Below are 70,369 nucleotides of genomic sequence, written 5' to 3' on the forward strand. Positions count from 1 at the left end.
AAGAAAAGACTCCAGGATCTACATCTGCAACATATAGAAAGTAATTTCAGTAAGGGGGTCAGGAGCGCTAAAAGTAGAGGCATCAGGAAGGATCTTGTGTAGGAGGCACCACCAGAGCTGAGCCTTGAAGGGAAGAACTAGGGACTGCAAGAAACCAGAGGAGGAGAACATTCCAGGCATGGTGGAGGTGGGGTGGATAACTAAACAAGAACTGAGACAGAAGATTGAGAACAAACAGACTAGTTTGGATAAGGTCAAGGACATGTGGCTATCAGATAGACTGATAGTTTGGACCTTGAGTAAAAGAGCTGAGCTTTACTAAAGGGCAGAATCAGCCATAATAACTAGTTTAGACAAATTATGAGAATGAGAGAGCAATAGGTTAGGGTCAAGGGCAGAACTTTCAAAAGTCCTCAGGATCAAGTTGGCAGCCTTAGTGTCTACAAGAGTGGACAAAAGCCCAGGGGAAGCTCCTTTGGGAGATAGATTGAGGAGAGTCTTCTTCATCAAGGAAGTTAATGACTGGGAAAGCTGAAAGGCAGTTGCCAAGTAGAAGGAATAACTCACTGTCAGTCTGCAATCCAATTCTACCTGGATAGCAACAGACATATTAGAAGGCAAGGCTGAGGTCCAAGAGAGACCAGGCTAGTAGTCTGAGAAGTTCTGTCTAGCATCTATTCCTTCATAGATGGTGAGCTTTTAATAGTAGGGGTTGAACTTGTGAGGCAAGTTACTAATCTGTTACCCCACAGAGAGGACAGAGGAGGAACAGGTTGAGGCCCCCATAGGGGGTACTGGTCATGCCAGTCTTTAGATTGGTGTTAAATTTAGGATATTGTATAAATTCATCTGTGGTTTGCTAATAAAAATTCTAGCAGAAAAATTCAAGCCTTGTCTCTCAGTTAAACTGTCCCCCACTATTCAAATAGCCTTTTTCTTTGATGTTTCAGTGGGGAGCTGTCCACCTAAAGCTGGGAGAAGCCAACTTCATGTGCCTAGGCACAAAATCTCTCATGTACCCCAGAAAACAACCTTGAGTTGAATTCACAAGCACTCCATTCTCCTGGTATCAGAGCCTCCAGCCTTATCTCAAGGGCTGGGGGTGGGGTGGGGGGTGGAAATGTGGCACGGGGGAAGGAGGAGGAAGGGAGTATGTGTGGAATGGATGGTTTCTCAGGTCTCCTTCAGCTCTGAAATTCTATCACTCCATGATCCTTTGTTCCATAACCCTGCATCTCCAGTGTCTGACCCTCTGCTCTACATGATGAAGCAAAAGCATGTTCCCCCTCCTCCAGCAGGACCCTTAACGTCACAGCTTCTCCCTCTTTTCTGTCTGAAAAGGTCTCAGATGGCACCACAAAGAAACCTCAGCTGTAGCCGTGGTTTGGTCCTTGGGGGGACCAAGGTGGTGTGATGCAAGGTAAATGACAGCCCACGTAGGCTAGAAGAGGGGTCTTGACACCTATAAAGGTTGAATGGGGGTCTAGCAGCAGACCCAGGAAGACGGAGATGAAGGGCAGAGGAAAAGAAACCAGAAGGGGGAGATACTGGGGACCCCTTCTTAGAGGAATCTCTCCCCTTACAACATTTCTTAAAAGTCACATTTGCCCATATTAACAAGTTGGTTTTTTCTTCATTCTTCTCCAGCACTTGGCACCTTAGAAAATAGTACAAGTGTAAAATATAATTCCTCTAGATGAAAGATTTGATGGATTTCTCCAGCAAGGGGAAAAGTCATTAGAGGACATTATCATTAGTGCCAAAGAATAGTTGTGTTATCTACCAACATAGATTAATTATAAAAGAAAAAAAGCAAGTGAGTGGCTTGTTCCGGGGCCATTTCTATCTAAACTCCATTAAAAAGAGAAAGAAAAGGAAGGGGAAGGAAGAGGAGGAAAGAAAGAGGAGGAAGTCAAAAGAGATAGAATGAAGAAGAGTTAGAGGAAGAGGAGGAGAAAGAAGAAAGAAGACTAAGAGAAGGAGGAAGAGGGGGAGGAAGACGAAGCAAAAACAAGGAGAAAGAGAAGGAGAAGAAAGAGAAGAGGAAGAATCATTTTTTTCCTCCTGTACAACAGATCACAGAACATTATGAATAAAGAATAACAAGCCATAGTAACCCACTCTAGGGTTATTTCTACATGAAAGCTATTGAATTTTGAATTCCAATTGAATATGGACTATAGCTATTATATTGTGTATATATATGTATATATAACATATATATAGCTATTGTATCAGGGAATGATATAATAACAGTACTTACAGAAAGCAGTCCTTTATCCATAAAAGAGCAGTAAGAGGGGAGTGACTTTTCCAATTCTGTCTGAAGTCCAATAAAGGAAAAGAATGACAAGAGGCTGGGGGAGGAGAGACACTGATGCTTTGTGGGTAGAGCTGTGAATCTATCCAACCGTTATGGAAAGCAGCATGCAACCATGCCTCCAACTTACTTTGTGCATACCGTTTGGGCCATTGGCTGTTGTGTTGCTTTTCAGTTGCTTCAGATTCTTCAGGAACCCATTTGGGGTTTTCTTGGTAGTGACACTGGTCTGGTTTGCCATTTCCTTCTCCAGTTCATTTTACAGATGAAAAAATGGATAAAGAGGGTTAACTGACTTGCCCAGGGTCACACATTTAGTAAGTGTTTGAGACTGGATTTGAACTCACAAAGATGTCTTCCCAACTCCAAGGTCAATGGTCTTTCCACTGAGCCACCTAGCTGACCAACTGTACCACTGCTAGGTTTATACTCCAAAGAGATCAACGAAAGAGAAGAATGTATGTGTTCAGAACTATTTCTATCAGTTCCTTTCCGTGGTGACAAAAAAAAAGGAAACTGAAGGTCTGCCCATTGATTGCCAAATTATGGCATATGAATGTTACCGAATACTATTATTCTATAAGAAATGATGAAATAGGAGATCTTAGAGAAACTAGGAAGACATGTATGAACTGATATAGAAAGAAATGAGCAGAACCAGGAGGAGGTTTTATATAGTTTTGCCCAACCACCACAGTCTTGACAGACTTAAGACCTCTGAACAATACAATGGTAATGGAAATTCAAGAAGACTAGTGATGAAGACACGGACCACCTAGTGACAGAAGCACTCTTTCTGCACCTGGAAGTCACTAATAGGAGCCATTCACCAAGTTTGAGGCTTGCTTCCTGGTCCGGCCACGAGCTGCTGCCTACAATGGGTGAAGTTCATGGCAGCATGGCAAATACTAAACTCTCAACTCCTTCCCTTGCTCAGCTACACCCCCTCCCCCCCAAAGATGGGAGTACTGGGGAGAAGCCTCCATCTTCTCCTAGGCTAAGAAAGAGGGGGAAGGGACTACATTTCCCAAGATGCCTAGCTTTTATTAAAAACAATTTTTTTTACCTTTAAGATCTTTAGCATTGGCCGCATTCATGGAGATATTACAAAAGACGAAAATAAAATAATCTCTACTCTCTACAAGTTTATGTTTTATAAGCACTTTAAGGTTCACAAAGCTATAGACAGATATAAATGTAGATATAGATCTATATATACATACATGTATATTACATATACAAATATGCTTATATACATAGATGTGTGTATATTATATATATAACAGATATGTAATATATATAACGTGTGTATGTATATATATATATATATATATCTTCTAGGGTTGTGATCCTCAGATGAATTCTATATAAAATATATAATGCATATGTTCGTGCATGTATGTGTGTGTATGTTGTAAGATAGCTGCTGTTATTGTCTCCGTTTCATATGGCTTTTACATAGGATTTGAAAAAGACATGGACAAACGATACTTCCTGATTCCTGCCGTGTGTCTACGTTATGAGTGTTTGGGCACTGGGCACCTTGAGGACCATGAACTCCCAGCTGCTTCCTGTGGACCGTGTGTGACTCACCACTCTTATGCCTTTGAGAGAACCAAGTAGCCTCATTGGCCACTGAGCAGGAGGAGCAGGTGACTCAGTGGAGCTGGAAAAGGGAGATGAGTCCACTCCTGGACCCCTCTTCTACTCTTCCATAGAGCAAGCTGCTTTTTCGATGGACTTTCTATGAGGAAGGGGAGATGCTCTTTCCCCCTTCTCTGGCCAAATGGTGACAGCTCCCACAGGGCAGGTAGAACAAGGAGACTCAATTAGGCGAACTTTCACCAGGGCCCCTGTTTGTCTTTTCCATTTCGTGTTCTCTTTTCCAAGTAGGTGACTTAACACTGTCTCCAAGATGGATGTGCCTGTTTGGAGATGAGCTTGGGAGTTCAAAAGGGCCTAGGTGCATTGACTGAAGATTAAAATGACTCCTAGCAGAGGAATGGGATGAATTTCTCGCCTATATTGAAAAAGGCACTGACCAGAATTAGCTTAAAACTGCAGAGCCAAGGTGAAATGTAGAATATCTACTCCATGGTCCCACAAACTGCTTCATGTCCTAATAATTATGCCTCAATTTTTTAGCAGACTACAGCTATAAATTACGTTACTCATGCCTTAAGTCTTACCAGTACATGCTGTGAATCTTTTGTGTCTTTTAGCATTTCTTTTGTACGCAGAAAATAAATAGCTGTCCCATACCTAATTCATACTGTACATCAATATCTTATACTTCCCTTTCTGGGGGGCCCATAGGATTGAACAGAAATTTAAGCTACAAGTAAATCTTATATAATGACACAGCAGGGATGGGGTATAATGATCTAAGGAATATAAGAAAAAAGCTCCTATTGTCCTCTCATTAGAAGCCAGGTTTCTTCAGTACTGAATCAGTTCTAAACTAGCTACATGGATCCAGAACCTAAAGAGAAGTTGGAAGAGAGTGGGTACAATGCTCCAGCCACTTGGGCCAAACAATGGTTGTACTATGAGGTCTGAAGTCAAAATAAAAGCATCTTTAGAACCATACACAGCCCTCACAATCCATCAGAACAAATAAGTGGGCCTCTTGGCTTTCCTTTCCCAGTTTCCAAAGGGGGGCAGGAACATGTCTACTCTTCCATGGCTTTGAGTCTTTGAACTTCATCTGCACCACCAACCTATGGAGCCTCGGCTGGCTTTAATCATGGCTCCCCCTTTGGTCTGCTAACAACTGAAGGCTGGTGAGTTTATCACATTAACTGAGCTTGATCACTCAGGGCCAAATTACAGGCTGAGCCTCTGAGCTTGTCTGACAGGCAATCAAAGCCCCTCATGCTGCAAATTCCCCCAGCACAGACTTCCCCTTAATCAGAGTCCACCAAATGTGCCAATGGTTCTTCCATAGTGGAGTGAGCTGATTTTTCTAATTTTGAAAAGTACCTTAAACAATCTCGCTCTCATTTTGATTTGAGGACAGAGTTTTTGGTTGTTTGGTTTGGTTTGGCTTTAATTTTAAGTCAAGGTTCTGCAGAGAAAAGGAATATAATGTTAATCTACTAAAATAAAAAATTCTGGAACTTTTCCAGGGGTAAGTTAGAGAGAGCCATAATGCCTTAAACACTGTTATATTGTTTAAAATACAAAGAATACTTATTAAATACCCACTGTGTACAAGGCATAGGGCAAGTTACTGTGCAAAGACAGAAAGGAAACAGGTTCTGTCCTCAAGAATCTGACATTCTACTGAGAAAACAAGGCATACACAAAGAACACTGTCTATAAACAAAGTAGTTTTGGGTTTGGGGAATGAAGTTTTAACAGTCAAGGAGGAAGTCAGAAAAGTCTTAATGTAGGAAATGGAGATGAAACTGAGCCTTAAATAGAGCTGGGGTGAAAAGGGAAACAGCAAGGCCCACAATCAAAGAAGCTGGGAGACAGAATGCCAATGCCATAGAATAATTACATTCTAGAGCATTCTATCATGATCACTAAGACTATCACTCATAAACTCATAAAATCCAAGGAGGCTTATGGCTCCTCCCTGACCCTCTGTCTATGCAATTCCCCCTCAAAGCCCAAAGAGCATCCTACTGAAAACTTTCCCTTATTATTTGAGCCCACACTGAACATTTATATTCTGTCCTATCAAATATCACACTTAATCATCCTCTGTGCATAAATGTTTTCCTAATCAGACCTGGAAAAGATCACAGATCCTGAAATCCACCAATTACAGGAAGGGAATTAAAGTCAGGCAAGAAATCACAGAAAGAGATGCAAACCCAAGGGGATCTGGAACATAAGGCAGCAACTGTCCCATGTAGAATAAATAGCTGTCCCATACTTGATTTATATGGGATAGAATACTTGATTCACGGAACATCTTCTATACTTTTGCTCCTGTGGCAGAAACGAATGATTTGCTTTCCAAGATGGAGCTAGCCCAATCTTGAAGTTACAAAGATGAGGCTAGTTCAGAGTCTAAAGACTTTCCAAGATGATGGTTTAGACTTTTGGGATGCTGCAATGTCATTATTAATGGCTCATTTTTGGCTGCCTCCATTTACCCTTCTACCTGGACAATTGGAAGAAAAATCAGTTTGATACTTGTCATCTATACCATGTCAAAGCATCCACATGAAAAGAAAAGGATAGAATTTGTGGGTGCTTGACAGAGATACTAGATTGAGAGAAGACTGGAAAGAAAAGGAAAAAGAAATTTTAAAATGATGAATTTGGCAGCTACATTTACATGAAAGTTATTTCCAAACACAGCTGTGAGTCACACTCCAGCTTCCTCTCCCTTTCTGATATCCCCAGTTCTTTCAATAGTATCCTCTTTCTTGAAGACATTCAGGAATGCAGCCTTAGAATACATTGTGAATCCTCCCTCTGCCTCATCCCCCAGACAATCAGTTGCCAAAGTCACATCCCTTTTATCCAAGAATACCACCCCCTCAGGGGTCTATGCCCATCCTCCCTGGCACCCTTTTGACAGCCTCTTAAACAGCAACAATTGCATACAGCATCCAGAAACACTAGGCTGACATGTGGCTAGAATGTAGACTAGAAGATAATGTGTAAAAGGGATAAATGGAGGGTTTATACTCAAATTTATATACTCAAATATACCAATTTCATACACACAAGATGACTGGATAGCAGTTCATCTGAAAGTCAAAAAGGCTAAAGACAAACTGGGAGTTATAGTGAACCAAAAGCTCAAAATGAGGCTGTATTTTAATAGTTGAGAAAATTAGTGCACTGTTAGGTTCCATTAATGGAAGTAAAATCTGCAAGATGAAGGAGGTAACAAGACTTCTGTACTTTTTAGAGCTCCAGAAGCCAGCTAGGGCATGGGCTTCAGTTCTAGGATCCACATGTTATGAAGGACATTCATTATCCTGAGGATTTACTAAAGGAGAATAAACAGAATGGTGAAGGGCTTAGGGCTCATTCCCATATCAATCAATCAGCCAATCAATCAATATTATTAAGTACCTACTATGTGCTAGGAACATTGTGTGCTAAGTGTGTGCGTTCATCCTTCGTTGCCAAAGAAGACCACTTTATCAGAGAAATGATGACATGACTTGCACTTGACTTTGTTTGGAGTGAGGGAGGGCTGTGCAGGTCATCAGCCTCACTTCTCCTCCAGAGCCATCTGAATCCAGTGACCAGATATTCATCAGGATGACTGGAGATGACCCAGGATGAGGCAATTGGGGTTAAGTGACTTGCCCAAGGTCACACAGCTAGTGAGTGTCAAGTGTCTGAGGTGAGATTTGAAGTCAGGTCCTTCTGACTCCTGCACTGGTGCTCTATCCACTGTACCACCAAGAGAGGCAAAAGATAGCTCACAATCTAATGGGAGAAACAACAGGCAAGCAATTACGTAAAGAAAGCTTTGTACAGGACAAATAGTAAAGAGAGGGAAAACACTGGAATTGAGAGGGGGTGTGAAGATTTCTAGTAGATGGTGGGATGTTAGCTAGAGCTTAAAGGAAACCAGGGAAGCTAGTATGCCCCAGTGAAGAGGGAGAGTGTTCCAGGAATGGGGGCAGCCAAAGAGAATGCCCAGAGATGAAAGATGGAGAGTCTTGTCTGTGGAACAGCTGGGAGGCTGGGGTCACTGGACTGAAGAATACATGAAGGGATTAAAGTATAAGAAGAATGAAAAGGTAGGTGGGGACCAGGTTATAAAGCACTTTGAATTTCAAACTGAGCATTTTTATTTGATCTTAGAGGTGATAGGGAACCACTGGGGTTTACTGAGTGACATGGTCAGATCTGGGCTTTAGGAAAATCACTTTAGTGGCTGAGAAAGTTTGGAAGGGCCACTTTGGAGAGAGTGAGTTGATGAAGGGGATATATAATAGGATTGCCTAGCAGCAGTGAGGGCTCGGCTGGGGTCTGTGTAACATATTTTTGGAGTGGACTCAGTAAGCACAGTAATTTGAGGTACTCCACCTTCATTCAGCAGTATGAATGGTGGGACTGATCCATGGCTGAGGCTTGCCCATGTGCCTCCAACAAGAGGCCTGGGAGTGGCAGCATCCTCCAGACCTGTCCTGCTTCCAGTAGAGTCCATATTGCTGCCATCCAGGGAAGCAACTGCTAATCCATTTACAACCAAGAATAATGTGCCCAGCAAAACTGAGGACAATCATACATGGGAAAAAATGAATTTTTGATGAAACAGAGGTTTTCCAAGTATTCCTGATGAAAAGGCCAGAGCTGGTAGAAACTTTAAAGTTGTCTCAGAAGTTAAAAATGTGAAAAGTGTTAACATGAATGGGTAAAGGACTAAACAAGGATAAACTGGTCCCATTCTAATATAGGGAGATGATATATATCTGGACCCCATCATCATCAGGAATCACAGAGAACATCTAATTAGACAGAGAGCCTCTACATATTTCTCCTATGCCTTTTTGATCTTAAGAAGGGAAAGAAAAAGGAAGTATGAGTTGGGTTCTGACAGACGGAGGAGATGAGTGCTACAGCACTGAAGGAGACAAAGGTGTGGAGGTGGGAACATGTTCTCTCCCTCCTGTTTCTCAAGGATTTCTCCTTTGCTCTCATCTCTAGTTTCCTTACCTGGGCCTGGGAGTCCCCACTACGACCAGAGGCAGAGGTTGGAGGTGGGGCCAGGGCACGGATGAACAGTGACAGGGATCCCCAGGGGACAGAGGAAGACCAGTGAAGAGCCAGTACTGCTCAGGAAATCTACAGGCTCCCATTGCCTTCCATTCTCCAAAGCAATTAGGAAAGTGCTCTAACGAGTTTTCCCCTCTAGAAACAAAAGGAAAAGGTCTTCTTCTAAAGTCTTGACCTTCTCTTCTTTGTCCATCTAAGACCCAGTAAGGACAATAAAGATGATAGAGGGAGACTCTGGGGCTCAGGAAATGGAGAAGATCGGAGAACCTCAGATGATGTCAACTATCACACTGGTACTCTCCTCACATGAGGATATACTGACTACATCCAACTTTCCTTGATGTTGCTCTATGTCAAACAAGGCTGTATACTTCCGGAGGGCAGGGACCAAGTCCTACCCAACTCTATATCCCAGGGCTGGCACTCAGAAAATGATGAATGAATAATTATGTTGGGGGCAGCTCTGCCAGGACATTCCCAGTGGGATGGTACAAATACAGCCTGAAAGCCGCAAGACCCTAAATCACAGTAGGAAGGGAAGTTACAAAGACGCTACAGAATGCCAAAGACATGTGATGAGCAGGGCATCTGTGCCTAGAATGAGTCACAGAAGGAAGACAAAAGAGGAAAGGAAGTGGGCACAATATCTGCCCATGCCTCTGGCCAAGGATGAGGCAGTTAAGCCACAAGAAGAAAAAAAAACCACCCAGCCAGACACCACCTCCTCCCTAAGCCTCAGCCCCCCAGCCCAAGCAGGGCCTGAAATAGAACAGCTAAGGTGAAGTCCACATCGCAAGAGTGGGCAGGTCCCCTGAGCAGCATCAGGGAAGGGATAGCTGTTCATCCTCCCAAACAGATAGCTCTATGGGGCTGCATGTTCTGGCCTCTTGGAACCTCCACTTTCTTATCATATGAAAAGGTAACGTGATATATCCCAAAAGCTAATGGTACCTGGGTTAGGGGGAGGCCCAAGGAAATATTGGATTACCCTGGCTAAAGGCAGGACAATTATGACCACTTCTGAGAGTCATGGACAACCTGAGGAGTGTGTGTGTTTGTGTGTGTGTGTGTGTGTGTGTGTGTGTGTGTGTGTGTGTGTGTGGCCACCAGGACATGGAACAGTTTCAAGATCACCTTACGTGAGTATCCTTGGAAGGAACTAAGGATGTTGAGTCTGGACACAAGATTTGAGGAAGATTCATTAATCATCTTCAAACAGGTGTTGGATCGATTCTGCAGGATTCCAGACTTGAATTAGGAGTGACAAGGAGGAACTTCCAAAGAAGCAACTTTAAGCCTAAGATCAGAAAAAGCTTTCTAACCAGAAGAGTCATCCTATGGTGGAAACGGGTTGCCTTGGGAGGTAGTGAACTCCCTGTCCCTGCAGGTCTTTGGGCAGAGGCTGGTCATTTTTTCTGGGATGTGATAGAATGGAATCTTGGATGGGCTTGGGTGCCTCTGGGGGCCTTCCCAAATCTGAAATTCTGGGATTCGGGGAATCTCATCTCTGACGGTTACATACCACGTGATCATGGACAGGTCTAATGGCTAGACCCCTGTCCCTAGTTCTATAAAGTCACCCTTTCTGGGCCTTGGTTCTCTCATTTGTAAAATGGGGGTGATGATCATGCAATAAGAACCACCACCCAATGGGGGGCTTTATTAGATCCTCCATCTCTTGGTTCTGGGCACTGTCTCTGGAGGGTCCTCATGCCTGGACCTCATCCCTCCTCATCTCTGCTTACTGACACCCCGCCCCCAGCTTCTTTTAAGACCCAACTAAAACCCTGTCTTCTACAGTAAGCCTTCCCCAACACCTCAGAGGTCTGGTGCCTTGTTCTGGCAATGATTGCCTATTAATCAGGCAGACAGCTTGAATTGCATGGTGCACAGCTTCTGTAAATAGCTCCCTTTGCACATTCACTCTGCCATTAGACTAAACTCCCATGACTTGTACTTGACTTTGTTTTGAGCAAAGGAGGGCTGTGCAGGTCACCAGCCTCACTTCTCCTCCAGAGCCATCTGAATCCAGTGACTAGACATTCATCAGGATGGAGGGGGGAGGTAGCCAGGTGGTGCAGTGGATAGAGCACCAGGGCAGGAGTCAGGAGGATCTGAGTTCAAATCTCACCTCAAACACTTGACACTCACTAGCTGTGTGACCTTGGGCAAGTCACTTAACCCCAATTGTGCCTCATCCTGGGTCATCTCCAGTCATCCTGATGAATATCTGGCCACTCTGGAGGAGAAGTGAGGCTGATGACCTGCACAGCGCTCCTTCACTCAAAACAAAGTCAAGTGCAAGTCATGTCACCATTTCTCTGATGGCATGGTCTTCAGCAACGAAGGTCGAACACATAGACTAAACTCCCTGAGGGCAGGACCTGTTCTCTCTTTCTGTATCCCCAGAGTTCAGCCTGTGTCTAGCAGGTGCTTACTAAGTGTTGACTGGCTGACTGATGGAGCCTTCTACCGTTTTTGAAATACTTTACAGACCTTCTCTCTGCCGTTCCAAACAAGTTTGGGCGAGGATCGCTCATATTCACACACTCCTTTAAAACTCGGGAAGCACTTTACAGGTGTTATTGATCAATTAACAAGCATCTGTTGAGCTCCTACTATGTGCATGCAAGGAGATGGGGATAAAGATGAAAGTGAAACAGTGCCTGCTCTCAAAGAAAATAGGCTGTTATATACAAAATAGATGGGGGGCAGGAGCAGAGGGAAGGCAGAAAGGCACTAGTGACTTGGCCTCATTTTCTCATTTAGTCCTCACAATAACCCTGGGAGGAGGTACCCATTATAGTTTTTATCTTACAGATGAGGAAACTGAGGCAGACAAAGGTTAAATGACTTGCTCAAGGTCTCAGAACTGGGGGTAGGATTCTAATCCAGTAACCTGACTCTAAGCTTAGGGCTCTTCATGCTACCTCATGCTACCTTGTTATCAACCACTCTCATGGACACTCCCAGCTTTGGGGTCTTCATGGGGTTGCCCTTAGCAGGCAGAAATCATACCACGAGGCTAGCCCCAGGGGGCTTTTGTTTTCTGCAGTGAAGATGGAGGGGCAGGGGAAGGAATCAGCCTGACCCCCACTGTTGTCTTTGTTACCGTTCACACAGTAAACTGACTGGCCAAGGTTAAAGGGGGATGCAAGATTCTAGCCCATGACCATGACCTCATCAACTCAACTTGACAGTCAACAACTCTCGAAACCTGTCAGTCAGTGGACCCTGAGGGTCGCTGGGAGGTCAAGGTGACTTCCCTGATGCAGCACCTTGTTCACAACAGAGTGAGGGAGGTCAGGGGGTGACCTCTCACACTTGACACAGTGTGGCTAATTCTGCTTCCTAGAGGAATGCCTCTCCCCAAAAATTGTTAGAGCCAGTTTCTCAAAAGTAGAATGATCCTACCTGAGAGGGTACCTGGGAATGAACCCCCCCCAACACACATACACATACACACACACACACATTAGCATGATCAGAGTTCAAATGTTCCCCTATTTCTTCCCAGCTCCATGACTGGGTCAGTATAGGCTCTTTGAGCCTCAGTTTCCTTCTCAGTAAAAAAAAAGAAATCCTTGAATCCCGAGAGGCTCCAGTGAGATCACTCTAACTGCCTAGCCAACTTTACAAATATCAGTTGGATTTGTTATAGGAACTTTACCAAGCATTTCCCTTAGAACAAGCCCATGTGCAGGGGATTCTTATAACCATTTTAAAGAAGGAGCCTCTACTTCCCAAATAGGAAGGCAGAAGAATGCCAGGAGGCATCAGGTTTGCCTGACTCCACTCATCTTGTGGGCACAGACATTTCCAGGACCACACGTGTCTACAAACCCAGTTAGCAGGTATAGTAAAGAAGCACCAAGATCTCCAGTGGACATCAGACCTGGTCTCCCAGTGAAACCTCCCCCACCCTTCACCCCACAGCTATAGCTCTGTCATTCTCATTCCCAGGCCTCAACCACGCCTGGCTCTCTCCTGTCTCAGAGGATGACTTTCTGTTTCTCCAAGGGAAACCTTTCTGGGAGAATAGCCCCCTTCATCGTAGCTTTCCACAATTCGCTTTAGAATTGGATTCCCTCTGATGATGCCCACCAGTATCCCACACTGGAGGACTTCTCTGTTCACTGTTACATTTTTAAGGACTGAATGGAATACACAGACCCTTCTGAGAAGCTTTGATCTCAAAAACAAAGGTAGCTTTTGAGAGGAGAAAATCTCACCCTCCCCCAGAGGTCAGCATCCTCTTTTAGCCCTGGGCCCCTAATAGACAAGGAATGCCTGGGGGGCCTCACGGGGGCCCTCAATGACTTAAGGCATGGGGAGAAGGGAAAAAGGTGGGAAGACAGTGTTAGTCATCATTTCAGCCAGAGAATAAGAGCTATATTTCTACAGAAGTACTTTAAATGGACTCTCATTGGGGTCTCACAAAAACTTAGGGAGGTGGATGCCATTATCCCATTTCACAGAGAAAGCAATCTGAGTTCAGTGGGAAGAGGGCTGGGTGCAGTCACAGCCCTGCTCAGCACACTGCCTGATACATGGCACTTAATAGACAGTTGATTGACTGACTGATTGATAGGCTCAAATACCAGCTCAGACATTTTCTTCTTGTGTGACTGTGAGCAGGCTGCCCAATGACCGTGGGCCTCAGTTTCCCTCTCTGTGAAATGGGAGAGCTGTACTCAGCGGCTCTAACTTCCATTTTCAGTGCTGAATCTATGATCTCATGACTTGGGCTGGGTCACACATGGAAGAAGTGACTGAGTCGAGATAACAATAGAGTGAATATTTATACAGCACTTCCTATATGCCAGGTACCATGCTAAATGGTGGGAGCTGTTATGATCCCCATTTTACAGATGAGGAAACAGGCAAACTGAGGTGAAGTGACTTACTAGGGTCACACAGTAAGTACCTGAGGCTAGACCATGTCTAGTGCTCTAAACACGATACCTGTCAGGAAGTAAAAGGTACGCCACAGACATTTGACAAGTGAGGAAACCGAGGTTTATAGACCGGAACCGAGGACCACAGGCACCTGGGTTAGAAGGACCAGAGCCCAGGTCTTTGGATTCCGAGCCCACTTTGGGTTTCCAAAAGGGGCAAGAGAGAATACAGGAATATCAGATGGACCATGCTTTGGCTGCTTCAGAGGCAGAGTCTTTGAAAGGTGGGGACCTGGAGGTGGCTCAACTTAGAAAAGCCTTTCCTGGCTTAGTGGGCAGTGAGAAAAGGAGCCAGGGAGCCAAGGTCTCTGATCTCCTCCCCCTTCCTCAGACTCAGAGCTTCTCCTTCCTCCTCACAGAAGCAGGGGGTGCTGCTTTGACTTGTTTTTTCCCTATCTTTTATCTCTTCTTTCGAAAACAACTTCTCCCCTCCCTTGAGGGGTGGTAGGTGGGTAAGTGGGTGGGTAGCTGGATCTGGGCTAACTCAGAAATCTGTGGAGGGGAAAGAGGCCTGGAGCTGGAGGAAGTGTGGATCCCCATCCTCCTCTGACTTCAAGGTCTGGCTGCAGCCTTTCCTAGCCCTTGACAGCCCTTTGTTCACCTCTGAGCCTCAGTTTCCCCACTTATCAAAGAAGGGCAATATTACTCACACTCTTGTCTTCCACAATGTCATCACAAGGAAAGACTCAGACATTCAAGTCGTTAAACATTATGACAAGAGAGACAGAAGTCCTTCGGGGCAACCTTTATGTCCTCATTACAGAAGGGAAGAGCCAACGGGTTTGAATTGTACTCCTGACATTCACTACTTACATAAGCCTCAGTTTGCCAATCTGTAAAATGCACAGGTTGGACTGGGTGATTCTGGAAGTCCATTGTAGTTCTAAGTCAATGACTCCAGGACCATCTTCATCCCACAGCAACCCAGGAAACCCAGGCTTAGAGATGTTTAATAATGGGCTCATGGTCACAAGGGTAAAAAGGTAGAATCTGAACTCAGGTCTCTCCTTCCTTCAAGCTGCACACTCTTTCCCTCAGAGGTGGGAAGATGATTAATTAATTAATAACCACTTACTGGATGTCAGACCCTGCTCTCAAAATGGCAGACACAAAGAAAAAATGAAAAGGGTCCCTGTTCCAAAGGGATTTACATTATAAAGGGTGAAATAGCATCTTCTGGGTGATATTATTAGCCCTCTTTTACCACAGGGAAAACTGAGGCAGGGCTTGGACTTGCCCAGGGTCACACAGCAAGTAAAGCAATATGCAAAAAGCACATCCCTCCTAGAGTCATTGGAAGGTCCACTGAGACAAGACAGGTGAGGTAAATCTGGAAGGGCAGTAGAAAGGTGAGTCATTACCAAATATGATTAGTGTTGAGCCAACCTCCACACAGCTGCCAAAAGGACACTTCTAAAACATAAGCAGCCAGTAGTCCCCCACCTCCATCCCTAAAAGCCCCACGGTCCAAAATCATTGATGGCTCCATATCTGTTCTAGTAGAAGGCTGACCCAATCTTTTTCCCACCTACCTTTCCAGGCTTATCCTTTCCAGTGGAGCCTCATTCCAACCTCATTCTATTTCTTGCCCTCTCCCAAGAGTGGAATGGTCCCCATCCCCAACTCTGCTGCAAAGTATGAATCAGGGGCTGCCTCCCATAACACCTCTCCAGTCCACCCTGTCCCTCCAGCTAAGGGCAGCCTTTTCTCCTTCTTCTTCCTCCCAAGGATGTAACCCTTAGGGATGGGCACACTTCCATTTTGCATTTGCATTTTCAGCTTCTATTACCCACAGGCAGGCAATAAGAGCTTGTGGATTGGTTTACATTTTTTATATTTACTGACATCTCACCATAGATCCTGGTGGGAAAGGATGGATTTTTATTTTTGTCCTTGAATCTCCATGTTTTATTCATAACTGACCTTTTTTTTTTAGTTGAAATGAATTAAGGGCTCTCTTCTTGTTGGGTTACAAACTGCATCCTCTTTCCTTTTCTTTGGATATTGTCTCCCTCCACACAATTTCTCAAAAAGCTGACCTAAGCCAATGGAATCCAATCCGACTGATACTGTGCACCTACTATGTGCCAGGCCAATAAGTGGGCTGAAGTGGGAAACAGGTAGAGCACAGGGGTTTTCCATCAGGTTTAGAGAATGTTTCCTAGGACTTACAGCCATTAGGAACTTTTGAGATCATGTCGTCCAAACCCCTGACTTAACGAAAGAGGAAACTGAAGCACCTAAGAAGGAACAGCTCCATCAACCATGCTTCAGGTGCTGTCTGCCCTGGGGGCAAGTCAATAAACACTTATTAAGCGCCCACTGTGTGCCAGGCACTGTGTGATGGGCTGGATGTGGTGAGAATGGGACTTTTGGCTAACTAGGAATATTTAACAAGTCGTTATTATGCTTAGAGACCAGGCAATCCCCACCATCATGGTGCTTCCAGTCTAACAGGGGCAAAAGACAAAATTATAGATAATTGTGATATGGAACATTAAGTACTGATTGCTTTAAAGGTCTAGAGGGTAAGGTTGTTGATGATCAAGGAGGACTCCCCCAGAGGAACTGGGTAGTATTTCAGTTGGGCAGGCAAACAGGAGGATGTAGGACAATCCAAGCACAAAAATGGGTAGAGACGTGCCTGACCCAATAATGACCCATAAATGGGATCGTCAGGGGCATAGGGCGACATTGGGGACTCTAGTCTGGCAGAGGAGTAGGAGGTCAAAGAAGTATTTCTTGTAGATCCTAGGAGTAGAAGTCCTTCTGGGGAGGAGGAGGGACCTTTCAACAGCCCATCCACTTTTACAGAAGAGTCCAAGAACCCTCCCTTTCTTAGAATGGGAGCAGAAGCTCAGGACAGAATTGCTGAATTCTGAGCCAGCTCACAGAGTCCATCGGGGTAAACAGCATTTATTAACTTTCTTCCGAGGGTCAGGCACTGTACTGAGCACTGGTGATTATGACTTTGTCCTTCATTCTTCATAGCAGGGAGGTGAGGCCATGACTTACAAGTGAATTAGATTTAAGTGAGGCAGGACTGGGCAAAGTCACCAGTCTCACTCCTCCAAAGCCATCTGGCTCCAGTGGCCAGATATGATCAGGACGACTGGAGATGGGCCCAGATCCAGTGGGGAACCTTGACCTTTCTGAGCTAAGGTCAGTGAGTAGAAGTAAGCCATACCATGAAAAGTAAAAGCCAGCCCCTGTCCTCAAGGAGAATCTAGTGGGGAAGACACAACATGCAAACAGTTATGGAACAATGAGTTCTATGAAACATAAATAGGAAATAATGAACAGATCAAAGGTACCTAGTGAAGAAGATTGGGAAAGGCTTCCTACAGAAGGTGAATATGAAGGAAGTGGTAGAAGCCGAGATGAGATGAGGAGGGAGAGTGGAGCCGGGGGATGGGCAATGGCACTGCTCTTAAGTCAGAGATGGAGCAACTGTTCGAGGAGAGTGTTTTAGAGATGGAGGGGCCCTATGCATCATCTAGTGAGTAGTCTAACCCCCATCTTGCCAGGAGTCAATTGGGACTGCAAGGCCAAGGTCTCGTGGGACCTAAGAGCCCAAGTCTGGCCAAGCTCTCAGCCCCCAAGCCCAGGCTGGATCCAGCACAAAGGCTCCCATCATATTGGTCCAGTGGGGAAACAGCTGTTCCCTTTGGAAGGAAGGCTCAGGGCGCAACCTCAGGTTCTCTGAATCCTGGTCATTTGCAGATCCCAGCCCAAATCCTATAGGAGGTGTTCCTAGCTAACTTAAATATCTTCTAATGGTCTGTTTCGCAAGAGCGGGAACTGGCTTCTTCCTTTCACTCTCCCCAGGACCTGGTTCACAGAAGGTGTCTACTGGTGATAGTCCAGACAAACCAGCAGATTAGGCTTAGGGGTTGGCATGCATTCCTATTCTCTTCCAGGGGAATGAAAATATCAGAGCAAGACTTAATTATAAAAGGATGCCATGAAATGGTTTGGAGCAAGATTCCAAACTCTCTTCCCCGACTTCTTGGGTACATTAGTGCCTACAAGGGGGATGGGCGTTATGGGCTGTAAATTAAATGGGAAAATTACCTGAATATCTTCCACTTTTAATTAGACCACAGGCCCTGAGTGTGTTTTCCACAAGCAAACACAGAGAGAAATTATCTTATCTTGTTGCTGGAAACACGACAGAAGTTCAACATCCCTGTTCTCCCCTCCCCATCCATCCCCATCCCCTCCTTTAAATTCGGAAACTTCCAGAGAAGGGTCAAGAATGGGGCTGCTTTGACCTTGGTACAATGAAGTATGTGAGGACGGGGTCTTTCTTCTTTTTGTATCTAGAAATGTTTGTATTTATTCAATTCATTGTAACAAAGATCATCCGTGCACTTTTCCATGGTCCAGGACCGTGGAGAAATCCAGACGCTGTGCTTTCCGCCCTGGCGCACACAGTAGGACTGTAAACGATCGGCTGAATTAAGTCGAAGTCCTAGAGAGACTCCGGATTTCAAAGTCCACCGAGCCTCGCCTTTATTTAGGTTTGCTTTGGGTAAGCACTTCCTGCAAAGAGTTAAAAACCTGCTTGGGAAAATGGGCCGGAGGAGGAGCTCCGGCCGAGGCTGCGGTCCAGCCTCCCCGGCTGCTCAGGGGCGAGGCGTCGAGGATGCTTAGGGGGGCCTCCCTGCTGGGGTCTCTCTACGAACCGAAGGAGGCGTTTGGCACTCTCTGGTGCGATGGCGATGGGAACCGTGTTCGGGGTGCGGGCTCGAGGTCCAGGAGCCCCGGCCTGGGACACTTCAGCAGCTGCTCGACCCCAGGGACGTCGCTTCACATCCACCTGCCTGAGCCTGGAGGCTCCGCGGTCCAGGGATGGGAAAGGCACTTTGCAAGCCTAGAACCGCTCCAGAACACTCCCGTCGGGGGTTAACAGAGGTGTCATTACTACGGCCTTGGTGCAACCTCCGGGGGCTCGGGGCTGCGCGGAGCCGAGAGGAGCCCCGACGGCCACTCCCAGAGAGGGAGGCGTTCGGGCCGGTCCCGTCGCGTCCCCGCTGGGCCAGGGCGCGCCTCTTGCAGGCATTACGGTAGGCGGCGGTGATAAGGGCACCACGTGGCCTGGGGAGCGGAGGCACCGGCTGGAATGCCCGGAATGCGCCGCGCTGCCTCTTAATGAGCGGAGCCCGAGCCTCAATTAAAGCGATAGCCGCGCGCGCTCGCCGCTCCCGGGGCCGGGCCGGGCCGAGCCTGGACTGGCCGGGCCTAGCCGCGGCCCGCTCCCACGCGGGCAGCCGCCAGCCCCCGAGTCCCAGCCCTGCCCACGCGCGATGGGGGGTGGGTTGTCGCTCCCTCCCCTGGAACTTCCTTAAGCTGAGATTTGCATGACTCGCAGCGACGCCCCCTCCCCGAGTCCCCGCCCCCGCCCCCTCTCAAATTCCTAGGTAAAGGATGCGAAGGCTCTGGCTGCAGAACAATGCCCCGGAGATCAAGGGCAGGACCCGGCAGGCCCCGCCGAGGCGGGGACGGGGGCAGCGGCAGGGGCGCTGCCTTCGCCCAGGCCGCCGTCGGGGACGGGGAGGGACGGAGTGACACAAACGGCTGTGCGAGGTTATGGGGGGGCGCACTCTGGGCTGCCCCCCCAGCACCACCTCCTCCATCCCTCCCGGTGACCCTGGGCACCCACGGGCCCTCGCCCGGAGGAGGGAGGCTATGAGTTCTTACTCCGGGTCGGTTTTATGAGGCCCCTCCCGTCCCAGCGGGGAGGGCAGGGAGGGGCTGCAGGAGGCCCCCCTCTAATAGCAGCTTATCGTGCCCGACTGGGGAGGGGAAGACGAATGGGGGTCCCCAGGCCCCCTCTTTTGACCCCAGCTATGTTGGCAGAAGAGACGGACGCCACCATGTGCTCCCAGCGAGCCCGATCCCGCACACAACCTTGGGGACCGGGGACTTGCGGGATAGGTCCCCGAAACTGCGAGTCGACGGGAGGGTGGTGGGCGGTGAGGGCCACACCCGCTCCCTGAGGCATTCTTCAGGAAAACTCAGCTATGGACCTGGGATGGGTAGGGGTGGGAAAGCAAAGCCTTTAAAGTCGCCGTCAGGTACACGCCCGCAGGTGAGCCCACACCCCCCACCCACGTGGGGAGCGGCGGGTCTTTGGAAGGCTTCCTGTCTAACCCAAATGGACCTGGAGTTGGGGGAAAAGCGTCTGGCCCGGGGGACACCCGCACCCCCAGCCTCCCGCGGGGTGGTCCCCGGAATGTCCCCATTTCGCTACCTGCTGGCCCATCCCATCGTTTCCTTGATCCTGTACAACCCAGCGAAGTCAGACACACAAGAATCCGCCTGAATTAACTCTCGAGTCAGAGTTGGGGTCGGATGGGAAGATCGTTTTAATTATGCTCTTTCTGGTCAGTAAACGAGGTTTCCCCTCCCGTCTGGGTCGTCAGTTCATTGTCTCCCGGGAGCCTCTCCTTATCCCCCCCACTACTTGTAGTGCAGGACATCCCCGTCGGGTCGAATTGGAAAGGGCCAGCGCAGTATGAAACGGAGAAAATAAAAAATATAGACTAATTCTCGGTATTCGGGGGTCTCTGCAATCCTCTTCTTCTCATCCCCCCACTCCACTTCCCAGCCCCGGGTGCTTTGGGAGGTCGGCCCACGCGGGGTGTCAAGGAACTGGCTGGGTGTACTCAGCGCTTCCCAGCCCCGGCTTCTCCTTGTCGCCCCCCAAGAAGGGCCGCACCGGACCACAGAGCCTAGACGGCCCAGGGGAGCTCGGCCTTGCGGCCCGGGTCTTCACGTTTTTCCGCGCACCGTGCACTTTAGCGCCGGTCCCTGGGTCCGGGCCATGCAGCCTGTTAGTTCCTCGTTGAGATCTGCCTGATCCGCCTGGTAACACATCTTGTCTCCTATTGGCTAATGCTAATTCCAGCTTCCTCTGGGGTTTCCACCCAGCGAGGGGGGAAAGCTCCCTCCAGGAATCGGCCTCGGAGCCGGTTGGGTGGCCGGGGGCTAACTCCGGGGGCGCCCACGTCGCGGTGGGGCTCGGGGGTCTGTCGCAGCCCGCCTGGGGCCCTACAGTTTAGCGGGGCAGTCCCACGGCCGCGATTTTATGAATGAAAGAGTGGCGGCGCTGACGTCGGGCCCCGGCGTGGGCGGCGCGGGGTGGCCGGCTCCACGCCGCCGAACCGTGGCCTCCTCCCCAGGCCTCTGAGCCCGGTGGGGAGCCCACCCGTGCTCGAGGCTACGCGTGGCGTTCCAACACCCTAGGGCCCTCGAGGCGCTCCAAGCCCTCCGAACCCTTCCCAGGCTCTGCCTGCGGGCCCCGGCCCGGCTCAGTGAAATGAACGGGATCTCGAAGGAAGGTGGGAGAGGGGCCCAGACTGGAGGGGGGCGTGTGTACGCCCCTGGGCTGGAGAAAGCCCGAGCGCCGGTCCACTGCAGACCAAGGGAGGAAACACGCACTTATTGAGCTCCTTCTGAGGCGCTGTCAGGCACATGGAGCGAGCCACGGATGAGCTGAACACGTTTTGTTAATTTCTTGTCCACTCCCTTTGAAACCCACCAAAGTCCTCCCAAGACTGTGCCCCTGGCCAAACTGGGTGCGCTCCCCCTGGCCACCCCGCGCTGACGGAGGGGGCCCACCTTGAGCCTCTTTCCCCTCTTCCCTTTCATTCCCTTTTCTTTTTCTTCTTTTCTCTTCTCGCTCTCTCCTTTCTTTCTCTTTTATTGATCTCTCCTCCCCCTCTCCCCTCTCAATCTCTTTTCTGTTTCTTTCCCCCAGAAGGAGGCAGGACGGAATTTTGCCGCCTGCCTGTGGATTCAGAGGTTCGCTGCTGAATTCCCCTGAGTGGGGAGGGGAAGAGAGGTGGAAGGAGGCCGGGGGAAAGGTGGTTTGCCTGGAGTTCCCTCCCTCCCTCCCCTGGCTAAAGTCTTCCTCTTAGTACTAGGACAGGCCAGAGGAAATGCTGACCACCATTTTGTTGTCCCGGACTGTTGTGGCCCTCTTCGGGGGCCAGAAGAGCTGGGGGTCCCACGCCGGGAAGTGTGGGCTGAAACGCTGTCTTTTCCAGGGGAGGATCGCTTGCAAGGGAGTTGCTGGCCTTTTGTGCCCAGGCACGCATACATGCGGGCGTTCTAAGAAGCTTCCCAAGTGTCTACAGCAGTGAATCAAAATGATTTTTGAAATCGAAGGGGGAAAAAGGCCTCGCCCCCTGCCCCCGCCTCCCGATCCCCTTTAGCCCCTTTGGTCATCGGCTAGCTGGGGCGGGGGGCTGCTCGCTAAGAGTTCACGTGTCTGCCTGGCCGTCTGGCTGCGGGTGGCCTGGCCTCCACCAGGGTCTGTCCCACGACTCAGGACCAAGAGCTGCCCTTTACAAAGCGCGGGGGACCCCCTCCTTCCCGGCTCCCCCGCACCCCTCTCCGTACTTCCCCCAAAGAAAGCTAGTCCCGGAGTGATTAGCATTTCTATTCGAGCCCGGCTTCTGTGGGAGCTGGGCTGGCCCAGGCGAGGGGCTGGATGGCTTTAAGGCTCGGCCCCTCGGCCCCCCTCGCCTCGCCTCCCCCCGCCCCCGGCCCTCCCCCCGCTTCCCTCTCTCCCTTTCTCATTCTCTGCCGGGCTTTGATCTCTGCTCGACAACAGTCACGTCACTGGGACTTACGGGAGGGGAGTCGGGCGAGCTGCAAAGTCCTGGAGCCTCCAGAGGCTGGAGCAGCAGTAGCAGCGGCGGCGGCGGCGGTGGCGGCGGCGGCGGCGGCGGCGGCGGCGGCCGAGCAGCCCGGCGGCACCCGCAACGTCCGAGCCTTGCGCTCCGCACCGCGAGGCGGGCCCCGAGAGGCTAGTCCCCAGCCCCGCCGGCCCGGCCCGGAGCCCCCCGCGCTCCGCACCGCGAGGCAAGCCGCAGCCGCAGCCCGAGCAGCAGCGGGCTCCCGCCGTCCAGCCCGCCGCCCGTCCGTCCAGCGGTCCGTCCGTCCGTCCGAGCACCGGGAGCAGCCCGCCCGCCCGCCGCCGCCGGCCATGGAGCACCAGCTGCTGTGCTGCGAGGTGGAGACCATTCGCCGGGCGTACCTCGATGCCAACCTTCTCAACGATCGGGCGCTGCAGACCATGCTCAAAGCCGAGGAGACGTGCTCGCCCTCCGTCTCGTACTTCAAGTGCGTGCAGAAGGACATCCTTCCTTACATGCGCAAGATCGTGGCCACCTGGATGCTCGAGGTTGGTGGGGCTCCGCCGCGCGCCCCCCGCCCCGCCGGGGCCGTGGGAAGGAAGGGACCCGGCCGCCCGGCACGGCACCGCACGGGAGGGCAGCCCGAGGGCCGCCGGGCTGGGATGGCCAGGCGGCTGGCCGGGGAGCCCGGGGCCGGGGGGGAGGGAGGGGGCAGGGGGGGGATTTTATTTTAAATTAATATCCAAGGACACGTATGCAGGGGCTGCCCGTGCCAGTATTCCGCGCCATCTTGCGCATTTATAGCGAAGCAGAAGTGTTTATTAATAATGAGGAGGGGGCACGCGTGGAGGGGGCGCGGGGGCAGCCCGGGCCAGCCGCTCCGGGAACTGTGCCCTCGGGTGGGTAGGTGGGAGGGGGGGTCCTGGCCTCCCGGCCGCAGCCAGCCGCACTGGGCCAGATCGCGGGGCCCCGGGGCCGGAGCGCGCTGGGGCCCCCGGGGGGGCTCGAGATGGGCGCGGGTGGACCCCGGGCACCCTGTCCCCCATTGTCGGACACACGGCCGGCCCCCCTCGGGCCTCTGAGTATTTTTAATTAATTTCCGAAGGCGCGGCCGCTGCCCCGGCTGGCAGAGAGGCGGGCGGCCGCGCGCGCTGCGGGCACGGGGGGGGCGTCCCATTTCGGGGCTCCCCACGTGCCCCCAGCAGATCCTACGCGGTCCCTGAGACCGGGGTTCGCTCACGCTTCGCCCGGGGCTCATTGTCAGCGGTTTTGTACGTGCCGGGCGATTTTTTAAATATTTTTAAATATTTTTTGAAAAGATGACGTCTGGGGAAATGCGGCCGCCGCGCCGCCTGCGTGGGGACGCCGCCACCTTTGTGTCTCGGGCCACGGCCGCTGGTCCCGGGGCCGCCAGGCCGGCCGCCCCCTCCCCTCGGGTGGCCTGGGCCCAGGGTACCCCCCAGGGGACAGGGGAAGGAACCCCGGAGGAGCCCCCCCACATCCCGCCCCACCCGTGCCCCCCCACTCCCCCCTCCCGCTCCCTTGCCCTCTGGTCGGCCACTTTTCCTTTCAGTTTCTCGGGCCTCGCTTTTGTTTTGGGTTTTTATTTGGGGGGGCAACTTTGACTTGATTGGTCTTTCTGCACTTTCCACGGCCCCCTCCTCACGGGCCCCTCCAGTCCCGCTGGGTGGGGATGGTGTCTCAGGGATCGCAGGCCTTCTGTTTCTGGGGGGCGGGGAGGGTTGGGGGTCCCTGGCGTCCTGCTTCCATCCCCCTTCCCACCCCCAGGTGTGTGAGGAGCAGAAATGCGAAGAGGAAGTCTTCCCCCTGGCTATGAACTATCTGGACCGGTTCCTGTCCCTGGAGCCGCTGAAGAAGAGCCGGCTGCAGCTGCTGGGGGCCACCTGCATGTTCGTGGCGTCCAAGATGAAGGAGACCATCCCCCTGACGGCAGAGAAGCTGTGCATCTACACGGACCACTCGGTGCGGCCTGAGGAACTGCTGGTAATGATGCCTGCTGTGCCCTAGCTTCCTGGGGGCAAAGGGGGGTGGTCGGGTGCCCCTGGGCCTCGGCAGCAGACCTGGATGCCCCTAACCCTGGCCCAGCCTGCTGCCCACCTAGGTCACAGCTTGCAAATTGCATTGACCAGCCAGCCCCCAGAATTGCAAGCTGCCCTTGGGAGGGGGTGTCCTCTCTGCTGGGTTGGGGGGGTTAGGAATGGGGCCCGTGATCATTCCCCAAGGAGAGAACCCTGGCTGGGCAGAGACAGAGCGCGAGCCCTTTTGCCTACTTCCAGCCCTATCCCTGCCCTCCCCCAAGATGCGCCCCTGCCTCACCCCCCCTTCCCTTCCCTTCCCTTCCCTTCCCTTCCCCTCCCCTCCTCCAGCCACCACGTTTATACCGAGCTAACGTGGCCACAAAGTGGGCAGCGGCTGCCCTCTAGCGGTGTCTCCGCGTGCTCGCGGCTCCTGAGCCTGGCTCCTCTCCTTCCAGATGGTGGGAGGTCCTTTTGTCTGAACTCCTGGAAACAGCACCCCCCCTTCCCCCGCCCGCCTCCCGTGGTGACCGCTGGTCATCCGTCCCTAGGAAGCCTCCTTCCTTGGGTGGGGGAGGCGCAGCCCCCTCTCCACTTCCATCCTGGCATCCATCCCCAGGGGCATACTGGGGCATCCCCTCCCCCTTCCCTGCACTACCCGTGCTCTCTCCTTCTAGCACATGGAGCTGCTTCTGGTCAACAAGCTGAAGTGGCACCTGGCGGCTATGACCCCCCACGATTTCATCGAACACTTTCTGTCCAAGATGCCTGCGCTGGAGGAGAACAAGCAGATCATCCGCAAGCACGCGCAGACCTTCGTGGCGCTCTGTGCTACAGGTATGTGGGGGCGTGAGGCGCCGCTGACCCACTTGGCACTGGGAGGCTTACTCAGGCGAATGTGCCCGGGGGTCCTGTGCTTGGGCACTCTCCTTCGCCCTGGGAGTGCCCACCGTTCACAGGGATGTGCCAGCCCACTTGGCATCAGGCACCGGGAGGCTCACTCAGGTGGATCTTCCCAGGGCCGGCCTGCTTGGCATAGGGCAGCAGGAGGCTCACTTGGACAGATGTGCCGCAGGGGTCCTGCGCTTTAGGCACTCTACTCTGTCCTGGGAGTGCCCACAGCCCACAGGGAGGGGCTTGATCTCTCTTGGGGCAAGGACTCTGTCCCCATTTCCTGAAGACAGAGAGCAGGAAGGTTTTTTTCTCTGTGATTGGTAGGGCTTCTATTTGTCTTGGGGGTAGACTTGCAGCCCCCCCTTTCATTGTGTCCGCTTGCAAAGGAGGAGGAGGGTGGCTCTCTTGGGGCCAAGCTCCGCCCCCCTCCTGCCTCCACCCTCTTCCCTGCATCCCTAATGAGGCTGCCAAGCCAGGCCCCCACCCCTCCCCTGGCCTCTTCCTGAGCTGGGCCTGCAGCCAGGAGGGGCTGGAAGGGAGGGGAGCCCCAGCCTCAGCTCTCCCGCTCACACCACGTGCCCCCGGCCGATGGGCCATGTGCGGGGGCGGCCAGCGGAGTGCTAGCAGACGCTGAGGCCCGGGCCAAGGGCATGGCGTGGGCCTCAGTGGGAGGGAGGGGCTGTTGGATCGAGCCTGGGCTGGGCAGCCCTGGCTTGCCAGCAGAGGCGACCCCGGCCTCCGCTTCTCTTGCCCCTTTTCGATGCTGCCTGTTAGCGGTGGCTGGCTCCTGGGCATTGGGCTTCTGAGAATCAGCAGCTGCCCCCAGAGACTGCTCCAAAGGAGCTGGCTCAAGGGTACTTGTCCAGCTCCTGCCAGGCTGGGTCACTGGACCAGGGGTGCCGTCTCTAGGCCCCCACATGAGATAATCTGGCAGCTGAGATGCCAGGAGACAAAACACCAGCGGCTGGTTGTTGTCGGGTCTCTGCAAAGGGCTGACTATTATAGTATTAAGAAAAACAGTCTTCATAATAATAAATAGTAAACAGCAAACATTTGTCATTGCCGACTTTGTTAGATTACTTTAAAATTTGCAAAGCCCAAGCCAGGCATGATCTCACTGGAGACTCTGAGCAACCCTGCGAGGGTGGCTGCCGTGGGCATCATTATCTCCACTTGACAGACGACCCAGAGAGGTCTTGTCCATGGTCCGGCGGGATTGGAGCTCAGGTCCAAGTCCAGGATCTGACCGCACCACAGTGGCTGGATGCCACTGCCCTTTTATCGAGCGCTATCTCCTCTCTCTCTGTCTCTCTTTTCTCTCTGTCTCTCTTTTCTCTTCCCCCAAGCCCCCTCGGGATCTTGGCATTTCAGTCTAACTGTTCATTTAGACGAGTCATGGAAAAGTCCACGGCTGTCCTTCTAGGGGGCATTCGGATGCTCCCCTGAGGTACAGGCCGGATTTCCTGGGAGTGCTCCAAGGGCCCAAGTGAATGCCAGTTGATTCCTTGTCTCCTGCCCCTGCCCCATTTGGGCCTAACCCAAGTGTCTCGAGGAGTGGTTCGGAGGCCCCCTCCCCCACCCAGAGCTGTCAGGGAGCCCCCCACCCCCACCCTGGGCCCCCAGGGGCTCAGCTGCTTCAGCCACCATAGACCAGCCCTGGCTCTGCTGAGCAGGCGGGAGAGCTGGGACCTTTGGAAACTCGCAGTCGGCCTTTTATGGCGCTGGGAACGTTTTCATAGAATCCGAAAAGTTCACTGAGGATAAAGACTCCGGTGGCAGCTGCTCCCTCCTCCTCCCTCTTCTTCAGGAAGTGCTTAGCAGGCTTCCCAGGGCCCTCAGCCCTGGCCGTGAGGCCTGATACCTGGCTGGGTAGGTGGGGCTTGGTTATGCAGCCTCCCTTTTGGAAACAGGGATGTTGAAGGGGGGGAGGTGGCTGAGTTCAAAGGTTGTGCAGCACAGACTGCAGTACTTTGGCCTGCTTTGGGCCTCCCTGGTCACCCACAGTGGAGCAGGGCCGGCTGCCCAGGCCTGGGGGTGAGCCCCTTCCTCCTCCATGCTCTAGAGGGCGGGTGATGGCTTCCCTTCGTCCAGTCGCATAGGAACCTGCTGTGCTGGGATGGGGATTAGGGCTGGGGGGCTAGGCTGGCTGCTTGGGAGCTGGGGAGTCTCCAACTCTGAAGTGGAAGGGGGGAAAAAGATGGAGGCATTATTGCTTTAAGGAAAACCTGCTAATGAGGAAGGGGGGTGGAGGGAGGAGTAAAAGCACCCCATCCCCCACCTAGGCAGGAAGGATAGTGTTGACTGGGGAGGGGTGCTGTGGAATTTTGAGTTCTGGTCTCTTAACTGGGTACCTCCTACAGGGTAGTTGTGTGATTGTGTGCCATCTGGGCACATTTTTTTTAAAGATACGAAAGGTTTTCTTTGTGCTGCGGTAGGTTAGGGGAAAAATTACCAGAGTTGTTTGAAGTTATCACATAATTGAGTTTAATGAATAGACCTTGGCAGGGGCAGGCCAGATAACTCCGGTCCGGCCCCAGCTCAGAACAGGGCTCCAGAAAGCTCCGTCCTTTACCAGGGAACAGTGAGGAGAAGCAAACATTGGGCGGCTGTGGGCACACCTCCTTATCTAAACGTGGAGGGCTGCCTCCCCTCGCCCTCTGCCCAGCATCGTGGGTAATGAGGAGAAAGACGCTGTTGACAGGGCCTCCCTTCTGGCTCCTCCAGCTTCGGGGCTCAAGGTACGGGACCAGTTGAAACCTGCTGCCCGGTCCCCGCGTGATTTATGGGAGCCGCTCTGATTGGCCTCAATGAAAGGGTTTTCATTCATAGCCTGCAGCTCTCAGACTGGATGTGATTGCTTCCATTTATAAAGGGAAGGGATGACTGGCCCTGTTAAAGTCCTCACCGCGCCTCGAGGCGGCTTTGTCCTCCCTTCAGGGTGGCTGGCATTCTCCTGGGCCCCCTTCCCTTTCCCCCCTCGCTCTCTCTTTAACAACGCTCAAGTTGTTTATTCTTTTTGGATGAAGTCTCCGAGAGGCTACTGGGGATGTGGGCTTCAATTGACGGGGCCCCCGGCCCTTTGTGCCTGTGTCAGGTCTCATTCATCTCGCCGAGTTCCCCTTGTTTGTGGGCGCTGAGCGGCGCGAGATGAGGCGATGGGGCCGGACAATGATGCCACACTCTGCACTCGGGGGCATCCAATTACAGGCCCGAGGGGCCCCCTGATTAATATGCGGAAATTCGGGGCCTCCTGGTGGAGGGCGAGGGAGAGCGGGGCTGAGCCAGGCACGGGGGAGACGCCAGCCCCCGTTTCTGTCCCCTTAGTGAGGCTGCGAAGGCGGCCAGACTCCTGGGCTGGGGGTCGGTGGGCCCTGGACGAGCTAAGCCCATGCCCCTCCTTTGACAGATGGGGGAAACGGAGGCTAGAGCTGGGAGCGGGGCTTAAGGGACCAGCCACCTCTCCTAACAGATGAGGAAACAGAGGTGAAATGATGCATGCCACCCTGCTGGCCCGGAGAGTCCCGATCTTACTGCCCCAGAGTGGCACTGGACCTGGGCACTAGAATCCTGGAGCCCTGTCTCCTGTGTAAATAGTCCAGGAGGGAGGGAGGGGAGACAGCCAAATCTGGCCCCCGGGGAAAGTGGAATGATAAAGATCCATCTCTTGGGCCGCTGTGGTCACATGGCCAGAGGCGGACAGTGGAGGAGCAAACTGGGCATCCCGCGGTGGGGGGGCCCCTTCCTCACTAGGGCAGTTAGCCCCATGAGTCAGTTTCCTCATCTGTACAAAGGAGGGCAGGGTCTGTGTGCTGGTGAATCTTGGGAACGCTGAGTGCATGGTGGGGCTAGCGTCTCACCCTCCCCTCCCTTGGGCCCCACTCCCAAGCTCGGGGGAGGGCTCGTCCTTACTCTTGTCTGACCGACTGCTTACCTGAAATGAGGAAAAATGCTTGGGCCTGTTTTAAACTTTAATTTTGAAAGCTCTTTGGACTCTAGAGTGGGTTAGTTTTACCCTTATTTTGCCCCCCTGCTTTCTCCAAGTGGCAGACACTGTTCATTCCCTTTGGGTGCTGATGGTAGAGTAACTTTAGCTCTAGCATTGAGTTCTCTTCGCCTCAAACTTGGGGGTCCCCTCCACCAGGGACATGGGGGTGTTCCTGAACCCCACAAGCTTGCAGGCTTGTCCTTCTTGGTCCAGAAGCCCCTCCTGGGGGTGGCGGTGCTAGGCTAAAGGATCCAGCCCATTCTAAGCATGGCAGTCTGGACCTTTCCACAAAGAAGTCGCAAGGAGAGCAGCGGTATAGACGGCAGGGATGGGCCTCTCTGGGATCCTGGGGAGGGCTGGGCCAGACCTACATCAATGCAGGCTGCAGGAAGACCAGGCCCCCACCAGCAGGGGGTCCCATCTGCCCTCTCTGGGACCCCCGTCACTTTGGCTCCACCACACCACACTGGTTCTGTTGGCAGCCAGTGAAGAGAGAGGTGAGGTAGAGACAAAGAATTTGGAAGATGACGCCTTCATTTAAATACATATTATCTGGTTATTGACAGGTCAGGGCTGGCTGGGGAGGGGCTTTTGTTGAGGGTTTTTTCATCACCCCTCCAGGAGCATGGGGGGGGACATTAATATATTTCCAAATACCTCTCTGTGTTGGTCTCATTGACTTCAATGCCCTTCACTTCTTAAGGTTAGGAAGGCTAAAAAGACAGTATCTCATGGCCCACTGCAGAGCTCATCCCTTTGGGAAGTGGCCCATTCCAGGGCAGTCGTGCCAAAAGGCATGGTTCGTCTCCAAGCCTATGGGGACTTGTGGGCTGGCCGGCCTCTCCTGGTACCCTCCCTGACCACGTGCTTTTCCTGGCTGTCTTCTAGGCAGGAGGACCCCTTGTCAGAATTGGGGTGGGGCTCTGATTTGGTCCCTCTGAGACTGCAGTTCTTTGAAGCTTAGTTGATGCCCCCTAAACATCTATCTCCTCCCTTTTCTCTGCCAGATGTGAAATTCATTTCCAACCCCCCTTCCATGATCGCCGCGGGGAGCGTGGTGGCCGCTGTCCAGGGCCTGCACTTGGGGAGCACCAACTCCTTCCTCACCTACCAGCGCCTCACCAGATTCCTGTCTCAGGTTATTAAGTGTGACCCGGTAAGTCATGCACCATCACCATGGCGCAGGCGAACTCGGTTTGGGAGGGGGAGCAGATTCTCATTGTTCCAAAAAGGAAACTGAGGCTCAGGAAGGGCCAAGGTCACAGAGACAAGATCATGTCTCTTTCCAGTCAAATAGGAGAAAACAGAGGCTCAGGAAAGGGGGATAATAGGGAAAAGCATTTATTAAGCACCAACCACGTGCCCGCCCCTTTGCTCAGGGCTTTCTTTGACCCTCACAGCAGCCTTGACCAAGGATTCAGAGGGAGAGTGTAACAAAGGTGGGCAGGACTAGAATCCAGGTCATGGAGGTCACCTGTCATGGTTAGATCCTAGGATGTCAGCCAAGTCCCTCTGTTTGCACAGGAGGAAACTGAGGCCCAGAGAAAGCCTCATCCAGGCAGAACCAAAGTTAAGGCTCCTGGGGCGGGGGGAGGAGGGGACCCCTGATGACTTTTATGCAGGACACAGAGAACAAGAAGGCGGGTCAGAATGACCAACCTTCCGGGCCTCTTTCGGCTCCCTTTGACCTCCCTGGGCTTCCTGCCTGGGAGGAGGGTCCCTAGGGGCCTTTCAGAAGATGCCTCTCAGGGACCAGGGAGCCAGAAACTTTTGGAGACCTTATGGGCAAGAAGGACAGCTGGCAGCAGGAGTGAGGGGCAGGGAAGAATGAGCCGTGCTTTGGTGGGGTTGCTGATTAAGGGGGCCTGAGGCAGGGTCCTTGGGAGGTCTCAGTGGCTCAGACAGTGAGGAGAGAAAGCCGACCCACACCTCACTTGGAGGGCCACACTTCTCCCATCAGGGTAGGATTTTGGAAGGCAGCACTCCCCCCTCATCCACCTGTGATAATGACTCACACTCCCATTTCTGGAAATTGGAGACTCATGCATCACACAGCCCAGCCTGGTCCATGCTGTCCTCACCCCCTTCTACATAGAAGTACACTGAGGAAGGGAGGGAGTGTCTGAGGCTGGATTCAGTGACAGTGACGCTCTCGATCCATGGCAGAGCCGGGACGTGTAGCCCAAACCCCTCATTTCGTGTGGGAGGAACTGAGGCACTTGCCTGCATCCCCTGTGTAGGCCAGGATTCAGGCTTCTGGCTCTCCTGCTCAAGTAGGGTCTGTTTGCGTCCTCCCCTCGAGGGACTTGCCAGATTTCCACCTCCTTGAGGCTTTGTCTCTGGTTCCAGTCCTAGTCTTGTCTATGGTCCCTCCACTGCCGGAGGTTATGGCCCTGTTTTCTCACTTAAGAAATACTGAGAGTGAAAATCAGTCCTTTCAAAGGAAAAAACACACACACACAAAGCCACCTTCACTTTGCTCTCCTAGGAAGGGGTTGCTGACCACCTTCTTGAGTCAGAGGTCCTTCATGACCCCCAGAGCCTTGCTGTCTTCATTTGACATGTCCCTAGCACCACCTGCACAACGTTAGGATGTAGCTGTAATGCCATCTCTGCCTTGGCCAGCAGAAGCAGAAGTAGGGCTTGGGGCTGAGAGAATGCCCTGGACCACTCAGTGTTTTAGGTGACTCAGGATTGGGATGCCACATGCCCCCTTCCCCAGGTCTGGGTCTCAGTTTCCTCCTCTGTAGAGTCTGGGGGGTGCTACCAGGAGGGCCCTTCTCCTTAGGAATGGGCATCATGGTCACAAATGATCTGAACTCATTCGGGTCCCAGGTTGTCCTCAGAGCCCAGAGGAAGCCACCAAGATTAACAATGACCAGCATCTAGCCTCCACCTTGTGGGAGGCAGGGACGATGCTATGGCCCCTAAAGAACATCCACAGGTGGACTTCAGGGAAGCCAAGGGCACTTCTCATCTTCCTTAACTGAGCCTTAGAAACTCCTAGTTCATTCCAAGTGGCTTGAAACGCCCCTAGTCCCCTCCCCATCAATATCCCCTGCAAAAAGCATTGGTTCTGGAGCTGTCATCACCACAGCTGCTGATTTCAGTTCTCTGAGATATGGGCTGTAGACAGTGCTCACTGAACTGAATAAGTATGACCCACTAGATGCTGGAGGGACAAGCACAGACTGGCAGAGCTGCCCTTATGGTTCCCAGATGAACCTCATCAGAGCCCAACACATAGTAAGAAGAGGAAAGGTTTGTCCAGAGTGCCCCCCTCACCCCCAGCTAGCATTGTCAGAGGTAGGATTTGGACCCAGGCCTAGCTGATTCTAAGTCCAGAGATGATCTCATGAGAACCCTGGTGATCCCAGGCACTAGACAAGTCAGGAATGAAAGAGCAGGCCGCTCGGCTTCATGGTCAATAACCCAGCATTCCCCTGGTGCTCCCTGACCCCTCCCTATATGCTCTCGTTGGGCCTCAGAATCCTGGGAAGGAGCTGCCATTCTCTATGATCCCTAGTTTACAGATGAGGAAACTGAGGCAGAGAGAAGTGGCTTACCCAGGGTCACACAGCTAGTCGGTGGCTGAGACAGGATTCAAACTTGGGTCCTGTGGGCTCCAGGCCCAGTGCACCATCAGTGCTTGGGAGACCCTGCCTCCTGAGCCACATGCTCAAGGCAGCTTTGAGTGATCCCTGTGCTTAGGGTGGGGGCAGTGCCAGTGTGTCCCCATGTCTGGGGGGAGCCTGGCAGTTTGCAGGGTCAGAGGATGGGGAAACTGAGGCTCAGGATGTCTAAAGACTTCCTTTTTGTTTTCCCAGCACCTAGTGCCTAGTATCTGTTTGTTGATGGATTTGTGAGAGCAGGACTCCCCAAATCTGGACTTGGAAGTCTGGGGCTGCCCATTGTACTCAGATTCCCAGGGCAGGGAGATGGGCACACAGGCAGATAGACGGGTGATCGGAAGCCAGTGTGCGCTGAGAAAGATAAGAGGAGGGGTGGGATCAGCCCCTCTCCCCTGTGCCCAAGGAACCCTGGGTCTCTGTTTGCTGGTGTGCCCGCCCTGACGGCAAAGCATCTCAGCCTCAGCCCTTTGGACAAGTGCTTTCTCCCAGAAGGCCATGTTCACCACTAGGGGTGGCTAAGGTTGGAGGGGGTCAGAGCAGGTGACCATATCTGGTAGGGATCCGAGCCATAGGGCAGCTCCTAGGCTTGGGCACATTCTGGGGGCTGACAGCTGGATGACCCCCAGGTCCAAGCAAGCCTCGGCTCTCTCTTCGGTCAAGTCATAACACCGAGGTCAGCACAGAACTGATTAAGCACTTAACGTGTGCCAGGCTCTTTGCAAAGTATCTATTCCCATTGAAATGCTAGAGGCCAAGGAGTAGAATAAGGAGACTGTTGGAGTCAGACAGTCCTGGGTTCAGATTCCACCTGAGGCTGTGTTAGCCTGGGCCTCTGTCCAGGGTGGGGTGATCATATTAATAGCTGCAGCCCTTCCCTTGTGGCGAGGCTCCATTCATCCACCAGGAGGCACGTATTTAGCACCTGCTATATGCCAAGCATGGTGCTGGGGGTACAAGCATAGACTGATGCAGTCCCTGCCCTGGCAGGATCAGAGAGCCCAGCACACAGGAAGTGCTTAGGCAGCCCTCTGCAGGCTGCCCCTGAGACCTTGAATGCTGTTTCCACTGACACGGTCCAGAGGAAAACCTTACCCTTCTGTCCATCCAAAAAGCCTTTGGCATTCAGTGGGACAGTGGGTGAGTTGGGCCACCCTCCCCAACTTTAGAGGTAGGGTCTCCTGGCCACCAGCCCCCAGGAGACTGCCCAAGGTGGTCCACCTACTCTTAGTCGATACTGAACATTCAGGGGGACAGGGAGGTGGAGGTGTGAACCACTCTGACAATGGGTCCCTCATCCCTAAGCAGAGCCCCCAGCCTAGGAAGAAGGCTGGACCTCTGTGTCCTGGTGGGCAGGTAGGTAGGGTTCTCAAGGCCGGCCTTTTCTCTCCCCCTCCCCCACAGGATTGCTTACGAGCCTGCCAGGAGCAGATTGAAGCCCTCCTGGAGTCCAGCCTGCGCCAGGCCCAGCAACACAACTCGTCCTCAGTGCCCAAGAACATGGAGGAGGAGGCAGACCTGTCCTACACACCCACCGATGTGCGAGACGTGAACATTTGAGGGGCGCCTACCGTGTGCTGGGGGTTTGCTGAGTCTGGAGGCAAACAAAGGGCATCTGGGGAAGGAGGCCGCCGCCGCCATGTCAGAACCCATCCCTTCCCCGACCCCCCACCATTAACACCCACCCACACGCAGAAAACCTTCTCCAGGACACTTTTATACAGAAACGGACCTTCCGTTTTCTCTTTCCTCTCCTTTCTCTTGCTCTCTCCCCCCCTCCATCCATGTCTTACAGAAACCATCCCAAAAACTGTCTGGGGAAAAAAAAGAGAAAAAAAGGATTCCCACAGCCCCAGGGGAAGGGGCTTTGTGCCGCAAATAGATGCTTTTATACTCTAATAATCAATTAGTTTTTATATTAACGTGTTTATGACTGTATGTTGTACAGATAGGCGTTAACATGAGGAGATCTCCAGGGGAGGTCTTAGATTTGATTCCTTACATGGTGAAACACCAAAAAAAAAGCCCCCAAATTCAGAAACCACAAAATGAAGCAGAAAAAGTGAAACCAGCCGTTCTTAAGTAGAAGAGGGTTATTGTAGATGTAGCACTCCTTGGGCTCTCCAAGGGAGGCATCGCGGCCCCAGCATCTCTGTCCCCCGCTAGCTAATGCATGTAGTCACTTTACGGCCTGTCTCTGAATGACTTCGCTCCTTCCTTAGGTGTTCGTCCCCTTCTGCCTCCCGAGTGGTTCAGCATAACAGAGTGTTTCATTTCAGGCTAATCTTAGATGTGCCTCGGGATCTCCTGGGCGGAGGAAGGCTTAGTTCCAGAGTTCTCTCTCTTACATGCACATGCACACATACACACTCAACACACTCACACACACACACACACACAAACACATACACGACTCATCCGGGACTTGTATTCTAGAAAAGACAAAGTAGTGACATAATATATTCTATTTTTGTAATCTTCCTATTTTTTTTAGCGCGCCTTGACCGGCGTGTGGAAGGCCGGGTGTTTCCCGCGTCCCTCCTTCAGCCGCCACTGCCTCCTCCTCCTCCGTCCGTCCGGTGGAATCCACGTTGTGCTCCGAAACCATTCCATTCCAAAGCACTTTTAGTCCGTGAGAGAGAGAGAGGAAGCCACATTGGTGTGTTGCAAGGGGGGGTGGGGGTGGGGGGACTTTCTAAAATGGAATGGTTTGGAAGTGGACGTATGCTCAGAGGTAGACTGCTGAGTTAGCGCATTGGCTGGACTCTGGTATCCAGCCATGGCCATTTGAGATGGTTGGGTTTCAGGTGAGAGAGAGAGAGAAAATTGGTTCACAAATTCCTGTCCTTCGCAAGGCTCATCACATCTTTAGTGCCAACTGATGTTTGTAAATTAGGGGCCTTAAAGGTTCACCTTAGACCATGTAGTTTTAAGGATAATCTCTACCTGTTCTACAACAGAAGGTTTTTAAAGGCTAAAATATATAATTTATAGTTAAGGCTATAAAACATATTTATTGCAGAGAAAATTCAGAAGGCCAGTATGATTTGTAAAATAATGCAATCTCCCCCTTGGTTTAAAAAAGAAAAAAAGAAAAAAATCCCCACAATACCTTGTGCTTACCCATGACGTAGCAGTTTTAACGCAGCTTGTCAGAGACCGGTCCTTTGGAGTAAAGCTATCAGAAACAAAAAACCAAACGCCATGTGGACGCAGCTCTTGGGAGGAGGGGTCTTCTTTCCCCAAGTGCTCTGTCTGGCCATTGAAAACCACGCACCAGAGCTGGAGAACCCAGGGAGGGGGGGCTGGCGTCTGCGTCTTTCTTCTTCCCTTGGGTAGTGACTGAAAATTTGCACATCTGGGCGACGCATGTTGTGTTATTATTTAGGAAGTAGATGAAGGGAGGGGGTGGATGGAGGGAGGGGTGGAAGGAGACAAAGATGATGTTGAAGGAGGAGAAAGGAAGGCGTGGTGAGGGGTCGGGTGGATGGATGAGTGGATGCATGGGGGAAGCTGCCGTTCATTGAAGGGGGTGATTGTAAAAGTAACAGGAGTGGAGTGGGGGATGCTCCGTTTTTATTGAGCTGCTATGGATGAATTCCCAGCATGGTTTGGAAAAGGAAAAAAAAGACAGCCAGCATCGCCTCTCTGTATCTTCGTCGTTTCATTTTGCTGCTATATATTGTGGATCCTTTTTTTTACACAATGTCATTAACTGCCATGTCATAAGTTTTTAATTTTCTCATAGAAAATTATATTATTGACAATTTTTTTTGTAGATTTTTTTGTGTGTGATCAATTTTTTTACTTAATGTGATTACCGCTCTATCCCAAAAAAGGTTCCTCTTTCACAATACCTCATGCTTTCAGTTAACCGTGTTAGAACCAGGGGTTTTCAGGTCCTGGACTCTTAGCCTCCCCTCCTCCTGCAAACAGAAAGGCCTGCAAACCCACCAACCAACCAACCAGCCAACCAATCCACCAACCAACCAGCCAGCCAGGCATGGCGTGCGCTCTCTCCTGAATGGGCTCTGGCAAGCAGGGTTGCGAGAGTCAAGAAACAGCCCCAGAGACTGAGTCCCAGCGGTTTCCTTGTTTGCTGTGCATGGAGAACAGTGGATTCTTCATCGGACCTGGGGTTCATTATCATAGTAATTGTAAGCTATGTTATTAGCCACATCGCTCTACGGAAGGTGCATTAATTTTTAGGACTGTCTGTCGGGGGACTTGCCCTTGGCATAGGATGTCTTCTGAAACGCTACGTATTTGGTGTGTTTAATCTGTTTATTATATGCTAGGTTTTTGTTGTTGTTAATTATAGCGTATGCTAATTTAAGAGAAGCCTGTAGGTTTGACCATTAAGCCAGCTAACAGTTGTATGCTGAAGAATAATCTAGCTGTTTGTCTGTATGCTGCTAAAACCAAAACGGAATTAGAATTTATTGATTTGTTATTTTGAGGAGAAACGCAGTGAAGATCCCTGGTGGTGCGTGGAGGGCGGCAGCGCTAGGACCGCATCCATCCATCCTGGCCACATTTGGGGAACATTGACGCTTTACCTCAGAAACCCTTCTGTTTGTGTGGCATCTCTGTGTTGCGGGTGGGGAGGGAGGGAGGGACACGGGGTCTGTGGGGCTCTGTGCTAAGCTCAGTGGTGGTGTATCCGGTAAGTTTCTTTCAATATTGTACGTACTAAGAGGCCAAAGGCTGATCGCGGGTTCATGTGTCCACAGAGGTGCTTTATATGTCCCGTTATTTACAGATTTATAACAATCTTATAGGAAACAGGCAAGTCAGATGTGTACGTTTTCATATTGTACTTATTGGCATCCCTGGTCTGAAATGCACATTTTCACCAACAGACCTGTAACAGACAAGTTTCCAGCAAAAAAGGAAAAAAGAAAGAAAAAAACTTAAAAAAAATTTAAATTCTAGAAATAAACTTTGTAAAACCCAGTGACTGTGCTCTTGTTTTTACTGATTGGGCAGGAAGCTGCTGCGGGTTACCAAGTAGGGGCTTCGCTCCTGGTTCCCTCTCACAGAGGTAAGGGATTGTGAGGTTCCCCAATGGACCTTGAGGGGCTCCCCCAGGACAATAACTTTTCTTCGACTTCAGCTTCGCAGGGAGATGGGAGACCACACCCTTAAGCCTCCTGATGGGGCATGGGCTGAATCATCATGCCTTCATCCTCTTCTGGGGGACACAAGTTAATTTCAGGTGTGGCAGAATTTGGAGAAGTTGAGGAAGTCTAGTGCAAAGTCCTTGGGAATGCAAAGATCTACCAGGATCCCATGTCTCAATAGAATGTGGTCCTTGGGCAGTTGGCTTAAGTATTTATCGAACACCTAGGGAATACTAGGTGCTGGGGACACCTAGACAGGGAGGTGCCACATCTGGATATGGGTAGATGTAAAGTAGTTTCAGCTGTGGAGCACAGAGGGTACAAATGCTTGGTTTAGGACCAGGCAGTCCCTAAGAAGCCCAGGGCAGAGATGGTGTGATCAGTTGAGGGTTTGTAAAGAGTGGGCCCTACTGGGGAATGTTGGTCACCCAAGCCCACTAGTTTCCTTCTAAACCCTCCTCAAAGATGCTTTCCATACATCACCCTGGCAGGGCTGTGCTGGTGTTGTACATCTCATGGATTCTCTCTTGGCTTGGTGCTCTTTGGTCCAGCCATGCCAGCCCTTGCTGCTCCTGACTTGACACTGGCACAGGTGATTTCCCATGCTCTGAGTACCCTCCTTCCTTAGTCTCCACTTCCTGGCTCCTCTGGCTTCCTTCCAGGACATTTAAAATCCTGCCTTCTGCAAGATGTTCCTAGGCCCCCTCATTCAAGGACCTTCCCTCTGGCTGTATCTCCAGATTATCCTATGTAGCTTGGTACATACCTGTCTGCCTGTTGTCTCCCCCCCCCCCCCCCCGCCCCACTAGACTGGAAGCTCTGTGAGGGCAGGCAGGGGAGCTTGCCTTTTCTCCTAATTCCAGTGCCTGGTACACAGTAGGTGCTTCATAAATGCTCTTGGTACCTGTGGCAAATCCACACTGTCCGCTGGACTAGCAGAGCCAGAAGAGGTCAGCCAGGGGCCTAGCTTTGCCCTCAGCTCACTTAGTGAGTATAGGCACACTGCACCACGTCTCCAAGTCTTTGGTTCTTCATCAGAATAAGGCAGACCCTCAACTCTGTCCTGCCTGTCTGCCTCCCAAGAGTGCTGTGAGGATGCAGGGAACTCAGATACAGGACAGTTCAAGGGACCCTATGCCACCTTTGCACAAACAGAAGAACCTTTTCTGAGCCAAGCCCAAGGAGCTCAGGGCCTTGGCAGTGACTCTGTTGTCTTTGGAGGCAGTTTGAGGGTGCTTCTTCATAAGAGCGCTGCTGGGAGGTGGGTGCCTCTATCTAGGAAAAGCCTCTGTCTACAAAGCGGGAAACCAAGGCCAAAGAAGGTAAAGCAGCAGTCCTGGGACTGACCTAGGTCCTCACTCTGATTCCAAACTCACTGCCTTATGTATTGTGCTGGGCTGCTGGCCCCAACTCCCAAGGTCATTGGTCCATCTGTCCAACCATTCATCCATCCATCCATTCTCCACAGCTATTTCAGTAAGGCATTCTCCACCTCTCCTCCTCCTCCTCCTCAAATCCTGTCAATCACAGTTCTGAGGGACCCCCTCACACCCTGGGCACTAAAGTCAAGGAACAGATTTCCCCCAGGGAATGTTTTGTTGGCTCATTCCTCAGCCAACAGCATCTCCCCTCTCTGCCAGGCTTGCTATCTGGGAGTCCAGGGATTATTCTCAGGCCTGGGAAGCCTCTCTGTGGCTTGGTGCCAGGGAACAGAGTGTCTGCATGAAACACCTCAGTGCCAGATGAGAAGATGGCCAGTGTGGCAGGCCCTGTCTCCAGTTCAACTTTGAGACTGAGGGGCAGAGAACAGGGCCCAGAGACTGAAAGCCAGGACTGAGGAGAGGGCAGCCTGGTGCCTGGAAACCTGTCAATGCTGGAGAACCTGAGCTCGAATCCCACCACTGACCTCTGCTTTCTCCCTGTTAAAATGGGGAGTCTGGATAAAGTGACTTCCAAGCTCCCTCATTATCCTATCCAATGTTTATTGAGATTTGAGTGAGGCACGGCCCAATGCATCGGCAGGGTCTGACAGACAAGTGGACATCTCCTCCTCTCCAGAGAGCAGGGGAGGTGGGCTCACCCACTCTTTGGGGGGACAGAACATAACAGAAAGAACCAAATATGGTGTTATCTGCAGAGGGCAAAGTGCCTGGAACTGAGGGGGTCAGGAAAGGCCGAAGGGGCGCTGGGCTGGATGAGGCTTTGAAGGAAGCAAAATATGCTGAGAGGAGGGAGGTGGGGAAGGGGAGTGAAGCAGCCCTGGGGGACTGACCTGCCTGGGCAAAGGTCTGCATGTGGGAGATGGACCATTGCCCACAAGAGACAGCTGGCAGTCTGGGCCCACGGTGATATAGAGGGAGGGCAAGAAGGGGCAATGGGAACTAGGACCAGGATGTGGGGACCACCCCCATCCTCAGGGGCCAACCCCTGCAATACTGACTGCCTGGAGGGAGGCCTCACTGGTTGTAGGTGGGGGAGGTGGGATTGGATCCCACTGCCTGCACTGTTCACCTGCACTGGACTCTGAGATGAAGCTGTGGGTGGGAGAGACAAAGGCCATGTCCCTAAGGAGCTAGGCCTGGTGGGGACAGGAGACGGGGGCAGAAAAGTGTGACAGAGGAAGATAGAATCTTAACCTGCCCTGAATCCTGATTAGCAGGCACTGTCCCCAGATGTCTCTGTACAAAGTTTTGCCACAAACACATTTTCTCTTTTTTGGGGGGGCAGCCACTCAGCTCCCAAAGTTTGAAGAGGCATATACATGCCTGTGTACTGTGCCTACCTGTAGTGTGTGTGCCTGTGTATATGTGCATGTGTATGCATGTGGGTGTTTCTCTAGTGGAGAACAAGGTCAGCATGTGTGCTCTAAGCTCCTGCCCCTGCAAGCTGCTCAGGACCGGGTCACACAGAATGCAGCATTTTGTCATCCCAGGAATGTCTTTGATCCAGAGTTTAGACAGGAGGGGAACAAAGCCATGACACTCTAATCCGTTCCCACAGTCCACTCACCAAGAGCTGGGCAAACACTGGATCATGGCAAGGCAGGCTCACTGCCCAACAAGAGCCTTGAGGAGGAATCAAGGACACACCAGAGGCAGGCTGCCCATGCCAGGGCCCCATTTGGGAGACCCTGCTGGGCCCAATCAGGGTAGGGCTTAGAGAAGAGGCCAGAAGGTGAACCCTGGTATCTCACGGTCAGGAGAGGAGAAAGCCAGGGGTGCCCTGGTGCTTGCAAGGCAGGCCTCTGAGGCTGGCCCAATCCCCTCCCCCCACCCCCCATCCCCCCAGCTTGTCCACAGGGCCTCCCTTTGTTTCTCACCCAGTTGCTGCTGGGAGACCTACATGTAGCATCTGAACAGGAATCCATACTGTCTTGAGACTCACTCAAAGAGTGTCTTGTGAACCTTTAAAGAGTTATTGTCATTTAACAAACTTCCTGAGCCTCAGTTTCCCCATCTAGAAAATGGAGCTGATACTTGCAGGCCCATCTTTCAGGGATGCTGGGAGGCACATGCTTTGTCAACGTCATTATAAAAACGTAAGTTGCTCTTAGCATTGTTGGTAACAACAGCGAGCTCTGGAAGCTGAGGGAACGGAAGCTGGGGCCACCATCCCTTTCTGAAGAGTTTACAGTCCACTGGCCAAAACTGATCACTACAAATAACATATTAATGGCAAGTCAGTGGTTCTTGTTTTTTTAAGTGAAAAGCAGGGGTGCACAAAAGAAGCCTTGTGAGAGACATGGCCCAAGAAAACATGGGTCATGGGACACAAGCAAGCCTGCAGGCCCAGCCCTGGCCCCTGGAACAGTGGGCTCCCCTGCTTCCTACCTGGAGTTGGGGGCTCCCAGTCCCATTCCATCATCTTTGTGTGACCTATGCAGTCAGAGGTGAGGCTGGGGCAGCGGTCTCTGGGGCCCTCCCTCCCCCTCCTAGGAATCTTCAGGAAGCATGTCGATGAGCCGGGAGGAAGGTAATGGAGCCCATGTGCAGCCTGGCATTCACTGACATGACTCCCCCCTGCCCTGGGGCTCTAGCACATCAACAGCAAGTGGACCCTCAGCATTGTCCTGTTACAACGTCCTATGTTTAGACAATCCGCACTGGGCTGGCCTCTCTGAGGGTTCGATGTAGCAAGGAGCAGACAGAAGAACACCACGTAGAAGCCTGAAGGACAGACTGGTCAGGGGGGGCTTTCAGAAATGCATTTATTTAATGCCAGAGCTGCTGATCTCTAGGGCCAGAGGGACTGACTTTGTGATGAGTAAAGTTCCGGGGATGGTGCAGGCTCGATGTTTCTGGGGGACAGTAACAGACCCCGTGGCTCTTCTTGGAGATCCACGACTTGTCTTGTTGATGCTGAGAAAAGATCCTGGCTCCATGACTCATTCTTTCCCAAATGCAAGGAAGCCACTCTCCTTCGGAGACATCTCATGGTTTGATTTATTATTGGCCCTGAAGAAACTTGGACAGTTTGGATGCGACCATTTGGGAATTAATATTTACAGGGCAGGAAACAGAGGCCCTGAGAGGCTGCTGCCCAGGCCTCCTGGGGTCGGCACTGCCTTGGAGCAGATGAAAGACACTGATGATCAGGGACCCCAGGCAGTGGAGCAGAAGCCTGCGAGGCAGCGCCAGCTGGGTGCCCAGCTGGGTGCCTAGCCCTCAGGCTGGTCACTGCACCTTTATGAGCCCCATTCTCCCCACCTTTCAGAGATGACAACAGATGCCCTAAGAGAAGCCACATGAAAGTGGCGTCCACAGCCGCCGGCACAGCCACTCTCTTTGTCCCCAGCTGTCCAAGTGGCCTTCCTCCCTCCAACTGAGGAGTGCACTGACGGTCCCAATGCCTGCCAAGTTTTCCTGGCACTACCCATCACACAGAACTCCTTGTGCTGGCTGCCCCGAGTCCGCCAGAGGTTTTACTTCAGTAAATTCTGGCTGAGACCAACATAAGCTGCCTTCTGTCCATTGATATCCCCGACGTTCAGATGGAGGTAGAAGTTGTCTTCAATCGTTTAAGTCATTTCAGGCAGCGGCTTGCCCGTGTTCTCAGTCAATGGATGTTTTCAGTGGAGCAAAAGTCCCCATTACAGGGTTATGGGCGGCTCCGTGCTGGAAGGGACTGCGGAGGCCATCCAGGCTCACCTTTACCCACACAAGGATCCCTCCACATCTCCAGCTGGCGGCTGCCAGTCTTTGCTCAACGGCCCACCACGGATCATTAACAGATCTTACCCATTCAGCGCCCCCAGCTGCCCCATGCTCTGTACAAACACAGCCTCCAAACCCCAGATGAACGGAAGCCTGGAGCAGCTCTGGGAGAGAGGCTGGTGAAGGTGTCTCCTGAGAAGGTAAGTACTCCTTGTGGATCCAAACAGTGAATGTGTGTAGAAGCGGGGGTCAACTTCTCAGACATTTCTCCAAACTTGAACCCTCTGTGGCTTGTGTTCCAAACATCCACTACATGAATCTGCTAGCCCACAGGTCACCCGCAGACCGCACATGGACCTGCAGGGTTCACGTACAACAACTGGAGAATTAACGAGTCAGTAGAAAGTCTTTTTTCTTGCATTGCTTCTGGATTTAGGGCTGAGGTTCTAGCGTTTCTTTATCAGTAATACTTTTGGGGAAGCTCCAGTCCTCAACATTATGTTCTTTTCTCTATAGCAAACAATAAGGCTTTTATTGGACTTCTTTATGGTACACAGCTAGGTGGTGCAGTGGATAGTGCACCATGCCTGGAGTCAAAGACCAGGATTCAGATCCAGTCTGAGAGATTTCTTAGCTGTGTGACCCAGGCTAGTCACCAAATCTGTTTGCCTCAGTTTCCTCATCGGTAAAATGTGAGGATCAATTATAAAACGCTTCACACAAAGCTGAGTATGTAGTAAGCATTACGTAGTGGTTAGCTATTATAATAGATGCGAGATTCTCCTTTACTTTTCACTTTGAATATCTTCATAGATAATAAGCTCCTTTTTGTTGTTTGAGTTATGTCATGAAAGTATCAAGTCAAATCCAAAGAAGGATCACTTTGCCGAGGCACTAGTTTGAGTCAATGGCTACAGGGCTGGAGTCAGCACAGATCTGGTGTGAAGTCTGGGCTTGGCCACCCACAAACGCGGAGGTTCAGTCTGCTCCTAAGTAGAGGGGGATAATGATCCCCACTGTCCTTATGTGAGTGTTCAAGGTATGGGAATGGCTACAGGGAGGCCAGTAACAATTTTATTTTTCTATTTTTTATTTTTTTAAGTTATTTTATCTATCCTTGATAAATGTTTTTAACATTTATATCCGTAAGTTTTAAATTTTCTCCCCTTCCTTCCCTTCCCCCCTTCCCAAGACAGCATGCAATCTGATATAGGTCTCCATATACATTCCTGTTAAACATATTTTCACATTCGTCATGTTGTGTAAAAGAATTAGAACGAATGGGAGGAACCATGAGAAAGAAAAAGCCAAAACCAAACAACACAAGAAGAAAACAGTCTCTCACTCTGTATTCCGACTCCACAGCTCTTTCTCTGGATGTAGATGGCATTTTCCATCCTGAGTCCTTCGGAATTGTTTCAGGTCCTTCCCTTGCTGAGAAGAGCTAATTGTGCCAGTCAGTCCTCACACACTGTGGCTGGACAGTAATGATTTTAGATAGGAAGACAGGTTTCACTTGGTTTCCATCATATTTGGGACTGCCTCACAGGCTTCTGGAGCAGGTGGTGGCTACTAAGCTGCTGAGCCGGCCTACGCTGAAGCCCAGCACATGGAAATCTTTCTTGGACGAGATCACCACCAAGCCCCAGCACTGTCATGTGACAGCGTCACTGAGGACGCTCTCGAGGAGTGAGGAGAAATGAGCAAATTGGTGACCATCACCATCACAATAAGCACACTGAGGCTTGCTGAGCGTTTTGTGTGATTTCATCGGATCCTCACAACAGACCCGGTTTACAGATGGGGAAACTGAGGCAAGGTTAAGTGACTTGCCCAGGGTCACACACAGGTAGGAAGTGTCTGAGGCTGGATGTGAGCTTGGGTTTCCTGGAGCTGCATCCTCACAGGGGCACTGGGAGGTTTCCATGAGTCAAGTTCTACTAACAAATGTGCTTAGTTTACATCGTATAGTGTGGGACAAAGAGCAGAGGGTCAGCCCCCATTCTCTTGGGCTGAGGCCAAAACCTGAAGTCAAAATTAGAAATGACAAAACAGAATCACAATGAGTAAATTTGCTGATTGTTGGCATCCAAGGCCAGGGCCATCTCACCTCAGGACGTGTGGGGTCTTATCTGTATAAAGCAAACTGTGGAATGTTAAAAATAGGAGCTCGATGGTTTTGTCTATGCTAGATCCATTTCCTTTCAACAGGGAATCTAGACAAGGAGCATTTTCTGAGCACCTACTATACGCCCAAGCGCTTGGCTAAGTGCTGAGGACGTGAGGAAAGGGGAAAGTCAATCCAGGCTCCCAGAGCTCCTGATGCAACGGAGAGAAAGCTGCATTTGTGCCAGACGACTAAACCAATAACATGGCATTTTCACAAATATTTGCTGCAATGAAGAAAAGCTAGCATATGGACTCTAAACTGCACAAGTTGGGTACAGTGCCCTCCTTCCTACTCGTTAATTCCATCTACCTTGGCAAACACATCCCCCTTCTCCCTGGACCAACTTGAAAAACAATAGAAAAGCCTCATGTTAAGGCATCTTTTAGAAAGAAAACGAGATACTGAGCACACAGCAGGACTCCAAAGTGTTCACTTAGTACCCTCACGCTGCAGACCCACTCAAAATGGCTGAGCTTTTTATGGACATATACTGACATGCGGTAGTGTAGAGAAAATGGTGAAAGTTGATATTATTGAAAAATTCCTCAACAACTGCAAGCTCAGGAAGTAGCATTCCCCATTTGGTAAGGCCCATATTTAATTCTGGAGGCCACAGGACTAAAGGCATTGACACGCCAGACCGTATGGAGCTAACGTTTTAAAACCCCCAGTGATTCAAGTCCACATGATCTCTTTGGGGGGTTTAGTTCATGTCCCATTAAAAGAGCCCCCTTCTCTGGTGCTTTGGAAGTTTACATCACAGACATATTCATTGCCAACATACCTCCACGGCGATTTGGCATGCATTAACAAGCTTCACCAAGAGAAACGACAGCTTTGGCCAGAGAAGACAATCTCGAAGCCCAAGACGCCCTTGTCAAAAAGCGACATGTTCACATGGGGTGGGCCCCTCCCGTGAAGGATGCTGCCATCTTTGATTCCAAGCAGAGGCCAAGTCCTTCTGTTCTTTCTTCAACATCTTTCTTCCACCCATCCCCCGCTGGGCACCCCCACTGCCCAACAGACCCAGAAAACTTCTCTTCTGAAGCCTCTGACTGAGTCAGTATCTCTACTATCCAAGCTCACAGGGATTCATTTCCCTGAAACTCAGTCATCATGGCCTTTGCTTCCCCACCTCTGGCCCTTGCCAGTGGCTCAAGCATCCTCTCCTGCCCCAAGATTGCTAGTGAACACTTTGAGTGTATCTATATGTCTACATATGCATGTATGATGTATGTATATACATATATGCACATATTACACTTGTAGAATACTTTTAGAATGTATACATACTTGTAGAACGTACATATATTTATGTATATTGTAAAATATGCTATATGTGTATATATACACATATACACATACACACATGGACATGCCTGTGTGTCGTCCCTCTGACTAGAAGGGAGCTAAGTCTTTTCTGGCTGTGTCCAACCACACAGCCCAAGGGCGCACTTTCAATTGGTGATTAGCCATCTGCTCTGAGTGGGTTCACAGCTATCTCTGGTCCATCCATTAATCACCTCCATTAAGCTTGGACTTCCTTTCTGTTGCTTCCCTCCCTTGCACTCCCGCCTCCCCGAGCCTCCAGTCCCTCCCACACTCCACCTCATTCCTTCAGACTAAGTGCTTCCCTCACCTACAAGGCCATAAGGAGAAGGGTGGAGCCCTGTCACCCCATTCCCCAAACTGAGTGGCATGCTTTCCAAACCACTGAAGTTCGACATTAGCAGCAAGGCGGTGCACGGGGTACAGTGCTGGGCCTGGAGTCAGGAAGACTTGAATACAAATCGTGCCTTAGACCCTCTAGCTTCCTCATCTCTAAACTGGGGATTCTACCAACCCCCACCTCCCAGGTCACTGTGAAGACCAGAGGAGACATTTATAAAATGTTTTGCAACCTTTAAAGCAACACATAGATGCTGCTATTACATTATGATTCCCCTTTCCACATCAAGCATGAAAATCAAAGATGTTAATAAATCCTCCCTCTTGGCAGGATACGAACAGCTGGGAGAAGCAAGGGTTTCATTCCCTCTCCCAGGCCAGACACTGCCTTCGAAGGCATTCTCAGGCCCTTCTCCTTGGGCTCACCCCTGAGATCTCACCTGATTCAAATCCCCTCCGGCAGAGCTAACAAAGGAGATTCCACGCAGCTGATTTTATGCTCAGGTTACGGTGGACCATGGGCTCTTAGCTTGGTCAAACACTTACTTGTGTGATTCCTATACATTTGAAATCATCGTTGGTTTCCTTTGAAATACTACGTGTTTTCCTTTATGCATTTAAAAACATTATTCTGATTCAGGACTCACCATTGCCCAAGGGGGCCAAGACAAATTATTTTTTTGCAGAAGACAGATGGTAGTCTGGAGACACGGCCTTTGTGACATGATCACTGGGTGAACCAGCTTCTGTCCAAATGTGGATTCTCATTCCTCAGAGCCACCATTTCCATGAGGACTCCACCAAGGAGGCCCCAGGAGACCAAAGTCAGACCATGGCTGTTCTGGTGGCCAGCACCCCCAAACTACCCTCCCTTCTCTCTACACTGTCTGCCATGGTATGTCCCTGCCGGTTGCCACCTGTTTCTTGGACCCCCACTACACCACTCAAACTCAGACTAAGAACAGCTTATTAGGGCCAACAGTCAAAACAAAAATTGTGGGAGTCAACCTTGCACCATGAAATCAGGACAACACAAGATCCTTTATTTTCAGGAGACCATCAAGTTGAACACGCTTGTAAAGAAGGCTTATGGCTGTCACCAAACACTCTCCATAACATCCTGGCTCTTCTTCCAGAAGCCACAGAGGAGCTGGGACCTCAGTGTAGGGGAAGTGGCTCATGATATTTCACAGGTTTCAAAATTACCAAAACTTTCTTTCAGACAAACACTTTCCTAAGATCTTACACTGGTGTGGAGAATCCCAAATACCTCAAGTTACCCTGGGAAAGGAAAAGAACAAATGCCCCTCATCTGGAAGCTCCACTAAAAACTGACCTAACATGCTTCAAAGCTATGTTCCTGGCTACGCTGTGTCTTTCCAGGCCAGTCAGGGGCTCTGTCCTCTCTACTCTTTCTCTTTAACAGGTCAGGTCTGATGTCTCAAAATCATACTTCCTACTGCTATGACGTCACTTAAATCCAGACTTTCAGGCATGTCAGGCAAGGATTGAAAAGGTTCCTGCCATTTCTAAATATTGGAATTTAACCAAAATTCAGCAACAGTACTGCCTGGAGAGTATCAAAGTGGTGATATAAAAATTCATCTGTGCATAAGACTCTCCAAATTCACCTGCCCATGTCTTATTTTTAGGGACTCCCTCCCTTCCTAAGGGTCATCTTTCCTCCACAGTCTAGCTTCAGGACTAGGGGACCCCAGGACATCAGAGGAGAAGCCTGAAATGAGGTGGGGAACAAGTGGGACTTTATCATGTCCTTCTCTGGGAAAAGCTGACCTGGGTCATCTGGGTAACCATCTTGGCGTCAGGCTGAATTCTGACTTCACCTGTGCCACGGAGGCCCAAAAGAAATCTGTGCTATGTGCAGGGCTCCTGACTTCAACGTTCAGCTTTCCATGGTCTTTTTCACTGCTGAGTAGGAAAGTTTTAAAAATCATACACCCAGAAACAAGAACCAAAAGAGGCATGCCTGGATAGGACTCCCAACCACCTATACCCCTTCCACAGACACACCAGGGCCTCATGGGGGCCAAGCTCACTTTTGATGGCACTGTCTGTTAGGAAGGTCTCCAACTTTAGGCAAAATATGGAGAAGGAAATGGCCCATGTGAGCGAGTCTAAAAGCCATGCTCTCATATTCGGTGTCTAAGAATTTCTACGGCCTGGGAGCTGTGATTTCTCTGGTGCCCCAGAGCCAGAAGCAGGCCCCACACCCAGTCAGTCACTCCCTGCAGGGCTCCCGGCCAACTGTCCAGTCACACCATGGAGGAGAGCTCACCAGACCACTCAGATGCAGTTAGTGCTTCTGAGTTTCACTGGTCAGCAAGCTTTGTCTACTTTCTATTGGAAATTAAAGAAAATTTAACTTTTACTTGGAAAAAAGGTATTTCTTTTAGTAAGAGGTATTAAGGTAAAGATAACAGTGGTGCCTGCTGCTGTGCCTGATAACTGCGTGGCTGATAACGCATACACAGGACGCTCACCTATGGTGACTGGATCAAATGTTACGCCAGGCTTTGGTTTCACTCGACAGATGCCCTAGGATGCTGAGGGTAGAAGCCTTTGGTAAAAGCCCTGACCTCAAGGGGCTGCAATCTAAGGGGGGAGGGAGGGGAAAGACAAGCACACAAATGCCCCCAGCATAAGGAGGACCAAGCAGTGAGGGCCAACCCATCCCCTGCCCAGAGGAGAGCTGTAAGCATTGCTGAATGGAGCAGGGTTCAGGCCCTTCTATGCTAAGTTCAACGAGAAATCGGAAGGAGGAGACCCCTTTCATCTGGCTCAGAAAAAGTGTATGAGGAGGAGAAGGTAGGACAAAGAAAGGGTAAATGAGGACAAGCTGGCTGAACTGAACAACAGGTGACCAAGGCCAGTCTGAAGAGGGAGGTGGGCACCAGACCACGAAGGCCTTGAATGCTAACATCAGGAATCTTTGATTTCTTCAAACCTGGAAGCATTGAGCCAGCACTGGCCCCTGGGAAGCAAGATGAAGGAAAGGCTGGAGAGGGGTCAGAGAGGAATCAGGGGGCCTGAGGACAAATGAGGTTCATTCAGCATGTACAAGAGTTTAATGGCATCATCCCCACACACCAGAGGCACCTTCATCCTTTTCAGCAAAATGAAAGGAAGTAAGAGGCTAGTGAGGCCAGTGACCTGGACGGGCGGACACAATACTGTGGGGACAGAGATGCTCCCTGGGCAGGGAGAAGCCACACATTCACTCAAGAAACTTGAGTCCTGCTAATCAGAGAAGCAAAGACTGCTGGGATGGAGAGGCCTTGAAGAGAATATGGTATCACCTCCCTAGATTACAGTTGAGGAAACTGAGGCCCTTGGAGGAGCATGATTTGTCCAAGGTCACCAGTTACTTTTTGGGAAAGCCACTGAGTGCCCTGAGCTCCACCACACCAGGCTGACCCCAAGGACCACACACACATTTCCTGGTACAACATTTAATCTTGGTTAAATATATTTTCTCATCACTGACATCTCCAAAGGAAAGGCTGATTGAAGAGAAACCAAGGATAGTTTATAAAATATCTTCTAAGGCGACATGAAGTCGGATGTTTTTTCATCGTTCTGCTCCCAAGTCTTCTCTTGCAGGGATGCCAGTTGAGTTCAGCTGCCCACACAAATTTCTTCCACTGAGTTGTAACTGGCCAGCCCTGTTCAGGTTCAATGAAGCAACGCTTTCCAAAGGAGAGAAGGATTTGATTCCTGTAACTATTGAGAATAAATGACTGGAATTCTAGATCTTGCACTGTGGCAACGATGCAGATTCTCTACTTATTTATCTCCATCTCTGCTCTCAACCCTCTGACCATTTCTCTGAGGGCCGAGCTGGAAGGGAAACGGGGGTGGAATCTGGCGCAACCATCCCCCCATCCATGCGGTCCTCCCCTCTCTCCCCTCACAGAGGGTTACAGTGACCATGACTTTTCAAAGGAGCTCGACCCTGGTTCCCATGAAGGCCACAGCACAGGCGCACCCCTGACAAAGAACGGGCCCATATAGAGAGGACACCAAGAAGAACCACCAAGAGAAGTCTTTTCATGAAGAGACGGTAACCCTCACTTCAGGACACGGATGTCTGGTCACTGGACTCTAATTTCATTTTTAAACACTTAACATACAGACAGTTGGTCCTTAATGCTGCCTCTGTCTTCCTGTCATGCTCAAAACGAAAGTGCAGGGGCTCCGGGACTGACTCTGAAGTTTGGCTGGACACTTAGCAAAGAGCAAACCTGGAACACAAAACACAAAGACAAAGGGGCTATCTCCAAAGGCATCTTCGTCTGCCAGCCCAGAATAGTGTCTCCTTCCAGCCTTGATTTGCAGCAACGTCCCAACTGCCCCATTAACAAGGGTTAAGCAACTTCTCACACTTGGCCTCCAGCAGAAGCACCAGATGTAACTGGGGTGTGATTCTCCCGGATGGAGCCTAAAAGGTCAGTGACCCACTCCAACCCCCTGCAGGGAGACTGTAAGTCAACCCCTCCCCAATTACACCTTCTTTTTCTACTAAGTCAACTATGCATCACAAAGTCATACTATTGATTCTCCCCCTTTGTCCAACAAACCCAGATTCTCACAGAACCAACCTGTTTAAACTTCCCTCTAATTCTGTCCAAATCTTCATGAAGTTGGGCATAAGTGGGGTCAGCATAAGGGAATTTCTGCACCATCCCTAGGAGTGAGTCTAGCATCCTCCGCTTCTTACTACAAAGTAGGAGAATATGGAACATTAGGGCTTTCCCCATACATCTGTCACACCTACAGCAGTTATTTAAAAGGTCACCTCAGCCCACGAGCTCCCCCAGGCCTCCATGTCTGTCATCATCATGATTTCGTTGGCAAAGTGCCAGCGTCCTTCCTTCCTCTGACTGATCCCCTAGATGATGCCCAGCCAGGCTGGTCTGTGAGCACAGGCAGCCACAGAACTGACTGGTGGAAGAATCCTTGAAAGGAGTCACTGTTGCTACAGTTTCTGTATCAGGCCCAGGCAGGAGGCAGCGATCTCAAGATACTGGAGTCCTCAGGATTTAGCAGAAATGGACTCAGACCCTGGCATCTTAGTGGCTCCACTTTAGGGTGAAGAACAGGCAACTCCCCCAACCAGCAAGGTTTGGCATCCTTCTGGGAGAGGACTCAGAGATGAGCTCCCACCGAACACTGCCAGGTAGAGAGGGCTCTCTACCCGACTGTGGGAAACTTCAATAAATATGTACACAGGGGAGAAGGAAAAGCCAAATTGACTGGAGACATTCGAGAAAAGCACTTCTCTGAAGACCCAAATGTTTGAAGGCCAATGAGAAGAACTAAGCCTGTACAGCCTCAACACTCTGCTGAGCGTTGGCTATGCCTCCAACAACCGAAGTAAATGGTTCTCTCCCCATGTGACAGCGGAGGAAACAGAGGCTGGATGAGATGCTGTGTGGTAAGAACTCTCCCCACTGCCCCTCACTGCTGAGAGAGCCCCCAGAGGTGGTGAACAGGGGAAGCTACAGCGAATACCCCAGCACAGGCCTCCTCCATCAGGCTCCAAACAACACTGGGAAGCAGCTTGCAGAAGACAAGCTTGTGTCCCAGGTCCCCAGACTCTTTCTAAGACCCTCAAGTTGGACAAAGAGCCCCCCTCCCTCCAACAATCCTGGGGGGAGGCAGAGTCACCACTTGTTACTTCTAGGGATGGAGGTGGATGTGGGATTTTCTCCATGTAAAAAGTCCCCTCCCCTGAGGAGAACTGGCTGCTGTTCTGCTCCGGAGATGAAGGCTCCAGAGCTGTCTGGGCTCATGCTGACTCCAAGGCTAGTCCTCTCTCCACCAGACCAATGCTCAGTCCCATCTGGCATGTGGAACCTGGGAAGCGACCCTGGTCCCAGGAGATCAAGAACAGGCTCTTCCCATGATAGGGCAGGGCCCCCCAAACAGTGTTTCTTCTTAAAGAGAGGATGGGCTGCATCACTGCAACTCGGTGGGGCAGAAGGAGCCCTGAACAACACACTTGGCCGAACCAGGGAAGGAGAAGGGCGGAGGGCCCCAACAGCCAAGTCACCTCAGTGGGGCCACAGTCCACTCAGGGGAGGCTCAAAGCCAGTGGCTAGCGGCCTCTTCAGGCCTGATACAAGCTACAAGAAAGGCTTGCGGCCATGCTCCTCTGACCCTCCCTTCTCAGGGACATCCCAGGACCCTAACCCCACTACAGTGACACAGAGAGGACAGGGGCACCTGACTGACAGGTCTGCGCATGTCCGAGAGCCACAGAACACTCACCCTGCTGCAGGGAAAGGGCGAATCGACTCAAATCACATGCACTAACTACCAGTGGCCGCCTCTGAAATACCCACCCAACAACTCTAGAGAGTGTCGGAGACCTGACCAGCCCCACATCCCCACCCCTGACAGCATCTCTGGCCCAGCAAGGGCTCTGGCACTCATGATCCTACGCACAACACAGCAACCATAACACTGACAAAGGGGGAAGAAAATCCCCCGCCCATCTGCCCAGGTGCCTGCCTGCTCAGCCTGCCTCGGTCACCCGCCCGCCCCATAGAGCTGCCCTGAGCAGAACTCTGTTTTGGCTCAACGCACGGCTCTGCTACTTTAATGTTGTCTAAATTATGGAATAAGTATTTTGGCCTCAAGGACCTTGCAGAATACAACAGGCAAGAACAGAAATCAAGTCTGGAAACAGGAAAACCCCCCAAAATCAAAAAGCAGAATGGGGAGCATGGGGAGAAGCCAGGGGAGAAGACAGAAATCAGCCCAGTTATCCAGAACTTGGGTGGCAATGACCAAGAAGGGGAAATAAAATCTAACTCCCTCTTTCCTTTCCTCCTTCTTTCCTCCATCCCTTCCTCCTTCCCTCCCTTTTTTTTCCTTCCTCAGTGCACTAATGCTTTCTGGGGGTGATGGTGAAGATGCCCAGTTTACCCAAGAATGTCAATTCTCTCCTGTCAACTCCCCAGGACACAGCCCAAAGGACCTACCTGTCCTTTTCAGTTGTGCACTCAGAAAGCAGACATTTCCATGTAAATGCAAAACCTTGGTAACACCCAATCTGTGGATTTAATAGAAAATTATGAATAAAAACTAGGGAGGTGCTTGACTAAAAGACAATGGTGATTGTCTTCCTTAAAAGAAAAGCTTCCATAAAAATAATATCAAAATTCATCTGGAAGAACAGGGAACCAATGAAAAGAAATGCTAGGGAAGGTGACCTAGCTCTACTAGATCTCAAATTGTATTATAAAGCAGCAATTATCAAAACCACTTTGTACTGGCTAAAAAACAGAAGGGTAGACCAGTGGAATAGGCTAGGTACTCAAGACACAGTAGTCAATGAATACAGCAATCTACTGTTTGATAAACCCAAGGACCCCAGTTTCTGGAATAAGAACACACTGTTCAACAAAAATTGCTGGGAAAACTGGATAACAGTGTGGTGGAAACTAGGCAGAGACCAATGCCTGACACCGTACACAAGAATAAAGTTCAAATGGGTACATTATCTAGGTATAAAGATTGATAGTATAAACAAATTAGTGGAGCAAGGAATAGCATATTTATCAGATTTATGGAGAAGGGAAGAATTTTTGACTAAACAAGAGACGGAAAGCATTACAAAGAGCAAAATGGATAATTTTGATTACATTAAATTGAAAAGTTTTTGCACAACCAAACTCAATGCAACCAAGTTTAGGAGGGAAGCAGAAAACTGGGAAAGAATTTTTGCAACTAGTGTCGGTGATAAAGGTCTCATTTCTAAAATATATAGAGAACTAAGTCAAATGTACAAGAATACAAGTCATTTCCCAATTGATAAATGGTCAAAGGATATGAACAGGCAGTTTTCAGAGGAAGAAATTAAAGCTATCTATAATCATATGAAAAAATGCTCTAAATCACTACTGATTAGAGAGATGCAAATCAAAGCAACTCTGAGATACTACAATACACCTATCAGATTGGCTAACATGACAGAACAGGAAGATGATAAATGTTGGAGAGGATGTGGGAGAGTTGGAATGCTAATTCATTGTTAGTGGAGCTAGGAGCTGATCCAACCATTCTGGAGAGCAATGTGGAACTATGCCCAAACGGCTACAAAAATGTGCATGCCCTTTGACCCAGCAATATCACTTCTAGGACTGTATCCCCAAGAGATCATAAAAATGGGAAAGGGTCCCACATCTACAAAAATATTTATAGCAGCTCTCTTTGTGGTGGCCAGAAACTGGAAATCAAGGGGATGCCCATAAACTGGGGAATGGCTGAATACATTGTGGTATATGAATGGAAAGGAATACTATTGTGCTATAAGAAATGATGAACAGAAAGACTTCAGAGAGGCCTGGAAAGACTTATATGAACTGATGCTGAGCGAAAGGAGCAGAACCAGGAGAACTTTGTGCACAGCAACAACCACAGTGTATGAGGAATTTTTCTGGTAGACTTAAAACTTCATTGCAATGCAAGGACTTAAATAATTCCCAATGGTTTCTTAAGGCAAAATGCCTTCCACATTCAGAGAAAGAACTATGGAATTCGATCGCAAAATGTAGCAGATCATTTTCTTTTGTACTACATTTTGGTCTGTTTTATGATTTCTCCCATTCATTTTAATTCTTCTATGCAACATGACTACAGTGAAAATATATTTAATAGGAATGTACGTGTGGAACCTCTCAGGGAGGGAGGGGGAGGGAGGGGGGAAGGAGGGGGAGAGAGGAAAAAAAAAACTAAGTTATATGGTAGTGATTGTAGAACACTGAAAATAAATAAAATTTAAAAAAATTAAAAAAAAAAAAGAAAAGCTTCCATTCCTCTTCTGAAGCCCCAAATTAGGGGACAAGAACTCAATGTGACTTCAGTGTAACAAGAGCTGTCAGCTGCTAACACCCTGAAATGGGCTATTTGGGGCCAGTCACAAGTAAGAGGGGACTCGACCAGGGAAAAGAGAAAGTTGGAAGCAAAATGCTAGCTTTTGCCCATATCACCAGCTTTGAGGGAGCAAAAGCCCTGGCATGCAGCCCATGTGACCCAGCCACATGAGACCCTCAGCCACATGAGACCCTCAGCCACAAGACCTGAGACATCATCGTTAGGCCCTGGCCCTGCTTCTCTGGCCCATTTAAAACAGTTACATTCCCAGTGAAATGATGCCTCCAGATCAGGCCTTGCCAGTTGAGATCCCCCTGGGTGGCCCAGTCACCAGGAGGCTCCTCCCTTCTCCCCCCTCAGAAGGGTTTCTATTTACCTCAGACCCGATGTTAGCGCCGTGAGACACTCCATATTGCCTCCCCTCGGTCAGACCCAGACAGCTGCCTTCAGTGTAACCTTCCTGATAGCCTTCGCCATGATACCTGGGACAGAGAAAACACACAAGATAAACCTGAAGAGGGGGCAGTTACAGAACAAGGACCCACGGCCATTGTGGTGGCAGGACTCGCGGCTCTTTGCCAGTGAAGACAAAGGTGGTGATGATAAAGGATAACGAAGGATGACATTGCAGAACACGCCACAGAAGACTCAGCGACCCCTGTCCTATGGGGCAACGTGCCAGTCTGATCACACTTCCTGGCCCGCAATGGAAGGGGCCTCAGAGATGCTCTCTCTGGAGAACTGCAGCGGGACATGTGGTCAGGGAGCCCCACAGGCGACTGGCCCATGTTCAGGGGGTGGAACCCGCTGTAGCCACAGCAGAAAAAGGGTGAGTCTGGGAAGAAGTCACCTTTCGTTTCCTGGGGTGCCCCTTCACCTGTTCAAACCTCAGTAGTGCCATGATGCCATTGGGTGCACAGCATGGCTGTGATGTGGGTGTGAGTGAGAGGCATGGCTGTGCACGGCACTAATCCCCAGGGATGCTGACACAGGGGGAGACTGCAGTGGCCAGGCCCACCTTTCCTGCAACAAAGATGGTCCTCATAGAATCATGGCTCAAGCACTGGAAAGGGGACAGCAACGTGGTGGGGCAAGGCTGAGACCTCTGGAGGTGGGGGGCTACCACAGTCCCTTGACTCTCAGTCCATGGCAAGGAACCATTCCAGAGACAAAAAGGCTTAGGAAGTACCCCAGAAAGACTCCATCACCTCTAGGGCCAAGAAAAAAATCTTCTGTTGGGTGTCTAAAGTCCCCTTTCCTCTTGGACTCAGGGACACTGGCCTCCAGCTCTTGCCTGTGGACATCTTCTCTGGCCACCCTCCAGGCCTGGAGTGCCCTCCTGGCTGGTCTCCGCCCAAAGCCCACCTTCCAGGTCCTCCTGACTGCTGGTGTCTTCTCTCTGATGCAGATCTCCACTCAAGTCTGCCTACATCTTGTCTTCTCACTGATAAAATGCTGTCAGTGTAAAGGAGACAATCCAAAGCTTCTTCCGGTGAGTGTGGAGAACATGGGGAGGGCTACAACTTTCAAACCTTGTCCAGGTTGTACAAACACTTAGCCCCCTAGGGCTTAAAAAATGTACACAGATAATTAAGGGTTGATTAAGGCCTAGTGATCCAGTGACCAAATAAGCCAGCACCTGCCCTCCTGAGGATGCCCCAAGGTGTGGACTTCTGCCCCCCACACCTGTGGACAGGTACCAGGCCATCCAGCATGAAGTCAGCAGCCCCTGCCAAGTATGACCGGGCCAGCCTGGAGAAGCTGAATGCTTTGAGTGTGGGGTGAAAAAGAAAAGGAGGGTATTAATAGGGTAGGGAACGGATGCTAAGATCACGTTTTAACGCTGTTTCTAAACATTAACCTAATTCCTCCTTTCAGAGAGCAGTGGAAAGAGGGGGCTTGGAGGGCTTCTTCAACTGTAAAATGAAGGGCCCATCAGCTGCCCCTGCCTCGCCTTCAGAGACGGCTGGCCCTGCCCCGTGCCCACTCCTGCAACGCCTCCTGGTCCTGTTTCACGTGGGGCAGGCTGGCCCAGTCTTCCCTGGAGGCTTCCTGGACACCAAAGTCCAGGGGCGCAGGGGGCAGGGTGGGCTCTCCCCAAGGGGGAGGCGGCAGGGGCAGGGGCGCTCTGCTTCCGTTCTCCCAGAGGTTCCAATCCTGAGCCTGAATCGCCGGCCATGGCAGTGACGCAGACCGCTGACCACTGACCGCGGCCCCAGGCCGGACCTTGGCCAAACCAAGGGCACGTTTGCACTGATGTCGGAGGACGAGGCCCACGGCTGGAGGAAGGCTGGACAAGGGAGAAAAAAGGAGGGAGGCCCAAGGGGTGTCCACCCCACCAGCCCGGGCCGTAAGGGCACTTTGCAGACTGGGTGCGCTCCCACCTCGGACACTCGGAGGGGACGAGAACCTGCAGACGGACCAGCGCGGACAGGGGGCGCCCCCTCGGCACCTGCCACACCCGGGCGGACCCGGCCCAGAAAGGACGGCGCCTACTGTGTGCACGGTCGGCTCAGCAGAGCCTGGCCCACCTCACAGGCTCGGCCAGGGTCACACAGAGGGGGGGCCCCTGACCTTTGTGGGGGGAGGGGCCAGGGTCATACAGCGGGGGGGCCCCCCCTCTGACCTTTGTGGGGGGAGGGGCCAGGGTCACACAGCGGGGGGGCCCCCTCTGACCTTTGTGGGGGGAGGGGCCAGGGTCACACAGCGGGGGGGCCCCTCTGACCTTTGTAGGGGGAGGGGCCAGGGTCACACCGCGGAGGGGCCCCTGACCTTTGTGGGGGGAGGGGCCAGGGTCACACAGCGGCGGCCCCCCTGACATTTTGGGGGAGGGGCCAGGGTCACACAGCGGGGGGGCCCTGACCTTTGTGGGGGGAGGGGCCAGGGTCACACAGCGGGGGGGCCCCCTGACCTTTGTGGGGGGAGGGGCCAGGGTCACACAGCGGCGGCCCCCCTGACCTTTTTTGGGGGGAGGGATCTGTGAAGACAAAACCATTTTCATAGCAATAATGAAGACGCCTCCGGAGGGACGCACCGACAGGCGGGCGGGGTGACGGACGGACCGGCAGACGGACCCCCTCAGTCACCCCAAGGGTTCTCCCAAAGCTTGGCCCCGCCCCCTCCCCAGGCCCCTAGGGGGAGGGGAGGATCTCTTGGGCCGAGCCCCGGCCCCGCCCCTCAGGTTCTGCCCTGAAGGAAGCCCAAGGCCCGGGTAGGATTTGCACCCGGTGCCCGGACGGGGCGGAGCCGGGGAGACTGAGGCACGGCGGGAGCCTACCCACCTCTCCTCCGCCATCACGATGGCATCGAACAGGTCCGGGGGCCGGTCCATTACCCGGTTCGGTTCCGGCCCACCAGTGGTTGCCTCTTCCTACTCCCCTCCCGAGCCGGGCCGGCCGCGCAGAGGCCGCTGGGACAGAGACTACGGCGAGCTGGAGGGCCCGAGAAGCGTAGGTCATGGCGCATGCTCAGTAGGCGCCGGACTTTCTTTACCCCCCCCTTGCCTTTAATGGCACATTCCAGGCCCCCTTAAAGGGCGTTCTGACTGGCTGCAACCACTGATGGGGGGGGGGGGGTTCTGACATTGAGAGGGCGGGGCCTGGGCGGGGCCTGGGCGGGGCCAGAGGAAGAACCAGGCCAGTCTTCCCGGCTCTGGTCCGCAGTCTCCCAGCAGCGCAAACACGCGGAGCTTAATCCTTGCTTATGGATGGAGGTACAAAACACACAGACACGCCGCAAAGTCTGGGGTCCTGGGAGGCCATCTTCTGCCTCAGTTTCCCCACCTGCAAAATGAGGGGACGATTAGTTCCAGGGCTCTTCCTCTGGCGTGCTCGGGCGCTTAGCTCGGGTGCGCGACACACAGTCAGGACTTAATAAATGCTTCCTCCCCAGGCTCTCGTTTACTTACGTCCCCCCAACCCCAAGGCGGAGAGCCCCTAAAGCCCCAGGATCTGGGGGAACCCTGGTTGTCACCCTACCCCCCCAGATGAGAAAGCTGGGGTCCCCTTTCAGGGAATCCCTGCCTCTGGCATAGCTGGCTTTGGATCCCGATCCCCGACCCTCGATTCCTGTCTTCCCTGCTGTAAAAAGGGAATTGGACCGAACCTCCGGGCTCTCCCGCATCGTCCTGCACTGCTGGAGTCCGGGGACCCGACCCACAGGTCATTTCACTCCGGGGCCACCCCTGGGGAACTCCAGTCCTGGTGGAGATTTGACTCAGGCTTGGACCCCAATTCATTAAACTCGGAGCAGACAAAGCCTTGGGGCTCTTAGCTTTTGGGGGTCCTGGTACAGCTCAACGTCTCCTGACCCTCACTGAGGACTTCTTTTTATCTACTCTGAGGCTGTTCTCCATCATGGGACACAAGCAGGAGAAACAGCGAAATTCTACTGATTCCTATGTGGGGTTGGAAGGACTCGAGAACTCAGATTCCTTCCAAACCAGAGATTCTACTAATGCTCCTTTGCAGACTTGGCTTCCATTGTACCCCTCTGTGCTTGCAGAGGTCATGGCAAAGGGTAGCAGTTATTTACTGTCCACAGAACTGTTTCTGCTGCTCTTTCCCTCTGGGCATTTAATGCCTATATGGCTCCCTATGCCATGGATAGGGTCATGGCATCATAAACACAGAGCTTCAGAGGATCCCTGATCACTGGATGCCATGGAGTTCAACTCCCTGATTTTACAGGCAAGGAAACAGAGGCCCTTGGAGTCAATCAGTCAACATGCATGTACTAAGTGCCTACTATGAGTCAGTATCTCTTATGGGGATACAATGAAAGGCAAAAAGCTCTTTTGAGGAACTCACAGCCAAGAGGGGTGATATGTAAACCAGCAGGTAAAAACAAAATGTGTACTGGGTGAGTTGGAGTTACTGAACAGAGGGAAGATGTTGGCATTCAGGCAGACCCAGGAAGAATTTTTGCAGGTGGAACTTTAGCTGGAGCTTGAAAGGGAAAGGTCATGGAAAATACCTGGGTTCAGGAGATGGAGTGTGTGAGAAATAATCATGGGACTGAAGAGTAGGGGGTCACAGAGATAGAAAAAACTGGAAACATAGGAGAGGATTAAATGATGAAGGCCTGTGGATGCCAAACAGAGGATTTTGTATTTGATTCTGAATGTGGCAGGAAATCATTGGAATTTAGGAGGCTGACATGGTCAGACAAGTACTTAGGAGGGGCCAGTTTGAGAAGGTGTTGAGTGGAGAAAGACTTGTGGCAAAAGGGGTTTACTGTGCAGGTGACAGGTATGAGAATATCCACAGGACTCAGTGACAGATAAGATAAGGGAGTGAGGGAAGAGTGAGGAACTGAGGATGGTAGGGTGTGAGCCTAAAGGTCTTAAGGATAGTAACAGTATTGTGCTGTGGGCTTTGGATCCCTCCCCCTTTGAACTTTCCCATGAATTACAGGAACCCAGCCTGCCAGCTCAGAACCCCCTCCTCTCCACATTCACCAGAGGCTCCTGGAAGAATTCTTTTAACTGCCCTTTCATAGTGACCCTCCTTGCACCCTAGACCCCCATTCCTTGATTCCATCTAGACCCACTCCTTGACCAGTATATATGTGTCCATCTTTCCCCCATTAGATCACTCAGATTCTGTAAAAGTTGTATGGGCATTACCAAGGCTCAGATTCTTAAAATCTGGCCAACAGGGCAAATTCTTAAAATCTTGCCCACCTCAACCCATGCTTTAATAAACTCTGTCTCTGTCTGAAAGAAGGCTTGAGTCAAATTCTTTCAAGGCAGGACCTGCATCATTTACCCTTGAATTTCGGTGTTCTCAGCACCTCTAAACTGCAACAGCAGTTTGGAAGAGGGGAAGATTTGAGAAGAAGGAGTAAGTTCAGTTTAGAAGGTTTGCTGATCACCCAGTTTGAGATGTCCAGTTGGAAATGGGAGTCAGGGGTCAACAACAGTAAAGGCTGAATAAGGAGATCTGAGGATCATCATAGAGATAATTGAGTCCATGGGAACTGATGAGATCACCAAGTGAGAGAGTCTAAAGGAGAAGAGGTTCTGTAGGACACCCATGGTAGCAGGTGTGTAAGAGGCAAGGTAGAGAGTGGTCCCCAGGGCCCAACGCTGCAGAGGAGATCATTGGATTGGGCCACCCAGAGAACTTTGGGAGCGCTGGAGAGAACAGTTTCAATAGAATGATGAGGTCAGAAGCCAAAATGTTGAGAATTAAGAAGAGTGAGAGGAAAGGAAGCGTAAGCACCCCTTGGAGGTGACCTTTTTGAGGAGCTTTGCCACAAAGGGGAGTCAATAAACATTTTCCCTAACATATTATTTTTTTTTAATATTCTTTTTCTTTTGAGTTTCAAATTCTTTTCCTCCCTCCCATCCCTGCTCCACCCACTGAGAAGGCTAGCTAGGATATGACTCATCCATTTGAAATCATGCAAAACTGATTTCCATATTAGCATGTCACCCAGAAAGCAAGAAAAAGAAAGAAAGAAAATTGTTAAATTAAATGAGGAAAAAATAAAAATAAATTAAATACAGAAAATTATGCATCCATTCGAACTCCATCAGCTCTCTCTCTCTGGGAGAGGATAGCATTGTTCATTACGAAGCCTTTGGAATTGTCTTGGATTGTTGTCTTGATCAGAGTGGGAGAGGGATTCTACTGACTTTACTGTCAACAGATATTTCTTAAGCACCTACTGTGTACAGAAACTGAGCTAAACCCTGGGGATATAAATAAAAATAAACATTACAATGGGGGAAGTCAGCATACAGAAGGAAAGAGGTGGGGTTGAGAAGTTATTGGGTGTGGGAACTTGATGGAGGGTATCCTAGAGGTCCCGATAGCACAATTGTGGGACTTGAGGAGAAATCCCTGGTCCTGCCCTGGAGCCCAGGGTCCAGCCCTCTGTCCAGTCAGGGTCCGTGCTGAGTGGATTCCATCTCACCGTATAGGGCTATTTCCCGGGGAAGGAATAAGTTGCCCCCCATCCCCCGGGGAATAGGGAGAAGGCCTTGGATGAGAGCTGGGAGGGAGGGTGGCTCAGGGCAGGGTTTGGTTTTCATCTTTGAGGATGGGGGAGACGTGGGCATGTTGGGAGGTAGTAAGGGAGCGAGCCAGCAGTACACTAGGAGAGATGGAAGAGGAGTGAGAGGGGGGTGACAGAGAGTGTTGCCAAAGAGAAGGTCACCTCTTCATGGGAGACAAGGAGTAGATTCAAAGCTGACCGTGTCCAGTGTTTGGGCGGTTGGATGCAAGTCTCAGACTTTCAAGCATCACTCATCTCAAGGCTAAGGCTACAAGGCAGCGGTCACTGGAAAGCGCTCTTGCCACTAGATGGAACCCGCATCCCAGAAATGTTATCCTGCTTGGCTTTTTCAGATGCTCCTTTATCGCTTCCCAACAGCCACTGGGAGGCATCAAGGTTCAGTGGAAGAAGCTGACAGTCCCCTCATCCCATATCCCTGCGCACCACCTTCCTCTCCAGGGCCCCAATGTAGGCTCCTCTGCCCTGCTCTGAGGAGCCAAAGTCCCCAAGACCAAAGCCCCATCAGCAGCTCAGGCAGAGAGTGGGAGGTTAAGACTGAGAGCAAGGCTACACCAGTGTCTACCTCCCCATTTGATGGAGGGATACCCATTTGTCCAGTGGGGTCATGACTCAGAGATGTTGGCCAAGGACCCGGCTAGCCTCAGTCCATCTTCTTGATCCCTGACCCTACAGAGTCTGTTTCTCCATGATAGCCGCAGGCTCACCAAGTCCACCAAAGTGGGGAGGGGGCCAGGTTCATTAAATACCGAGCCATTTAATCGCTGACTTTATTTAGAGTGTGGTTTTATCCTAGGGACCTTAAATCTCTTTTGAAACATTCAAAAGATAAGAAAATAGACTATCAAAACTGGAAGAGACCTCAGAACATGGAATGTTAGCAGCAAGGTCCTTAGAACATAGAACATAGACTGTTGATGTTTGATGGGCCTTTTGCACCTAGAGTATCAGAGCTGGGAGGGATCTTAGCACAGAAACTGTCTGTACTTGATAGAGCTTTGACACCTTGAATGTCAGAATGAAAACACAAAAAATCAGAGCTGGAAGAGATCTTAGAACAAGAACTAGTAGAACAGAGAAGGAACTCAAAGTATAGAACACAGAAAGTCCACACTGGGAGATGCCTTACAACTGAAAACATGGAATTGTAGAGATGGGAAGGGTCTTCTGGGTGTTTTCATTTCTATGGGTTTCCTCCCAGATGGTCACAAATGATCTCTCTCTAAACCTGCCCCAAAGCTACAATTTACCAACAGGAGCCCACTGACTTCTCTCCCTTCTGTGACTTCTCCTCCCTTCTTTTGAAAGGCTTTCAGTGGCCACTCCACCCTCCATACCAGTGTGGATGGTCTGATCTGGGTCCCAAGCATCCCTTCTCCAGTTGATCAGCTCCTCTGCCATGTGGACAACTTCCATCTGCTCCAGGGAACTCTCTTCTCCCATCTCCCTCCACTCTGGCTGTCCCTAGGCCTCCAAAACCAACCAGTCCTTCCTTTTCAATGCCTCTTGCCCTATCTCCTTTCACCTCTCTCTGGGGACCCTGCCTGGTTGATTGAGAGGAGGAGGGGCCCTTTTTCCTCACCTTCCATATCAAGAAATGCTAATCAACCGCTATCAAAAGGCAGGTGGGCACAAAAATCTTGGGACTGCACCATCCTTCAGTCAACTGTCCTGCATCCAGCCTGGTCATCACTGCCAAGTGCCAACCAACTACCATGCAGGAGGCAGGCAAGCCAGACTGACTGGAAAAGCCAGGCTCCCTGAGGGAGACCCAGAAGGCAGCAGGTACCAGGCAGGTCAACCCATCTTCCTCAGACCCTGATGAACACAGCCCAGGAGGCACATAGTAAGTGCTTAGTAAATGTGCTTTTCATTCATTCTTTCTTTGCTTTGCTTGGAAATATTCAATGGCTGCTTGCTTCCTACAGGATGTAGTCCAGACTCCTTAGCTTGGGATTCAGGACCAGCCAGAACTTGATTCTAATTTACCTCTACAACTTCTTTCCTCCTTACCTTCTTCTTTTCCTCCTTTTCTCCCTCCCTCCTTCTCTTCCTTCCATCATTCATTTATTCCACAAACATTGAGAACCTACTCTCTCACCAGGACACCAGGTGTTTCTTTCTGATCGCTCTCCCCTCTGGTGCAGTCTTCACAGTACCCCCAGCACAGTTCCCCCAATCCCATAAGCCCATGTCAAGGATACCTGCCTAGGGCCTTGCTCTGCTGAACCTTGGAACCAACCAGCTTCCTGTCCTTGCACATAGTTGGAATTCACTGAATACTTGTTGACAATTGCATCATAGACTCCTGGAGCCTCGTCCTGGCAGAGCTTGAGGTGGCCCATCCATCTCCGCCTGGTACCGCCTTAAGGACATGCTGTTCACCCTTGACATCATTCAGGTAGCGGTGGAAAGAAAGGGGCCTTATCTCCTGGCATTGCAAGAACTTGTCACCCTCAGACCTTTATGACACACACAGTGGACATGTGCCAGGACCATTTGTACTTTCGGTTACTTGAAGACATCCTTCCTAGCCTGAGTTTGGAGCCAGCATTTTGCATCTAATTGCAATATTTTCTTCAATAATGCACACACACACACACACACACACACACACACACACACACACACTTGCAACTTTCCCCGTTCCCCAAATCCTAGGAGATGGTCTTCCTGAGTGGCCATGGCCAAAACCCCCATCTTTCAGCGGACAAGATTGTTGATGACATTCTCCAAAATGAGCTGGCTGCTGCTTTCTAACAGACATATAACCTTTGGTGGATCACTAGTGAAATATGAATGCTTCCATTTGGCATATATAGGCCATCATGACTGCTCCCATCTTATCTTTCCAGGCTTATTTCACATTATTCCTCTCCAGAGACTCTAAGCTTCATACAAACTGACCTTTTTCCTGTTTTGTGAACTTGGTATTTCACTTCTCACCTTTGCAAATGCTGTTCCTCATGATTGGAATGTACTCCTCACCTCTGCCTCTTAGAATCCTTCATTTCCTTCAGAGCTTAAATCAAATACTTCCCTCCAACACAATTCCCCTTTGTTATCTCTTTGTCCTTCCTTTCTCCCTCCCTTCCTCCCTCTTCCTTTCCTTCCTTACTCCCTCCCTCACTTCTTTCTTTCTCTGTCTCTCTCTCCTCAAATGACCCTGTGCTTACTTATCCATGTTCATGTTATGTTTTTCCCACAGTGTGCCAGCTCCTTGAAGTCAGGGAGGGACCATTTAGTTTTATCTCCAGGTACTTCAATATCACAGTAGACAGCGTTGGACATGGAATCAGAAAGGTATCCAATACTGCCTCAGATACTTATCAGAGAGGTGACTCTGGGCTAATCACTCTCAGCCTCAGTTTCCTCATCTGTAAAAATGGGAAAGATGACAGCCCCTTCTTCAGAGGGTCGTTGTGAGGATCAGTGAAATGTGTCAACATGTCAGGGCAATAAGCTTTTATTGAGCACCTACTGCATACCAGGCAGGCTTGGTGCTAAGCACTGGGGATACAAAGAAAGATAAAAGACAGCCTTCAAGAGGCTCCCAATCTACTGGGGGACTCAACAGGCAAACAGCCATGTACAGACAAGACAGAGACAGGAGAAACTGGAGAGAGACAGAAAGGCAGGTTAGGTAGATAGTAGGTATTTAACTAAGCACTTGCTTATATGCTATGTGCCAGTATTGGAAACACTGATCCAAGCCAAAAAAAAGTCCCTACCCTCAAGATTCTAAAAGTGAACTGAAAGAAGAGGGAGGGAAGAGAAATGTGCCTATTGAAGGGGCATGTAGACCCAGTCCTGTGGAAATGAATCTTAATCGCAACCTGGAGAGCCATGGTTGACCTGGACATCATTCCTAAAGTGAAAGTTCTGGGAGGAAGTACCCAATCAGAGGGAGAGGGCCCAAGTGTGGTGGGTATTTCCAGAGTGAGAATTAATGCCAGACTGGAATGATCTTGAAGACACCCACATGCAGAGGAGGTGGGTTTGCAAACGCTCATCACTCACTCCACATCACTCACTCCACATGCAGGCTTGCTGGGGAGCCTGAGGGCAGGTGGGGAGGTCAGTAGGCAGAGTGGATCGGAGAGAGGCTCCAGACTTGAGGGACAGACAACCCAAGAGAATGCCAGGAGCCCAGAGATGCGAAGTCCTAGTCATGGAACCACCAGGAGGCTGGAGTCACTGGATCAAAGAGTACACGTTGGGGAGTGAGGTGTAGGAAGACTAGAAAGGTAGGAGGGAGCAGGTGACCAAGGGCCTCGAAGGTCACAGGATCCTGTATTTGCTCCCGGAGACTGTTGCAGTTGATTGGATAGGGAAAGGGGTCCCATGGTCAGACTGGGGCTTGAGGAAGATCACTAGGAAATACACTGGATCAGGGAAAGACCTGAGGCAGGAGCCCCCCTCACCCTCCAGCAATGTTAGGAGTGGGGGCAGTGAGTGAGCTTTGATGATGCTGCTAGGACCAGGCGCTCCTGGGTTGTTTGCAAACGCTCATCACTCACTCCACATCTCAACCTAAAAGTGGGACTCTGCAAAGGTGTTGGAATGATCAAAATGACCCAAACACACAGCCCTGTCTTGGGCTGTGATTTCTTCCTGCCAGGAACATTGAAGTAGGACAAGCCTTTGATACTGTTCATGATCATGGGATGGTGGAGAAGGCCAGGCAAGTTTCCCCAGTGTGGGGTGACTGTCCCAGTATCAATGGCCCTTCTCAGTCCTGGGGAATCAAAGTCAATCATTCGGAAGATAAAGGCTATTGCAAGACCAGCACTGGCTAAGTTAATGGGGAGAGCTGACAGGCTCTCACAAAGGGCAGACTTAGGGCAGACTTAGGGGCTGATGGATGTCCTAAACTCCTTCCCCTTGTTGAGGACCGGAGGTAAATCTATTTCTGTATCATTTTGTGTTTTTTGCTAATCAATTAACTGTGCTCCCAAACTAAATAAGACAGCGCCATAGGGACTCTTATCTCCATCTAACAAATGAAGAAACTGAGGCAGATAGAACTTAAAGGACTTGCTTGGGGTCAAACAGTATCATAGGCTGAAACTGAACCCAGGTCTTTTTTATCTATATTCTCATTGTACGAGGACAGATTGAAGGAAGTAGACATTCTTAACCTGGATAACATTTAGCTTTGAGGAAAAGACTGGATGGGAATAACAGTTTTCTCCCACTGTAGATTGGACTAGCTTCAGGTGGCCCTGGAAGATGAGTATAGGAGCCATGAAAGGAAGCAATGAAAGATCCACGTTAGGTTGGAGCCAGTCACTCAGCAACCAGTCACATGTGGAAGCCATCCTAAAGAGGCATGGGTTGCCCCAAGAACTCCTGGCTCACTGGAGGTCTTCTAGCCAAAGCTGGATGGCCACTTACTGGCTACACTGAAGAGGGAATTTTCCTTCAGGGATGGCTTGGATGGGATACTCACTAAGGTTCCTTCCACCTCTGAGAAAGCTAGACTTTCTAAACTGTAACGGTGGACAGAAAAATTGGCAGTGGAAGGCCCTAAAATGTCAAAGCTGGATGCAATGGGAAAATTCATCAAAGCCAACCCTCTTGTCTTCCAGAGGAGAGAAGGAAAGTTATGCAGCCAGTAAGCAGCCAGCCAGACTTGGAACTCACATCTTCTGAATGCAAGGTTCTCAGCCTTTTAAAAAAATATTAGGGAGATATTTTAAAGGTAGATATTTGGTACCTACATTCCATTGATACTTCTAATAAATCAGTTCTAATCTTGGCATTCTCTGTGGTCCTAGAGGAAAACCCTTAGTGCATATGCTCCTACCCGAGTCCAAACACTTCAAGTCTCTCGGAGAGTGCATCCATTCAAACATCCATCCATCCATCCATCCATCCATCCATCCATCCATCCATCCCCCCTCAGACAGTGTTTATAACTAAGGTGCCAGGCTCTGTAACCTGATGTTCAGAGCTCAAGGGGATACCAGGGCCCCACAGCTCAGGGCTCTTTCTGCCTCAGTCTCAGGGGTCAATGAACTGAAGGTTCTGGCCTTGGGAATTCTTTCTACTTGTGATGAAACCTCTGGGAGACACTTGACAGTTCTTGGTCCAGTGTAAATAATAATAATGTAATAAAGGGAACTATGGCTGGTTGTCTTGGTAACTTCCAATCTTGTAAGATGCGGGCTATTGGTTCTTCATGTGGGAAGTCAGATGGGTCCCAGAGCAGAGGCTCAAAATGACATTGAAGTAACCCAAAGAATTCTGCCATCTCTGAGGGGGAAGGGGTAAGGGGAGGCAGGGGGAGAGACAGAGATAGACAGAGAGAAAAGAAGAGAGAGGGAGAAAGGAGGATAGGAGAGGGAAGAGAGAGACTAAAAGAGAGAGAAGACAGAGGCAGCGGATAAGGGGGAGGAGAGAGGGAGAGATTAATGTAGTCTAATGGAGAAAGCAGTGGATTCACGAGTCAGGAAGATAGGAGTTCCAATTCTGTCTCAGATACTTAGCAGCAGTGTGAACTTTTGGGCAAATCACTTAAGTACTTAAAGTTACTGAAATCTAGTAGATGTTTAATAACTGCTTGCTGACTAGTTGACAACCTCTCTCAGCTTAGTTTCCTTTTCCGTAAAGTAGGGCTAATAGAACCCCCCTCTCCCCTCCCTCTTATCCCCCTGCTGTCTTCTCTTTTTCTTCTTCTCCTCTCCTCTCCTCTCACTCTCCTCTCTTCTCCTCTCCTCTCTTCTCTATCTCCCAGGGTTGTAAGGATAGACTTGAGAGAATTATCCAGGTATGGTGCTTTGTAAACCTTATAATACTATAAATGTTAGCTATGACTATCTACTCCCACTTGGGTGACTCTTGGAAGATCACCTGCCTTTCTGGGCCTCAGTTTCTTCATCTATAAAAGGACCGAGTTGGAATAGCTGGCCTCTCAGGCCACTTTCAGCACTAAATCTCTGGTCCTGTGATCTTTTCCCACAATTCCCTAGACTAAATCATTTCTTCCAAGGGTCCACTGCTGCTACCCTCCCCCTCACATTGGTGGGACATGCCTGAAACCTGGGATCTGATGTATTCAAGCAGGATGTTTATATCCGGGCAGATGTGAACTTGAGTGGAGGCTGAGGCCTATTTGCTGAGGTCCCAGGAGTGCTAGAACCCCCCCCCCCCATTCCCC

General features: G+C 50.7%; 2 protein-coding genes across 2 annotated transcripts; one reads left to right on the forward strand and one right to left on the reverse strand.

The window, feature by feature from the left end:
• Window positions 1-22,724: 22,724 nt before the first annotated feature.
• CCND1 (cyclin D1) lies at window positions 22,725-38,128 on the forward strand. Its single transcript, XM_072639395.1, has 5 exons — window positions 22,725-23,176; window positions 24,417-24,632; window positions 25,342-25,501; window positions 30,551-30,699; window positions 34,577-38,128. Exons 1-5 carry the CDS (start codon window positions 22,979-22,981, stop codon window positions 34,730-34,732), a joined length of 879 nt encoding a protein of 292 aa, XP_072495496.1. The 5' UTR covers window positions 22,725-22,978; the 3' UTR covers window positions 34,733-38,128.
• A 12,612-nt stretch (window positions 38,129-50,740) lies between these two features.
• On the reverse strand, window positions 50,741-59,786 carry LTO1 (LTO1 maturation factor of ABCE1). Its single transcript, XM_072639396.1, has 5 exons — window positions 59,469-59,786; window positions 56,564-56,669; window positions 54,294-54,364; window positions 51,906-52,023; window positions 50,741-51,548 (listed from the first exon to the last, which is right to left on the reverse strand). The coding sequence occupies exons 1-5, from the start codon at window positions 59,516-59,518 to the stop codon at window positions 51,480-51,482; spliced, it is 414 nt and encodes a 137-aa protein (XP_072495497.1). The 5' UTR covers window positions 59,519-59,786; the 3' UTR covers window positions 50,741-51,479.
• Window positions 59,787-70,369: the final 10,583 nt, after the last annotated feature.

The sequence above is a fragment of the Notamacropus eugenii genome, chromosome 2 (genome assembly GCF_028372415.1).
Source record: "Notamacropus eugenii isolate mMacEug1 chromosome 2, mMacEug1.pri_v2, whole genome shotgun sequence".
In the NCBI taxonomy this organism is placed as follows: domain Eukaryota; kingdom Metazoa; phylum Chordata; class Mammalia; order Diprotodontia; family Macropodidae; genus Notamacropus; species Notamacropus eugenii.

Coding starts and splice junctions, on each gene's coding strand:
- LTO1 (XM_072639396.1), bottom strand. CDS start 59,518: ATGGACCGGCCCCCGGACCTGTTCGATGCCATCGTGATGGCGGAGGAG. Junction 54,365..56,563: donor GCGCTAACATCGGGTCTGAG/GTAAATAGAAAC, acceptor TTAAATCCACAG/ATTGGGTGTTACCAAGGTTT. Junction 51,549..51,905: donor TTAGAGGGAAGTTTAAACAG/GTTGGTTCTGTG, acceptor TTTGTGTTCCAG/GTTTGCTCTTTGCTAAGTGT.
- CCND1 (XM_072639395.1), top strand. CDS start 22,979: ATGGAGCACCAGCTGCTGTGCTGCGAGGTGGAGACCATTCGCCGGGCG. Junction 24,633..25,341: donor TGCGGCCTGAGGAACTGCTG/GTAATGATGCCT, acceptor CTCTCCTTCTAG/CACATGGAGCTGCTTCTGGT. Junction 25,502..30,550: donor CGTGGCGCTCTGTGCTACAG/GTATGTGGGGGC, acceptor TTTCTCTGCCAG/ATGTGAAATTCATTTCCAAC.